Raw genomic sequence first — 72,089 nt, forward strand, 5'->3', positions numbered from 1 at the left:
GTAAATTTTACCACATTTAGTATTATATTAAAATTTAATGTTTGGACTAAAATAATTAAAATTTCTCCTCTATATTTCTATTCCCTGTAAGGAAATAAGAAGATAAATCATAGATTTAGAGAAAATATTTATAAATCATACATATCTTAAAAGTCTTTTATCCAGCATGTAAAAAAGTCTGAAATCTCAAAAAATAAGAAAATCCACTTAAAATGGTAAAAATATTTGTTCCAATAATTCATCAAAGAAAACATATGGATGGCAAGTGATAACATAAAAAGATATTCAAACTCACCAGTTTTAACCTTTTGCACTCGGATGTCGAGTGTGACGGTTATTGAATGTATCAATAATTTGAAATATAAAAAAAATCCAAATAAATAAGTGTATGAAAAGAAACTCCAGTTTTTTATTCTACTGCCGTGCTTTGTAAAATCTGGGGTATTTAAAAAATTAAATCCCGAGTAGAATAAAGGAATCGAGAAAAAAGCAAGCGAGTGCAAAGGGTTAAGGAAATGCAAATTAAATCTACAACATTATACCACTACTTGCCAATTATATATTTGAAATGTAGGGGAAGAAAATGGTGGCCAAATAGGCAGACCTCTCATGGACCTCATCCTAGGGCCATATTGGAAATACAACTAAATTAGAGAACATTTACCTGGAATTACCAACTGAGGTCCAGCTGAGGAGGAGACATATCAAGGAAGGACAGACAATACCTGGAGACTGGTAGTAAGGGTGAGGTCAGAAGAGGAGCTGACTCAGCTTCCACGGGCAGCAAGCCAGTGGGCTGAGAGGGAGGAGGGAACTCCCAGTAGTGAGAGACTGTTCCCTCAGAAGATAAAGGCCAGGAGCCCAGACTGGGCTCCATAGTCCAGAGCACCAGAGCTGAGGCCCGCAGCATTGGTATCATATAGCCTTGAAAGGCAGCAGGGCTGCTGACTGCAGTGGAGCCTGGAGCTCATAGATCAGAGCTGGTTGGAGAGAAAGCAGCAGTTTCTTTGTGTGTGTTTTTTTCTCTAAACCGAGAGCCCATGAGTTTTCATCTGTAACTACTCAACCAAGACTTTGGTTCAGGGAGGAAGATGTAGACTTGAAGTGCCTTGGGAGAGGCTGGGGTGGGAAGCATTGCGGGAGACTTGGTGGAACAGAAGCTAGGAGAATTTGGTCAGAGCCCGCCCCCCCCCCCCAACCAAAATGGCCATTTTTCCTGAGAGGAGCTGGCTATCCCAGCAGCCAGAGGGCAGGTAAAGAAAAAAAAAAACTGTCCCAGGTGATAAAGCCTGCTCTACCCACATGCCTCCTTCATGCCACACCCTGCATTTTGAGCTTTTCAGAGGAAACAAAAGCAGAGGCCAAGCTTATGGGTTTGAACAGTCTCAAGGAGCCTTCAGTGACTGGATTGAGGGAGGGGCCACACACCCCAATATCCTGGGAACCAGACTGATAGACTGATACTTACCCTGCACAGGAGAACTGATAGAAACTCCAGGTTTCCAGCTGACCTCATTGGTCTCTATACAAGGATCTCTGTCCAGCCAGGGGCAGAGTAATGTTTTGGGCCACTCACTGAGAAATAGCTCTGGGACAGAGAAACATACCCACCATATACCCTGAAAGCTAAACAGCAGCTCCCCTGCCTAAAGCCCTTTCAGAAACAGACTTTTGAGTGATCAAGATTGACAGCTGGCTAGTTGGCAAAGGCAGGTAGAGGCGAAATCCAGGGCACCAGGGGAAGTGTGCTGACCAAGCTTTAGGCCCCATGCTAACAAAACTACTTTAGAGGGACCCTCCTGCTTGCAACCAAGGCCTGTGGAGACAGGCACAAATGGTGGCTCATTGGATGGCTTGGAGCTTGAAGCAGGTAGCTGAAAGCCAAAAGACAGTGCCTGACAGTGGTTAGCACCTAAGTACCTAACAGGAAGCCCAGATTTGCAGACCGAAGAGTGGGATCCAAAACAAGCTCCCATGGGGCATTAAACTCAGCTGAAATTAATGCCACTTCACTTTTTTTTCTTTCTTTTATTTTTTACTTTTTTTTTCATTTCTTTTTTCCATCCTGTTATCTCCTCTTTTCTTTTTTGACCTTTTTTTATTTCCTTTCTTTTTTCACTTTTTAAATTTATCTTCTATATCTGCTTTATTGATTTGTTATTGTTCTAGTCTCTATTGTTTTGTTCATATATCTAATTTTCCTCTCCCCTTTTCCTACTCAGTTTTTTTCTCTTTTATATTTTTTACTACTCATTTATTTTTTAATTCTTTTCTTTTTCTCCTGCTTTCTCATCTTTTTTCATTTTTCTTATTTTAGATCTATCTGCTTCCTCCTTTATTTTCCTTTTCAAAATTTTTTCTTGTCTTTTCATTTCTTTTCACCCTCCTTTATTTTAAACAATTTTCCATTCCCTATTCTTTATTATTATTTTCTTCATTTTAGCTGTGCATCTACATATTCTGCCCCACCTTTTCTTATTGCTTTTTGTTTGTCCTTTGTGTTTTGTTTTTCTCTCGTATTTTTTATTTCTTTTTTTTTTTCTATCATTCTTGCTCTCTTTTCTCTTTCCTAATTATTGCTTCTCTGGTGGTTACTTTTGTTGGTGTTATAAGGGTTTTGTATACAGTTCTGTATTGATTCTTCTGTTTTGTGTTTTGTTTCTTTGTATTTTGTACTGTTTTTGTCAGCATCTCTATATCAATTCACATGACATGGTCAGGGGTGAGCCAGCCTGAGAGATTTCATCCACAAATGGTACAATAACATTCAAGACTCAATTACAACAGGAGAACCCAAGTAACTTAAGGAAGGGGCTCTCCTAGAGCACCCAGCTCAGGACATCTAAGAGACTGCACCACTGGGTTCCACAAAACACTGACTACATAAGACCACTCCCAATGAAACGTGGAAGGCATAGCAGTTTGATCTAATACACAAAAACAAAAACAAAGGGACAAAAAAAAATGGCAATACAAAGAAACAACCCCCAAATGAAAATAAAGAAGGAAACACAAGAAAATGAACTCGATGAAAAGAGTTAAACATTGGGTCAGATAAAGAATTCAGAGTAATGGTAATATGGGTGTTCAAACAATTCAGTGAGAACTACAAGCAACCATAATCCTATCTAATAAAGAAGTAATATACAAATTGACCCTCAGGTGGTCACAAAGATGGCGGCGCCCATAGACACAAGATGGTGGTGCCCAGTCCCCTCAGCCCCACTGCAGTCCCCAAGTCCTTTCAGTCCCACCACTGAGAGTGGACAGCGGGGCATGGCAGTTTTGTTTGCACAGCAGCGGTAGTGAAGCCCCCAGGTCCAACAGACAGAGAGTGGACAGCGGAGCATGGCAGCTTCATTTGTGTGGCAGCAGTGGTGAAGCCCCCAGGTCCTGCAGACAGAGAGCGGACAGCGGGGCATGGGGGTTTCATCCGTGCAGTGGCGGCAAAACCCCCAGTCCCGGCAGACAGAGAGCGGACAGCAGGGCATGGAGGCTTCATTGCTACAGTGGCGAAGCAGCCAGGCCCCACAGAGAGCAGAGAACCACGGGGAGTGGGCCTAAGACATCAGTAGGACATCCCCTGATGGCTCCTGAATTGAAGACGGTCCAGGTCAGACTGAGGGACCCCCCCACCCCATGCACGAATTCCATGCACCGGGCCTCTAGTGAGAATTATAAGGGTATTAAGAGAACTACACCAACTTGAAAAGAGACATTGAAATAATAAATATGAATTGGAAATGAGGAATGACATAGTTGAAATAAATAGCACTTGGAGGGATTCAACAGTAAATTAGAAGAAGCTTAGGACTGAATCAGTGATTTAGAAGACAAGGTAGAAAAAACACCCATTCAGACCAGCAAATGGAAAAAAAATTAAAAGCAGGAGGAGAATCTAAGAGCGGTTTGGGACAACATGAAACATAACAACATTCACATGAGGATACCAGAAGGAGAAGAATCCAGGCAAGTAATAGAGAATCTGTTTGGAGAAATAATGGCAGGAAACTTCCCTAACCTGGTGAAGGAAAAAGTTACTCAAGTCCAGGAAGCACAGAGAGTCTCAGCCAAGATGAACCCCAAAAGACTCACACTTAGGCAAATATTCATTAAAATGGCAAACATTAAAGACAAAGAAGGGATATTAAAGTCTGCAAAAAAGAAACAGAAAGTTAACTACAATGGAACTCCCATTATATTGTCAAAAGTGCTCAATAGAAATACTTCTGGCCAGAAGGGAATGGGATGAAATATACAAGGTAATGAACACCAAGGAACTGAACCAAAGACTGCTCCATCCAGCAAGGCTATCATTTAAAATTGAAAGAGAAATAAAGAGCTTCACAGACAAAAAAGAGACTAAAATAGTTTAGAACCACCAAACTAGAACTGCAGGAAATGTGAAATGCACTGTTATAAAAATAAGAAAGAGAAAGAGAAGAAAAATGGCATAAAGAATAAGAATGGTGATAAATTAGTGCCTATCAATAATAACATTAATTGTAAATGGCTAAAACACTCCAATCAAATGACATAGGGTAGCTGAATTGTTAAGAAAACATGACCCATATATATATGCTGCATACAAGAGACGCACCTCAGAAGAAAGGACTCACACAGGCTAAAAGGGATGAAAAAATGTTTACAGGTAAATGAAAATGAAGAAAAAAAAAGATGGTGTAGCTATCTAACAAAAGAGACTTTAAAGTGAAGGTCATAACAAGAGATAATAGGCCACTTCATAATACTAAAGGAATTGATACAACAAGAGGCTATAACTCTGGTAAACATATATGCACCCAATATAGGATCATCAAAATACATTAAAAATACATTATCTTCTGGAAGATATCAAGGGAGAAAACAGCAATACAATCATAATAGGGGACATTAATACCCCAATGATATCAATGGATAAATCTTCTAGACAAAAAAAACAAGGTAACAGCAATCCTAAATGACACTATAGAACAGATGGAACTAATTGACATCTCCAGAACATTCCACTCCAAAGCTACAGAATATACATTCTTCTCAAGTGCACATGGAACATTTCAAAGATAGACCACATCTTAGGAGACAAGCTTAGTCTCTTCAAATTATAAGAAGATTGAAAGCATATCAAGCATCTTCTCAGATCACAATGGCATGAAATTAGAAATCAGCTACAATAAAACAATCACAAACATTCAAACACATGAAATCTAAATAGCATGCTATTAAACGATGAATGGGTTACCAAAGAGATCAAGGGAAAAATAAAAAACATCCTGGAAACAAATGAAAATGAACACAGAATAACCCAAAACCTATGGGACACAGTGAAAGCAGTCCTGAGAGGGAAGTTCATAGCACTACAGGCCTACCTCAAAAAAACAAGTAAAAGTTTTCATAAGTTGTCTAACCATACAACTTATGGAATTAGAAAGAAAACAACAAAAAAGGCCCAGATTAAGTAGAAGTAAGAAAATATAAAGATCAGAGAAGAAATAAATGACAGAGACTAAAAATAAATAAATAAATAAATAAATAAATAAATAAATAAATAAATAAAACTGAGAGCTGGTTCTATGAAAAGATAAACAAGATTGATGAACCTCTGGCCAGACTCATCAAGAAACAAAGAGAGAGGACCCAAATAAAAAAATAATCAGAAATGAAAGAGGTGAAATAACAACTGATCATATAGAAATAACAATGCTCATAAAAAATACTATGAATGACTATATTTCAACAAACTGGACAATTGACACAGAAAAATCATTATCATATCAATTGACACAGAAAAAGCATTCAACAAAATCAAACACTTTTTTTTTGATAAAAACTCTCAGCAAAGTGGGAATAGAGGGATCATACCTAAACATAATAAATGCTGTATATGAAAAACCTACAGCCAACATCATACTCAATAGGCAAAAACTAAAACCAAAAATACAATCTTCCAAAACTCAGAAACAACCAGAAAACCTGAATAAGATTATAACTACTTATGAATTTGAAGCATAAATAAAAGAAAACTTCCAGCCCTGGCTGGTTTGGCTCAGTGGATGGAGCATTGGCCTGTGGAGTGAAGGGTCCCGGGTTCAATTCCAGTCAGTGGCACATTCCTGAGTTGTGGGCTCAATCCCCAGTGGGGGGCATGCAGGAGGCAGCCAATCAATGATTCTCTCTCATCATTGATGTTTCTACTTCTGTTTCCCACTCTCTTCCTCTCTGAATTCAATAAAAATGTATTTTTTTAAAAAGAAAGAAAACTTCCAGGAAACAAAAACCCTGGTCCAGATGGATTCACAGAGGATTTTTACTAAACGTTCAAAGAAGCACTAACACCTATCCACCTCAAACTATTCCAAAAAAAATTCAAGAGGAAGGAACACTTCCAAGTTCTTTCTATTAGTCCAACATTACTCTAATTCCCAAACCAGATAAAGACAATATAAAGAAATATTCAGGCCAATATCATGATGACTATAGATGCTAAAATCCTCAGCAAAATATTAGCAAATCAGATACAGCAATACATTGAAAAGATCATACACCATGACCAATTGGGATTTATTCTAGGGATTCAACACTGATATGATTTTCACAAATCAATAAATGTGATACATCACATAAACACATTGCAAGACAAAAATCACATGATCATATCAATTGACACAGAAAAAGCAATCAACAAAATCAAACACCTTTTTTTGATAAAAACTCTCAGCAAAGTGGGAATAGAGGGATCATACCTAAACATAATAAATGCCGCATATGAAAAACCTACAGCCAACATCATACTCAATGGGCAAAAACTAAAACCATTTTCCCAAAGTACAGGAACAAGGCAGGGATGCCTATTTTCACCACTTTGTTCAACATCCTACTGGAAGTCCTTGCATTAGCAATCAGACAAGAAGAAATAAAAGGCATCCAAATTTGAAATAAGGAAGTAAAATTGTTATTAGTTGCATATGACATGATATTGTACATAGAAAATCCTAAAGACTCCATCAAAATACTTCTAGATTTAATAAATTAATTTGGCAATGTAGCAGGATACAAAGTTAACACCCAGAAATCTATGGGATTTTTATGCACCAATAATGAACTCTTAGAGAAACTAAAAAAAAAAAAAAAAAAAAAAGAGGCAATCTCATTTACATTACAACAACAACAACAACAACAACAACAAATTAAGATAATTAGAAATAAACTTAATCAACTAGGTAAAATACATGTACTCAGAAAACTACAGGACATTGAAAAAAGAGATAGAAGAAAATATAAAAAAGAGTAAGAATAAACTGTGTTCATGAATTGGTACAATCAAAATCATTAAAATGTCCATATTACATATAAACCCAAAGCAATCTATAGATTCAATGCAATCCCTATTAAAATACCAATGCCATATTTCACATATATATTACAAACACTCCAAAAATTTATATAGAATCAAAAAGACCCCAAATAGCTGCTGCAATCTTGAGAAAGAAGAACAAAGTTGGAGGAATCACAATACTACATATCAAGTTATACTACAAAGCCACTGTACTAAAAACAGCCTGGTACTGGCACAAAAACAGGCATATAGATCAGTGGAACAGAACAGAGAATCGAGAAATTGACCCAAGCCATTATACTCAATACTTGACAAAGGAGGCAAGAGCAATAAATGGAGTAAAGACAGTCTCTTCAATAAATGCTGCTTGGAAAATTGGACAGGTACATGCAAAAAAAGGAAACTAGATAAAAAACTTACACTATACACAAGAATAAACTCAAAATGGCTAAAAGACTTAAATGGAAGATGTGAAACCACAAATATCTTCAAAAAACCCATTGGCAGCAAAATCTCAGACAACTCTCAGGAATATGTTTACTGATACATTTCATAGGATAATGGAAACTAATGAGAAAATAAACAAATTGGACTACATCAAAATGAAAAGCTTCTTCACAGCAAAATAAACCATCAACAAAATAACAAGAGAGCCCACTGCATGGGAGAAGATATTTGCCCATGATACATCTGATATGAGATTAATTTCTAAAATATACAGGGAAATCATACAACTTAACAAAAGGAAGACAAACAGTCCTATTAAAAAATGATCAAAGGATCTAAATAGACACTTCTCCAAAGTGGACCTACAGAAAGCCAAGAATCATATGAAAAAATGCTCAAAGTCACTAATCATCTGAGAGACGTATATTAACATGACAATCAGGTATCACCTCACACCTGTCAGGATGGCTATCATCAACAAATCAACAACTGACAAGTGTTGGGGAGGATGTGGAGAAAAGGGACCCTAGTACACTGCTGGTGGGAATGCAGACTGGTGTAGTCACTGTGGAAAATAGTATGGAGTTTCCTCACAAAAGTAAAAATGGAATTCTCATTTGATCCAATGATCCCACTTCTAGGAATATATCCTAATGAATTGGAAACACCAATGAGAAAGAATATATGTACATCTATTTTCTTAGTAGTGCAAGTTACAATAGATACAATTTGGAGACAGTCCAAGTGCCCATCATCAAATGAGTGGATAAAAATGCTGTGGTACATTTACACAATGGAATACTATGCAGCTGTTAAAAAGAAAGAACTTTTACCATTTGCAATAGCATGGATGGATGTGGGAAGTATTATGTTATTGGAAATACACCAGTCAGAGAAAGATAAGTATGACATGATCTCACTCATATGTGGAATGTCATGAACAAAATAAACTGATGAACAAAATAGATCCAGAGATAGAGAAAGATGAAACAGACTGTTGAACCTCAGAGGGAAGCCTAGGGAGGGTCAGTGGTTGGGAAGAGATCAACCAAAGAACTTGTATGCATATATGCATAACCCATGGTAACTGACAATAGGGTGGTGAAGGCCTGGAGTGGGGGTGTGCGGTGGGTTAGAAGAGGTTAATGGGGGAGAAAATGGGATATGTGTAATACTTTCAACAATAAAGATTTTTTTTTAAAAAAAATCCTATATAATAAAGAGGTAATATACAAATTGACCATCACCCCAACACACAAGATGGCTACGCCCATGTGGTCAAAGATGGCCATCCCCATCTGGACACAAGATGGCCACCACAAGATGGCCAGCAGGGGAGGGCAGTTGGGAGGGACCAGGCCTGCAAGGCAGGGCAGTTAGGGGCAACCAGTCCAGCAGGGGAGGGCAGTTGGGGGTGACCAGGGCTGTAGGGGAGGACATTTAGGGGCAATCGGGCCGGCAGGGGAGCAGTTAAGCATCGATCAGGCTGGCAAGGGAGTGGTTAGGTGGTGATCAGGCTGGCAGGCAGAAGCAGTTAGGGGCAATCAGGCAGGCAGGCAGGCGAGCAATTGGGAGCCAGCAGTCCTGGATTGTGAGAGGGATGTCCGACTGCCCATTTAGGCCTGATCCCGGGATTGGGCCTAAACAGGCAATCAGACATCCCTCGAGGGGTTCCAGATTGGAAAGGGTGCAGGCTGGGCTAAGGGACACACACACACACACACACACACACACACACACACACACACACCCGTGCACACATTTCATGCACTGGTTCTCTAGTATATATTTAAAATGTAAAAGTTGTAACTACTTTGATGTACAGCTGAAATTAATACAAAATAGTATAGAATGCAAAAAATGATAATAATATTCAATGCAAAGTATAATTGAGAATAAAAAATGAGCCCTGACTGGTTTGGCTCAGTGGATAGAGTGTTAGCCCCGCGAACTGAAGGGTCCTGGGTTCAATTTTGGTCAAGGGCATATAACTTGGTTGCAGGATTGATGCCCAGTAGGGGGCGTGCAGGAGGCAGCTGATCAATGTTTCTCTCTCATTGATGTTTCTAACTTACTTACCTCTCCCTTCCTCTCTGTAAAAATCAATAAAATATATTTAAAAAATGAACATAGTGAAGTGTAAATAATTTTTTCATAAAATTGAATATTTAATAGAAATAAAGAGGAATGATTAAAATAAAGGTCATGTAAAAGTATGGATAAATTTCAAAATAATTATGCCGAGTTAAATAAACTGTACTAAACAAAGTATGTATTATGTGTTTCCATTGGTAAGTGTACTCAAAATTCAAACTCATCTATAATAACTTAAAACATACTAGTGTTTGCCATAGGGAGGACAGCCAGTGGGAGTGGATGTGTGTGTAATGGTGAAAGGGAGTGATTACAAAGGATCCCAAGGAAACTGAGTGGTGATAACTTATTTAATTACATATTTTAAATATGTGTCATTTATTCTGTGCAACCTTACTGCAATAAATCTTTATGGCATTTAGAACAAAATGGAAATATTTTTGAGCATGGATGTGTATAAATGGAACTAGGTGTTTTCAGATATATTTTCTCACATAAAATATAGTTTTGCTTGAGTTTCAATCAATTTCTTCCCAAAAGCTAAACTGAGCTTTCAAATGCATCTTGTTTTATATTGCAATTCAATTTCCAAAGTAGTGGCATTATGCAATGCTACAAATTTTTTTGGTAAATAATATTTAAGAAAACCTACCTATTTTTCTCTTTTTTTCATAATTGCATTTTATTACCTAAAACACTTTTCTCCCTTTTGTATTCAGAATTCCACAATTAAGAGTCCATTTAAGATTATTTCAAATGTGTCTGTCTTAATAAATAAAAAAAAACACTCTTTTTGCACTTGATTTCTAACTTCAAGGCATCATACTCAGAGAATATGCTTGGTATTATTTCAATATTCTTGAATTTGTTCAGGCTAGTTTTGTGTCCCAGCATATGGTTTATCCTTGAGAATGTTCCATGTGCACTGGAGAAGAATGTATAACCTGATGTTCTTGGATGAAAGGCTCTGTAAATGTCAATTATGTCCACTTGGTCTAATATGTTATTTAAGGCTGACATTTCTTTATTGCTGATCTGTTTGGATGCTCTGCCTATACCTGTCACTGGGGTATTTATGGTCCCTACTATGATTGTGTTTTTGTCAGTTTTGTGTACAAATTTGAAGTTCATTCAAAAATATTATTTTATTCCCAAAGAGATGTTGGGATATAAGGCATTATTATCTCTAACAAAAAGTGACATACACACATTCAGATAAAGTGAATACAGTGTTCATATATAATAGTACATAATAAGAGTATAACTCATAATACGTTTTAATGCACTGATACTTGGAGTTCTTGATTAATAAACATCATGGATCATTTAAATTCTCAATTATTTCATGTTGTTCTCACTCTTCATGGGCCATTTTTTATGACTGCCATGAAAGTACTTCAACAAGAACTAAAGAAATTAAATTAACAAATCAGATTCATTGTTAGCCCACTTGGGTGATTCAAGTGTTTTGTTTTTTTTTTCAAAGTCTTTTTAAAATATTTTATTGTATTGATTGGGGTGACATTGCTCAACAAAATTATATAGGTTTCAAATGTACAATCCATATATATAGTAAAAGCCTAAGTGACCGAACGACAGAATGACTGGTTGACTGGTCGCTATGATGTGCACTGATCACCAGGGGACAGACGCGCAACGCACAAGTTCAGGCTAGCTCTTGTCTGGATCAGGCCTGCGGGGATTGGGCAGAAACCTGCTATCAAACATCCTCCGAAGGATCCCGGATTGCAAGAGGGCACAGGCCAGGCCGAGGGACCCCACCTCTAGTTGTATAATAAAGTTTTAAAAATAGGTTTTGCATGTCCAGATTAACTCTATATCCTATTTTAGCAAACATTTTAGTCAAATAAAAACTTACTCTAAGAACATTTATGAAACTAAAACTAAAGTCAGAGTATTTTGATCTCTTAGCAATTTAACCTCATTTTCAGTCAGGTTTCTTTTTTTTCTGCTCCAAATACACTTTATCTCATGAATTGGGAATTTACTCTTTATTCTTAAAGTGTTGCTATTTTTAATATTGATTTCTATAGAAATGAACCTTAATTTGTTTTGTAAAATATGCAAAATTTATTTGACTATCTCCACTGAAATTTGAAAATTTATATTTCATTCTAATTTCATTTACTGAAACTATATTCAGTATTTACAGAAAATAATATTTCCTCGTATTAACAGTATTAAATTATTTTGCTATATAGATATATATACCTATTATCTATCATCTATCTATGTATATCAAAAGAATATAAAAGTTTTAGTGCAAAGGTGTAGAAGATTATTTTCCAAATAAAGAAGGGATATGTTCCACTAAAGTTGCCAAGTAAGCCTAATGTAGAGAAATCATCCTTGAGATTTATCACACAGAGATAAGGACAGTAATCACAGGAGACTGGTTTACTTCACCCAGGTAAAATTTAAAAAGGTAGAATACAATGTATTTATTTATGTAAAGACTAGTGGCCCAGTGCACAAAATTCATGCACATTGAAAGGGAATTAATTAGAGGATATATTTTAATAATGCTATTTGCCCTTTCTCTATAATAGAAGTGTGAGAGATGAAAGGAAATGAGTAAAATGTATATGAAAATAATATGTAATTTTATTAATAAATAAACAATAACAAAATGATATAACAACAACAAACATGATATAAAAACAACAAAAACATGATATGAAAGCAGCAAAAACATGATATAAAAACAACATTGATGCAAACAATGACTGAGAAAGTGATTAAACTTATTCTACTATCTCCCTGTATACCACATTAAGAGTGAAAACACTTTCAGAGTGCTTGACTAATTTCCCTTGGGATGAAGTTTTGACAACTTTAACTTTAATGTCACATGCTCTTCGAACTCGAGAGAAAGCAACATATAACTGACCATGTGCGAAAATGGGTTCAGGTAGGAATATTCCTACTCTGTCTAGAGTTTTTCCTTGTGATTTATTAATAGTCATTGCAAATGCTGGCATCACAGGAAACTGTCATTGAATTAATTTAAATGAGAGGCCAGTGTCAGATGGGGACAAATCAATTCTTGGAATTAGAACAACCTCTCCCTCTGTAGATCCTGTTAATACTTCAGCTTCGATTATGTTAGGTCGTAATCTTTTGATAATAAATCTGGTACCATTACAAAGACCCCATTTTCTATTAAGATTTCTCAATAGCATGATAATTGCACCCATTTTAAATTTTAATTTATGACACGGCATTCCCAAAGGAGTAATATTATTAATAAATTCAATGGGAAATTTTTCCTTTTCAGCATCATCTGTTGAGTCAATGGAATCATCATTCAAATAGGTGTGAAAATCTCCATCGAGTATATCCAAAATTTCTTCATTTAATTTTTGAACGTGCTCATTTTTTGGACAAAGAATTTCACGTTTAGATATATTTTTAATATTATCTGTAGATATACTATTTCCAAAGGTAGCTTCAATAATAGATCTGTTACAAATCATTTCATGGGGGATTTCAATAATATCCATTCCTAAATGAAAACTTCTATCCAGTTTGCCATTTCCAAGTTTTACTAACCATTCACTATAAGCAGAATCCTCTGATCTCATATTTTTTTAAAGAGACAACTTTCTGACACATCCCCAAACAACACAGTTCTTTAAACTCTCGTTTGTACTATGGCCAATTGCATAGCATGCTGTACAATACTGAGACATTGTTGAAAATCCTCTCTGAGAAGGAGAACTTTCCTACCAAATGCAATATTCAAATTCATAATAATCTGTCTATGGTGTTTATAGCATGACTGGATGCCATGGTGCATTCATCAATAATAAGAAGTTAGGCCTTTTTAATGGTTTTAGCAACTTCACTCTTTATACCGAGTCTAGAAATTGAAGTTTCATTTAATGGAATTGCTAATTTGTATTGGGAATGAAAGGTTCTTCCACCAAGAAGTAAATTTGCAGCAATTCCTGTAGATGCTGTGGGTAAAACAGTACCACCACGACCTCTAATATAATGATTGAAACTTTATACAGATATGTTATTCCACTACTACCTGGACCATCCAAGAAAAATCATTTGGGGTGTACAGTTTGATCTTTGATGGCTGAAATTATAGTCTAAAAGGTTGCAAACTGTTCATCATTCAGAGAATTTATCAAAACCTCTGCCTGTTGTCGCTCGTACGATTCATCACATGTATTTGCATTCATTAATAAAGGATAGTCCAGAAGTTTGAAATGTGAACATTTCATTCCATGCAATGTGAACACCTCCTGAATTTCATTAAGGGCATGCATTTCACAGTTTACACAGGCACGTCTCTTTAGTGTAATTTTCAACAGAAATATTCAATAAAATGAGATTTATTCTCATCCCATAATTTGTCTGCAGCAGAAGGACATCCAAACACACATATGCATGCAAAAAATTGCCGAAGTTGTTTGGGCATATTAAGGATGATTGCATCGTCAATCGTGTCTTTCCAGATAGTGTCATCAAGTAATAATCCTTGGTGTTTAGAAGCTTTACGAAATGTATCATAAGTTACACCTCCTACAGCTCACAGATCATCAACATTTATCACACCTTTTACATGCAGAAGCAAAAGTCTAAGGTAATATCGTTCTGGTTCTCTAAAGCTCACAGTGAACAGTCTACCTAATACTTTATTCCCACCCCTTCGGTGTTTTGTCCACAAAGAATTATTAAACACATAATGTTGTGGAATCTCCCAATAATAATAATTACGTGCATCAGAATCTTCTCTATTCAATAAGAACCAAGCCATCAAAGTTGAGTTATGCCTTTTAGCCCTATCTAAAACTTCAGCAAAATCATCAGTATGCAAATAAAAAATTTGTTTATTTGGCAAATGAATAGCTAATCTTGTGATTGCATGAGATTGGTCATGCATTCGCATTGCAAAAAGTCTCCAAACAGCCTCAGGAGCACTCACGTACCTGGAGTCAATGAAGTCCTGTACATCATGATTGATAATATATTTTTCAGAAATGTGAATATTTGCACAATCGTGCCCTTTATAGATGCATTTAAATAAATATTTGTCACTTTTAATTGATGCACAGACTTCAATGTTTATATGATAGTTATATTTAAGGCACAAATATGGGTTATAAGGGACAATCCAAGTGTTATCGACAACTTTATTTCCAATAGACATGGTGCTACCAGATCTTCGTTTGTATTTGGGATATCCATCAATCTTTCCAATGGTCACATTTTGAAATTCTTTTGGATATACCTTTGCACATTTTCCATTTTCCATACATGGACTATTTGGATTTTGTATTCCACATGGTCCATGTACCATATTTGATTTTACAATTTGAAAAAGTCGAGGATACTGGTCTTCATCTGGAATTTCTGCCTTAACTATATGATCAATGTCATCTTTTGTTCATAATTTGGATTCACTTTCTAATATCAATAATATGTGAGCATGAGGCAGTCCACGTTTCTGAAATTCAATGACATGAATCTTAGCTATTACTTTGCCAAATAAATGGAATTTACATATATAATTTAAAAGAGCATTCAGCTTAATATTAAAAACTCTGGCTACCAAGTCAGATCTGTTTTCAACTTTTTGGCAGCGTTGTAAATGGTTTGCAATATCTGCCCATTTAGGGTTGCATGCCATGGTTATGAATAAATAAGGCTTGCCATACTTCTTTACAATTGCCATAGCATCATGATATCGCTGCTGCATATTTATCAGACTATCCTCAAAAGATGATGAAAGTATTATCATTTTACCAATCGGCACATTGTTATTTTCAGATCTAGATTTGATATAATCCCTCAAACCACTATATTATTCAACTCTCAACTTAGATTGGTTTGCTTTAATGAAATTTATCTGATTGGCCTCCATTTTTGAATATGAATCCACAATAAACTGTTGAGTTAATTTTCCTGCATTTAAAATAGGATTGAACATGTCCCATGCAGAGAGATGAAATCCATAATACTGCATTTGTGTGACTTGTGTCCTTACATTTCATCTAGTATTATTGTAGATTACACTGTTGTCTCTGAGTCTTAATGCAATATCTGTTCCCCAGCCTTTTTCACCATGTGGAAAAAGAATAGGTTATGTCTTTGCATCTAATGTAGGAAACAGGATACTGATTTGTTTCATTTAAGTGGCATTCGGATTATTGGGATCTGGTTTACAATGAATGAGCAAGTCCCTTTCTAAAGAAGGTTCTCCATCTTCTTTTCTGAATATGACAGCAACCTCGGTTACATGAGGAGAATTATATCTACCTGGGTCACTGTTATGATCATATTTAATCACCATTGTTACTTCCGTGGGAGTAATACCTTTTGCTGCTGCTTCAGATTGGGCTTCCTTTTCTACCTCATGTAGCATCTTGTACGATTTTGTTAATTCATTTATTTTATGCATGAGGTTATTGATGTTGATCATGAGTCTTTCTGAGCAGCCCAGGTTTGCTGGCATTGCTAATCTTTTACTTGTCACTTCGGCTGTATCCAAAATATAGAGTTGAGCAAACTTCTAAGAAACACCATCCATCCGAAGGATGTAAAGTTCCAGTACGGTGATAAACTTGTCCGTGTATTCTAAAACAGTATGGCCCATATTCTGATGGTGATGCAATATTTGCATCCATGGAAGCAAAAGCAAAAGAACTATTTTCCATGACATTTTTAATGTCAGAATATTCATTTGTCATTAATCTTTTTAAATATGCCGGGTATTCTGGAAAATGTATATCATTTGGACAGACTTTACCTTTGCTACAACATCGAGTAAATCTCCCATCAGATGGTTTTTCATCAGATAAATTTAGTGATAGGCAAAATTCACATCTAACAGTCATTCTACCACAACTATGTTTGAGAATTACATCCTCCTGTACTCCATTTTTGCTGAGCAGGCAGTTCCTACCAGCAGCGGTAATACTTGTTGATGACTGTTCTCTAGACATATTCCATCATCGCCATCACCTTCTTTCAACTTCAAAGGCACGTTGGTCTTTAGACATTTTCTGTCGATGACGCCGCCTTCTTTCGGCTTCAGAGAGACGTGTTTCCAATAGCTGCTCTTCAGATACATTCTGTCGCAGGTGCCGCCTCCTTTCAAGATCAGACGCACGTTGCTCTTCAGACATTTTCTATCAATAACGTCGGCATCTTTCGGCTGCAGAGCTACGTTGTATCAACAGCTGTTCTTTAGACATAGTCCCACCTCCCTGCAGTCACATCTGAGATGCAGGTGAATGAGAGTTCTGGCTGTCAGGCCGCTGAGAGCTGTCTGACCAATGGCTGATTCTGGCTGATTCTGTGGGGGTGGGACTTCCTCTTCCCTGCTGTCAGTCTCCATGGTGGCAATGAGGAAGCCACTCACCAGCTCTGCTCTCCGATCAGGCTTGGTGTCCTGGGTTGCAACCCAGCATGCCAAGTCTTCCCACCCATCTCCTGCTCTGCTCTCCCATCAGTGACCCAGGACGCCAAGCTTTCCCGCTGTTCTCCCACTCAGCTCTCCCATAAGACTTGGTCTTCCTGCCTGCTCTCTGCCAGCTCCTTGGCTCCAGCCGGAGCCATCATCTTTGTCCTGTCAATTTGCATATTCCCTCCTTATTGGCTGTGGGCGTGGCCATCTTTATCGCAAAGTGATAGCTAATTTGCATGTTATTCTTTGTGGAATAGTATTGGATTATCTGTTAAACAGTTAAATGACCCAAAATGATTAATTCCAAAAATCTGGATACACTGATTATCTTCCAAATTCATTACTGTTCTTCCCACTTGAAGCCATAAATACCTTCATTTTTTGTGATTTGACAGGAGGAATAGGTGGAAAGGGAGACAAAGAATGTAAAGTACCTTCGAATCAGGCTGTTTTATTATTAATGGAAAAAAATGGGTGAAATATATTGGAATACCCAATGGATTCAAGGACTCAGACCAAAGTATGTAAAACAGAAGTTCATTATTAATGTACAACTCTAAGTGCAGAGATTTTCTAAAAAATCAATTGATTCATGAAAGTACAAGTAGACTTGAATTAACAAAGCTTTGGGATAATTTTAGCATTGCATGGTGTCTAATCAAATTATTAGCTTTGCAGGTCAACTTAATGAAAAAAATTGCTGGTTGTCGTATTTCTATGCATATGAAATGTGGGCTGGTAATGGAAGAGAGAGGTTTTTGCTATGTGTGGGGTTAAATATCTAATTTTTAAACCCTATTATTTCATTAACATTTTGTTATAATATTAATCATTTTACAGAGATGTTAGAATATCTTTGTGGGGGGATTATATGTTGCATGAATGGGACTGGAGGAATGGCTTGCAGATTCTGTCAAGTGGCTGAAATTATTATTTTTCATGTACCCACCCCCTTTCAATGTTTCTCTGTAAATTTTGCTTAGCCTTAAGCAGAGTTACTTCAAGGATGGAGCTCACAATTAGCAAAGGATGTTCCAAGGACATAGTGCCCTCATTTCCAGTAAACACATGGTGTCCTCAGAGAAATATTCCTAAAACAGCATTTATTATGTAATTTCTGTTCACTGGAACATATTGAACCTGTGAAACTCTCTTTTCTAGCTATTGAGGATAGTCTTAATTCTCACTATTCCATATCATCATAATCTACCTTACTTCATCAACATCGTTCTCTGAATAACAACCTAAAACTAAGTATATGGTTAATATAATAGAAATGTAAATAGTTTCTTATTGGGTCAAATCTCAAATCTAAATCATCTAGTGTCATTAACATACACTGGCAGGAAATCTCATACTTTCAGAGCTATACTCTAGTATTTAAATACATTAGTTAAACTTACTGCATTTTCTTGACAACAAAATATAGTTCTGGCCCTAACCGGTTTGGCTCAGTGGATAGAGCGTCAGCCTGTGGACTAAAAGGTCCCAGGTTCGATTCCGGTCAAGGGCATGTACCTTAGTTGTGGGCATATCCCCAGTAGGAGGTGTGCAGGAGGCAGCTGATTGATGTTTCTCTCTCATTGATGTTTCTAACTCTCTCTCCCTCTCCCTTCCTCTCTGTAAAAAATCAATAAAATATATTTTTTAAAAAGAGTATCACAGTCTTTGTTCTATAACTAGGTTTTCTGTCATTAAAGTTTACTGAGATAGTACTCATTTATGTCATTACATCTTCAATGTGTCCTACTGGATCATATAATATGAAAAAAAATTTAATGTTGAAAAGGATAGTATATATTGTGACCACTGCAAAACTGATGTGAACCTTAAAGACAATGAATATGTTAGGACTATAAAGCAATACAATCCTTAACAGCCATTTGTAAGCTTTCCATCACAGGAGAACAAAAGACCAGGAAAAACTTGCTGGACACCAGGAGTCAGATCATATAAGGAGTTGAAACTGTCCTAAAGACACCTGATTGCACACTTGCATTCCATACACATTCCAAGCCCAAGAGCTCAGCACCAAATCCACTAACAAGTGGTGTGTATAATGATGAAACTCCAGCTCCTGGATGCTGCTATCATGGATCCAATGTCCCCTTGGCTCAGCTCTGTGCAAACCTTCACTTTGGATATCCCACTCCCCATCCTCTTTCCTTAAATACATTCAATTTCCTTTCTTTTTTCTTTTACTTTTTAAATTAAATCTTTACTGTTGAAAGTATTACATATGTCCCCCTTTTCCCCATTGACCTCTTCTAACCCAATGCATACCCCCAACCCAGGCCTTCACTACCCTATTATCTGTGTCCATGAGTTCTGTATATATACATACAAGTTCTTTGATTGGTCCATTCCAACCCACCCACTCCTCCCCCTCCCTTCACTCTGAGGTTTGACAGTCAGTTCCATGCTTCTATGTCTGTGGACCTATTTTGTTCATCAGTTTACTTTGTTCATTAGATTCCACATATGACTGAAATCATGTGGTAATTATATTTCTCTGACTGGCTTATTTCACAAAACATAATACTCCCCAGGTCCATGCATGCTGTTGCAAATGGAAAGAGTTCCCTTTTTACTGCCAGGTAGTATTCCATTGTGTAAATGTGCCACAGCTTTTTTATCCATTCATCTGCTGATGGGCATTTGGGCTGTCTCCAAATCTTAGCTATTGTTAATTGCACTGATATCAACATACGGGTGCACATATTCTTTCTGATTGGTGTTTTGGATTTCTTATGATATATTCCTGCTCTCTCCCACTCTCCCTAAAAATCAATGGGAAAATATCCTCAGGTAAGGATTAACAACAACAACAACAAAACAAACAAAAACCATAACTGGAAACTATTTGCCATGAATCACTTATTAAGAAGTGCCAAATTCTGGAGAGATGAGGTATGGAGAAAAATACATAATTTGTCAAATTGCTTTAAGAAAATAAACAAATTTCCTTATATCTGAAAAACAAAAAGATTAAAAATCAGCAATACTTTCAACAAAAGTTACAAAAACTATGTATTTTCAGTTGAGTCCCATAATCAATTTTTTTTGTTTCTCCTGATTTTTCCTACCTGTACTTCTATAAATCCAGATACTCTATAGAGTTCTAATAATAACATAGAGTTCAGAAATAGCCAATTTGAAGGGGATAATCTGAAAATGTCAGAGCACTTTCCATGGATCTTTCAGAAGATGTAACATTTTTCCAAGTGCACTGTAACAAAACAGTGACTATCTTTAAATGAAAATAATAAATTTAAAATGACATGGTTATTAATTTGATTATAATGCAAAATGCATGGAATTTTGTCCTTTCTGCAAATCAGAATATTCCAGAATAACAAGTAGAGTCATACATGAAAGCATATTAGAATCTATTTTAATAATATGCATATATAAATAGAATATAGTTATTATTTTTTTATTTGATAAAGCTTCCCATGTACCTTATGCAGAAAATTTTCCTTCATAAGGAGAGAAAATAAATCCTTGAGGCATTCCAGGGTCTATTGGAATGATCTCAAGCCAATTCTAAGTCAAGAAAAGTTTCTTAAAATTTAAATCCTGAGAAGGTTGTCAAACTTATTTTACCAAAAGATTATATATCATCATCATTCTTATTATTATGCATTCAAAGTAACAAAACGGTATTAAACACAAACATAGGCTAGCAAAACTTCAGTTCCTGTGATTAAGAAGGTGGCTTTTTTAAGTAATCAAGTACCTAATTAATATAACATAATATATAAACATTTCAATCATTTGTAGAACTTTTGCTTCCTGGGGGGGGGGGGGGGGAGTAGGAGAAACGTTTTCCCTTTTAACAGACTAGAAAAGGACTAAACAAATTCTGCATTAGTTTACTTCAGATTCATTTACCTAATTAAATTTATTATTCAGATTACCTATAATTTCCTTTTAAGATTTCTCTTCACAACCCTTCTATAACTTGCACAAACCTTCTTATCCATTTAGAAATAACCAGCTTTAAAACTCAATTTCTTTTTCCTTCAAAATGCATCTCCATGCCTCATGTCTTCTATTACTAAAACTATAATTTTTTTTTCAATTGGTTAGAATTCTTAACTCTTAGAAACCTTAATTTTTAGGTGATCACTAAAAAGTAAGCAGTCAGCATTCTTTAGATTGGCAAATACATTCATACTTTTTAGAGACAGATTTCTAATAAAGTTCATTAATAGATTCAAGTGTATTTTCTAGCTTTTCTGTAATAAAGGTCAAAAGCAGGCAAAATCAGATTAATAAATATTTCAGTATTCTGTTATTTCAAAATATCTAGATATTTAACATTGATCAGGGATGGTTAACAGGGAACTGGAGTGAGTGGCGCAGTGGATGGTGAGCAGCTGGAAGGCAGGCCTCTTGGTCCCTCCTCCTGGCCCTCAGACTCCAATAAATCGGTGGTGGATGTGGGGTGGAACTGGGGACTGGCTTCCTTAGTAGTCCTGTAGGTTCATTCTCCAGAGGACAGGACAGGCATCAATGGACCAGAACCTCTGGTACGATCCCTACAGTGCTGCCGGCCTCCTGGAACTTGACCTCAGGCACTGTGGCTGCTTCCCCTCCCTAGATACTCCACAAGGAAGAAAGGATACCACCAGCAGTTTCAGGGGCAACCAGCAGTGACTGACTGCTCTCCCTGTGCTTCTTCCAGATTACTCGAGCCGGCCCCAGCCCACCCTGCTCCAGATGAAGTGTGATCACTGTATACGGAAGGAATGTAGTAAAAAAAACAAAAACTGATGACCAAGAGAATGCTGCAGTCAACGTCCGGAGTCCGGATCAGGAGAATGGAGAAAAGGGAGAATTCCATAAGTTGGCCAATGCCAAGATATTTCTGAGTGACTGCCTGGCGTGTGACAGTTGTGTGACCGCAGAGGAAGGAGTCCAGGTTTCTCAACAAGGACTTCTTCCGTGTTCTGAACCTTAATAATAAATGTGATACCTCACAGCACAAGGTGCTGGCAGTGTCCATGTGTCCTTAGCCTCTGCCTTATTTTGCTGCTAAATTAAGCCTCAGTGTCTCTGATGCATCCAGAAGGCTCTGTGGCTTTTTCAAAAGCCTTGGGGTGCACTGTCTTCGACATCAAGTAGCTGCCGACTTCAGCATCCTGGAGAGTCAGAAGGAATTTGTGCATCAGTACTGCCAGCACCTTGAGGAAGAACCCCGGCTACCCATGCTGACCTCTACCTGCCCCGGCTGGGACCAATATGCAGACCATGTGTTGGGTCACCACATTACCCCCACCTCTGCATGGCCAAGTCTCCCCAGGAGATTATGGGCTCTCTGGTGAAGGATTACTTCGCCAGACTGGAAACCTGCCACAGACGAGATTTTCTACATCATTCTGGCCCAGTGTTATGACAAGAAACTGGAGACCCTTTGAGAAGATGTTCCCACAGCTTTACATATTTCCCAGGGTGCTGACTGCATGTTAACCTCAGGTGAAATTGTCCAGATAATGGATCAAAGTGACCTTGCCTCGAATGACGCCGCGGTGGACACTCTGTTTGGAGACATGAAGGAGGAGGAGGTGAAGCTCCACGAGGGTGCCAGCTCCGACGGGTACCTGGCACATATCTTCAGGCACATAGCCAAGAAGCTGTTCAATGAGGACGTGGGGGTGCTCACCTACTACACCCTGAGGAACAAAAACTTCCAGGAGGTCACCCTTGAAAGGGACAAAGAGTTTCTGCTACGCTTTGAGGCTGCTTATGGCTGTCAGAACATCAGAAGTGGTCCTGAAGATGTAGAGGGGCAAGTTCTCCTGACAATTCGTGGAGGTCCTGGCCTGTTCTGGGTATGCTTAAGCAGCAGGGGCCAGGCCCAGGAGGACAACGGGTGTGCAAACAGGGCACTGCTGCGGCATATGGAAGGCATCTACACTGCCATCCTGGTGTGGCCTCCAGAGACCAGCGCCCATGTGCAGGAGCTGTACCAGGGTGGCTGGGGTGGGGGGGAGACTCCCCCTGGGCCCAGGCAGCCCTGCACACCCCTAGCAGGGCCCAGGGCAGCCTGCCAGGACATCAAGTGGTAAAGGTCCAGCAAACGCACAGCCTGCAGGCAGCCTGAAAAGGGGTGTCAGACACGTGAAGGAAAGGCTTAGCATCTCTGTCATCGCTTTGGTTTTCAGAATTCCCTACTTCCCATCTGTCAGCTCCCTCCCTCTGAGGGACACTGTCATCCTCACATGGGTGCAACTGGAATATTTTATCTTGAGAGAATTGCCCCAATGTACATATCCTTTTATCCGATGATGAAAAAATCCCAAAGAACAAGAATGGAGACAGACTACTGTCCTTTAGGCTTAAAAAAAACCCTGGAAGTGTCCTGCGAAGAGCTGAGACTTGGTTCTGTCTACACGCCTCAGAGAGATTGGATGAGGAAATGGCCCAGTTTGGCCCTGACTTTACCCACTTATGTTACTCTTGAAGGTGTCTTTGCCACAATGTGAATAAACTGCCACCTTTTGGAATAGGGGCTCATACGAAAGTCTGCATTCCCAACTTTTCTTGAAACAGATCTATGTTTTGCAGCTGTGACCACCGTCCTGAGATCAGGTCCTGTTGACCAGGTCCTATCGCTGGGAATCAGGGGGCACTGGAGTGGAGCCCCACCCCCTCCCCGTGCCCTTTTACATTCAGGGATTGAGCTGAACTCATTTTGGGGGAGGCCTGGCAAGGGTGACAGGTGTCACCGATGGAAGGATGGAGAATGGAGAGGCAGGCACCCTGCTCAGTCCCTCCCTGGGTGGGGTCAGGCAGAGATGAAAGCCAGTCAGCCTGCCCCACAATTGGGTAAGATAGCGTCCTCTGTGTCCACCTCTCACCCCGTGGGCCTGGCCACTCCCCTCAGCTCCAGGCAGCCCTCTGCATTCCACAGCATGCTCTGCCCTCACATGCTGCTCGCCCTAAGTTAGAAGGAAGAGAGCAGTTGGCCCACAGACAACTACACAGAAAGATAGGGCTCATGGCTGGAGAGCACAATGGCAGTGGCAGGAGCCTCTCCTGCCTCCATGGCAGTGCTAAGGAGCAGTGAGCTAAGTGGTAAGGAGCAGTGAGCAGGTGGGCGGTAAGGAGCGAGGTGTCCCAGACTGGGAGAGGGATTTCCAACTGTCTGCTTAGGCCCGTAACCCATACAGAACAGGCCTAAGCCGGCAAGTGGACATCCCCTGAGGGGTTCTGGACTGCGAGAGGGTGCAGGCCTGGCTGAGGGACCCCCCAAGTGCACGAATTTCGTACACCGGGCCTCTAGTTAACATATAACACTGTGTAAGTGTAAGGTGTACAACATAGTGATTACATATACATACGTATTGCAAAATGAGTGAACACATCCATCACTTCACATAATTATATTTATTTTATGGTGAAGAGTTTTAAAATCTATTTTCAGAAACTTTCATTTATACAATACTAGAGGCCCAGTGCATGACAATTCATGCACTGGAGGGGGTTCTCTAAGCCCGGCCTGCCCCCTCTCACAGTCCAGGAGCCTTCAGGGGCATAAAGCAACCCGGCAATCAGGGGAAGGCGATGCCCCATCACACCTCTGCTGCTGCCACTGCCAGTAGCACAAGCCTTGGGCGGCCCTGGGCGGCTGGGCAGTTGCCATCCGAGGCTTGCCTATGCTTCGGGCCGGCCCTGGGTGGCTGGGGGGCTGAGGGGACTGGGAGACTCCAGAGGCAGGCGCGTGGCACGGCCGGGCCCAGTGAGCCCAGCCGCATTGCGCGCCTGCCTCCCAGGTGGGGCTGAGGGACTGGGCATCACCATCTTGTGGCTGTGGGTGCTGACATCTTTGAGGGCGTGGCAGTCAATTAGCATATTCCCTCCTTATTGGCTGTGGGCACTGCCATCTTTGAGGGCAGGGCAGTCAATAAGCATATTTCCTCCTTATTGGCTGTGGGTGCCACCATCTTTGAGGGTGGGGCAGTCAATTAGCATATTCCCTCCTTATTGGCTGTGGGTGCCGCCATCTTTGCGATGGCATGAGGGTCAATCAGCATATTCCTTCTTTATTAGATAGGATAAGATTTTTATTATAGTCATCATACTGTATAACTTCAGAACTTAGTTCTTTGTTTACATGTATTTTTAAATTATATAATACATGAAATATTATATTAATTTCAAGTATACAACATAGTTATTACACATTTATATACCTTGTAAAGTGATCAGCATGTTAGGTCTGGCACCATACATACTTATTATAATGCTATTGACTATATTCCCTATACTGCACTTTATATCAGGCCTGTTTTGTAACTACCAACTTGTACTTAATCCTTTCACCCTTTTCCCCAGCTTCCCAACCCTCTCCCATCTGGTAACCATCAATGTGGTCTTTGTATCTATGAGTCTGTTTCTATTCTGTTTGTTCATGTATTTTGTTCTTCAGATTCTACATATAAGTGGAAATAATATGGCATTTGTCTTTCTCTGACTGGCTTATTAGAGTTGACATGCAATATTATATTATTTTCTGGTGTACAACATAGTGAATAGACATTTCTATAATTTACAAAGTTTGTACTTCTTTTTTTAAAATGTATTTTTATTGATTTCAGAGAGGAAGGGAGAGGAAGAGATAGATAGAAACATCAATGATGAGAGGGAATCATTGATTGGCTGCCTCCTGCATGCTCCCCACTAGGGACTGAGCCCACAACCTCAGCATAAGGCCTTGACTGGAATGGAACCCAGAACCCTTCAGTCCTCAAGCTGATGCCCTATCCACTGAGCAATACTGGCTAGGGAAAGTTTGTACTTCTTAATCCCTTTCACTTTTGTCACTTATCATGCTCATCTGACAACTATTAGTTTGTTCTCTGTATGTGGAAGCCCAAATCAAAGTATACCAGATGTTCAAGGCCAATTGGAGTATGGGGGCCCTGTCCAGAGTATGCCGGATGCTCAAAGCCAATTTGCCAAACATGGGTGCAAAAGCAAGGACACAGCGATTGTTCTGTACACAATGTGAAAGGTGCCTTTCTGTAGCCCAAGTATTAATGTAACTATTTATTAAGAAGCCTATTTTATCTAAGTTGGTATAAACATATGTTATTGACCAGCCAGAGCATAGCTGCTTAATATGGCTCCTGTGTTTGCTACTGTATTAGCAAGGCCTGCTTTGTGCAGCTACTTTATAGTACTAATTTGAAAAACTGTTTTGTCTGATGGCTCCTAGTTAGCAATGGCTACTTGGTCTGTAATAAAGACTCTCCTATATATGCCATGACTGTTCATGTCTTCTCCGTCTAATACCTGGCATCCATGAAGGTCCAGTTCCTGACAGGGGAATTGAGGCCACACGAGAACCTATGGTCCCACACTTGTACCTACGAATTTGTTCCTGTGTTTTCATTTTTATTTATTCTATGCTTTTGATTCCACATATAAGTGAAATCATATGAATTTCGTTCTTCTCTGTATGACTTATTTCACTTCTAATACCCTCTAAGTCCATCCATGTTATCACAAATGGCAGGAATTCATTCTTTTTATAACTAGCCCTATCTAATAAAGAGGGAATATGCAAATTGACCATTATGATGTAACAAGATGACTGCGCCCACAGTGGAGGCAGGGATTCCGTAACACAAGATGGTTGTGCCCACAGCGGAGGCCGAGTTCCCATAACAAGCCTTAATGAGCAATCAACAGGGACCTGAGGCTACATGGCACTGGGCCGGGGCAGGAGACCTGAGGCTGCGACCCCCGCCTGGTGGGGTTTGACAGGGGACCTCAGGCCACGCCCCCCACCCAACAGGCTTGACTGGGTACCTCAGGCTGCATCCCCTGCCCCAGCGTTGGGCCGGGGGACCTCAGACTGTGCCCCCCACCCAGCGGGGCTTGACAAGAGACCTCAGGCCATGCCCTCCACCCTGGAACTGGGCTGGGGGACCTGAGGCTGTGCTCCTGCCATGCAAGGCTTGATGGGGGACCTCAGGCTGTGCCTCCCAACCGCAGGGCTTGGCAGGGGACCTCAAGGCATGCCCCCCACCCCTGCCTGGGCCGGGGGACCTCAGGCCACACCCCTGCCCCAGCGCTGGGCCAGGGGACCTGAGGCTGCGCCCCCCACCTGGTGTGGCTTGACAGGGGACCTCAGGCCACATCCCCCTACCCCAGCACCGAGCCAGGGGACTTGAGGCCATGCCGCCTGTCCGACAGGGCTTGGCGGGGACCTCAAGGTGTGCCCCCTGACCCAGTCCTGGCTGGGGTACCTCAGGCCATTTTTCCCACCCCGATGCCGGGCCAGGTGACCTGAGGCCATGCCCCCCACCTGGCGGGGCTTGATGGGGGTGGGGCCAGCTGGGTCTGGATCTAGCCCAATGGGAGTAGGTCTCATGTGATTTCAAGGCGCATGTTGGTGGGCAGGGACTTGACTCTGTTTCCCGTGGCATGCCCCAGACTCTTACAGGAGGAAGATTTTCATATACATTTTACTAATTTTCTTTCTTATCTGACACTTCTATTATAAAGAAAGGGCAAATAGCAATATTAAAATATTTCCTCTAATTAATTCCCTTTTAATATGCACGAATTTCGTGCACCGGATCACTAGTATTCAATAATATATATGTACCATTCTTCTTCATCCAGTTTTTTATGAATTGAAACTTAGGTTGCTTTTATATATTGGTTATTGAAAATAGTGCTGCAATAAACATGGAGGTGAATATATCTTTTTGAATTAGTGTTTTAGATTTATTTAAATTAATATCCTGAAGTGGAAATGCTGTGTCATATGGTAGTTCTTATTTTTTTTAAAAAGAAATCTCTGGACTGTTTTCCACAGTGGCTACCCAATTTATAATTCCACCTACAGTGCACAAGGGTTTCTTTTTTTTCCACATCTTTGACAACACTTTCTATTAATTGACTTTTTGATATTAGTAATTCAAACAGCTGCAAAGTGATATTTCATTATGGTTTTTATTTGCATTTATTTGATGATTATTGATGTTGAACATATTTTCATATGTCTATTGACAATCTGTATGTTCTCTTTAGATAAATGTTTTTTGAGGTATTTTTTAATCCTTATTGTTGAAAGTATTACATATGTCCCCTTCTCCCTCCCTCATTGACCCCATCTAGCCCACTCCCACCCTCCGCTCCAGGTGTTCACCCCTCACTATTGTCTGTGTCCATGGATTATGTTTTAATAATTTTTATCTTGCATTGTATGAGTTCTTTATTTTGAATATTACCTTTTATCAGATATATTATTGCAGATATCTTCTTGCATTCTGCAGGTTGCCATTTTGTTGTTGTTGATTGTTTCCTTCATTGTAAAAATCTTTTACGTTTTATGTTGTTCAACTATTTTTTTTTATTTTCGTTGCCCTTGCCCTGGAAGACATATCAAAAGAAATATTGCTAAGATCAATGTCAAATAAATTATTGCATATTTTCTTCTAGGAATATTATAGTTTTAGGTTTTATATTTAAGACTTTAATCTATTTTGAGTTAATTTTTTTATAGTATAAGACAGTAGTCTAGTTTTATTTTTTTGCATGTGCCTGTCCAGTTTCCCAATACCATTTGTTTAAGAGACGGTCTTTTCCCCATTGTATGTCATTGGTTTCTTTCTCATAACTTATTTGTCCATATATGTGTGGGTTTATTTTTTTTAATCTCTATTCTGTTCCATTAGTCTGTGTGTTTGTTTTCATGCCAATATCGTACTGCTTTGATGACTATACCTTTGTAATATAATTTGAAATCAAGGAGAATGATATAGCAACTTTGTTCTGTCTATTATTACTTTGGCTAGTTGTGATATTTTGTGAATGCATACAAATTTTACAATTATTTTTATTAACTCTTGGGGGAAATTTCATTGGAATGTTTTCATTGTGGGAAGAGTGGACGTCCTTGTCTTGTTCCTGATCTTACAGGAAAAGTTTTCAGCTTTTCACCATTGAGTATAATGTTAGCTTCAGACTTCTCATATATGGCCTTTATTATGTTGAGGTGTGTTATCGCTATACTAACTTTGTTGAGAGATTTTATCATAAATGTATATTGAATTTTATCAAATGCTTTTTATGCATTTATTAAGATGATTATGTGATTTTCAATATTTTATTCTGTTAATGTGGTGTATCCCACTTATTAATTTACAGATGTTGAACCATCCTTTAATCTCTGGAATAAATCCCACCTCATCAAGGTACATGATCCTTTCAATGTATTGTTCAATTTTTAAGCTAATGTTTAGTTGAGAATTTTTGCATTTGTTTATCAAGGATATTTGCCTTTAATTTTTTTTTTTTTGCATGTGATATCTTTGTCTTGTTTTAGTAAAAGGGTGATGCTGGACTTGTAGAATGGGTTTGGAAGTATTCCATCTTATTTGAATTTTAAGACATTTTATGACTGTTCATTTTGTATATACCTTTACAAATTGTTACAGTTATATATTTTATGACTTTTGATTTTAACATTTTTATTAGTTTATAATTGATTAGTTTGCTAACTTCACTATGCATTTACCTTTGCCAGTGAGAATTTTACTTTCTTATGTTTCCTTGTTATTAATTAGTATACTTTCTTTTCAACTTAAAGAATTCACGTTAACATTTCTTGTAGGGCTGGTTCAGTGGTGATGAACTCTTTTAGTTGTTGCTTGTCTGGAAAAAAAATCTCTTTCAACTCTAAATAACATTGCCAGGGAGAGTATTCTTGCCTGGAAGGTATTTTATTCCCCCTCAGCACTTTGAATATATTATGTCACTTCCATTAGGCCTAAAATTTTTGCTGAAAATCTGCTTATAGTCTTTTGGCATTTCCCTTGTATAAAACAATTTGTTTTACTCTTGCTGCTTTTAATATTCTTCTTTTTTTTTTTTTTACTTAGGATATTTTAATTCATAATGTGTCTTGGGGTGGATCACTTTGATTTCATCTTATACAGACCTTTTGGGCCTTCATGGCTCTGAATGTCTGTTTTCTTTCTAATGTTAGGAAAGTTTTTAGTCATTATTTCTTCAGATAATTTTTTGTCCCTTTATCTAATTCTTCTCCTTCTGGAACCATTATAACGGGAATGATTTTCTGCTTGATGTTATCTCATAGGTTCCTTTTATATTTTTTTATTGTTGACACTATTACAGATGTCTCCCATTTCCCCTCCTTTGCCTCCCTCCACCCTGTCTTTACTCCACCCTGCACACACAGCCTTCCTCACACTATTATCTGTATCCATGGGCTATAAATATATTAATATATGCTCTTTGGCTAAACTCTTTCAGTCCCCCACCCTACTCCCCTCTGAGATCTGTCAGCTTGTTCCATGTATCCATGCCTGCTTACTTTTAAAAATTGTTTTGTCTTTTTACTATTCTGCTTGTGTGAGTTCTACTACCCATTTTTAAAAATACATTTCTTTAATATATTTTATTGATTTTTTACAGAGAGGAAGAGAGAGGGATAGAGAGTTAGAAACATCGATTAGAGAGAAACATCGATCAGCTGCCTCTTGCACACCCCCTACTGGGGATGTGCCCACAACCAAGGTACATGCCCTTGACCGGAATAGAACCTGGGACCCTTGAGTCCGCAGGCCGAAGCTCTATCCACTGAGCCAAACCGGTTTCGGCTAAAAATACATTTTTATTGATTTCAGAGAGGAAGGGGGAGAGAGAGAGATAGAAACATTAATGATGAGAGAGAATAATTGATCAGCTGCTCTCTGTACGCCCCACACTGGGGTTGGAGCCCACAACCAGGGCATGTGCCTTGACTGAGAATCGAACTGTGACCTTCTGGTTCATAGGTCAATGCTCAACCACTGAGCCATCGCAGCTGGGCTGTAGTGTACTTTTTTATTCACTTATTGTATTCCTCAGGTCTGTGACATTTCTTTAGCATTTATGTATATTTTTCTACCCCTTTTTTCTCTGTGTGTTCATCTAAATGTTTTTCTGAGATTAGTGAACATTGTTATAAATAATGACTTTGTACTCTTTATTAGGCAAATTACTTATATCCATGTTATTTTTCCTGGGGTTTTATATTTTTTATTTATTTATTGTATTAAAAACATATTTCTTGCCTGCCTGGTGTGGCTTAGTGGTTTAGTGCCAACCTATGAACCAGGAGAGCACAGTTCAATTCCGGGTCAAGGGATATGCCCAGGCTGTGGGCACGATTCCCAGTGTGGGACATGCATGAGGCAGCTGATCAATGATTCTCTCTCATCATTGATGTTTCTCTCTCTTTCTCCCTCTCCCTTCTTCTCTGAAATCAATAAAAATGTATTTAAAAAAGAACAAATTTCTTTATTTTCTTATTTTATCAACTTTCTGGATTAATTTCTATGTATTAGTTGAAACAGTTATCACTTTCAGTCTTGAAGAAGTAGTCACTGGAAGACAAGGTGTGTTTCAATCTGTTGTCTTTGTAGTATTTTTGGAGTGGTTGCCTGCCAAGCATTGTCTCTCTGATTGTTTCAGTCTTGTGGGTCCCCAAAACACAATAGCCCTGGACACCAGCCTCAGGCATTCAAGAGATATTCCCTCTGTGGACAGCAAACATTCTCCATGTCTGTATATACCTATGGGGCCACAGTAAATGAGCTTTAGACTTTAGTTAGCCTGACAGTTGTGTCTGGTTTGGTTGGGACAAAGTTAAAGGAGCACCTGTCTGTGGTATGACCATCACAAGGTTTAGGCAGGGCAAGTTCCAAGATGGAGGGATGCCAGTTTGGGCAGGGTGTGGGCTGCATTGGAGGAGCATTTAGTTGAATGGGGATTTGTTGCAGAGGAGTACTTGGCCTGGGAAAGCAGCACAAAGCAAGTAGATTGTGGGCATAAAAACTTGGATTCACCAGTGTCAGGCTAGCAAGGAAGGAGAGTGTAAAATGCTCACTAGTGATTCTGTCCTAGAGAAAGTTCCAACAGACACCTATCCCTGTGCCAAATCCTGTAAGTTTAGTTAATGAATCTTTTTTGCATAGTGTCTAGGCAATTTTCAAACTGCTGCCTCAGTGTGAGGACCTGAAGCAAATGAGTTGTATGCAAGTGTAAGAGTAGAGAATCAGTGTTATACAGCCCTTTTAGTCTCCTAAAGGGAAAGCCACATTTTTTCCACCTGAGAGACAGATGTCATGTTCTGTCTTTTTTATTATAAACTAGAGGACCGGAGGAGAAACCAAGATGGCGACATAGGTAAACACCTGAACTGCAGCCTCACACAACAATTTCAAAAATACAACTAAAAGACAAAACAGACATCATCCAGAACCACAGGAAAACTGACTGACTGGAATTGCTACAACTAGAAGGAAAGAGAAAACCACAAGGAAAATCAGAGGAGCTATAAAAGGCTGAGGTACGGAGACACGGGCGCGGGCGTGCGAAGAGGACAGAGCCGGAGAGGATGGGGCGGCTGAGTGCCTGGCTGGCGTTCTCTAGCAGGAAGGAGATAAAAGCTCTGGACTACACTGAACCCCAGTTCCGACTGTACTGAACCCCAGTTCCGGGCGAGACCTTGGGGACCCAGGCTCATACTGGGTGAATCTGGGCTGTAAGGCGGAAACTCAGGGGAGCGGTGAAAGGCAGAGTTCCAGAGGCGCACATGTGAATGCGCGCAGAGGACAGACTGTTGACTGTGCCGCTGGATTGCCCTAGCGGGAAGGAGACAAAAGCTCTGGACTGCACTGAACCCCAGTTCCGGGCAAGAATCTGGGAATCCAGATTCATTGGAGGAGAGACTAGACTGTTTGGCAGTGGGCGAAACTCCAGGTCGCCTTTCTCTCAAAGGTGCTTGCAGCTAGTACCAAGGGACACTGAGACCCAGGAACCTCATAGGGCGGGGCTGACAGGAAGCCAAGGCTGTAGGCTCCACCCTGAAACTCCGCCCCATCCAAGCTGAGCACAGAGGATTTTAAAATTTTGCAAGTGTAGTTGAATAAGGCTGTCTCCCGGCATAGACACAGCTGATCCTCACAGCCAATTGGCCTGGAGGTCAACTCCTCCCACTGATTCCAACAACAATCAAGACTTAACTACAACAAGGCTATACACACAGTCCATAAAGGGGTGCACCAAGATTGTCCACCTCAGGTAACCGGGGAAGCCGAACCACTGGCCCATATAGAACAACTAGCACACAAAGCTACCCTACCAACTCAGGGAAGCAGCGAAAATGGGGAGACAAAGAAACAGATAAAAAAACCAAAGAAATGGAGGAAAACGAATGACTGGAGATAGAGTTCAAAACCACAGTTATAAGGTTTTTCAAGAATTTCCTAGAAAAGGCCGATAAATTTAGCGAGACCCTTGAGGATACAAGAGAGACCCTCGAGGCTATGGAAAAGGACCAACTAGAAAATAAACATACACTGACTGAAATAAAAAATATTATACAGACACCCAACAGCAAACTAGAGGAATGCAAGAATCAAGTCAAAGATTTGAAATACAAAGAAGCAAAAATCACTCAACTGGAAAAGCTAAAATAAAAAAGAATCCAAAAATTTGAAGATAGTGTAAGAAGCCTCTGGGACAACTTCAAGGGTACCAACATCAGAATTATAGGGGTGCCAGAAGAAGAGAGTGAGAGAGATACTGAAAACCTATTTGAAGAAATAATGACTGAAAACTTCCCCCACCTGGTGAAAGAAATAGACTTACAAGTCCAGGAAGTGCACAGAACCCCAAACAAAAGGAATCCAAAGAAGACCACACCAAGACACATAATTAAAATGCCAAGAGCAAAAGACAAAGATAGAATATTAAAAGCAGCAAGAGAAAAACAGTTAATTACCTACAAGGGAACACCCATACGATTGTCAGCTGATTTCTCAACAGAAACTATGCAGGCCAGACGGGAGTGGCAAGAAATAGTCAAAGTGATGAATAGCAAGAACCTACAACCAAGGGTACTCTACCCAGCCAAGCTGACATTCAGAATTGAAGGTCAGATAAAGAGCTTCACAGATAAGAAAAAGCTAAAGGAGTTCATCAACACCAAACCAGTATTATATGAAATTCTGAAAGGTATTCTCTAAGAAGAGGAAGAAGAAAAAAAAGGTAAAAATAAAAATTATGAACAACAAATACATATCTATCAACAAGTGAATCTGAAAATCAAGTGAATTAAAAATTTGAGGTATAGAATAAACTGGTGAATATAATAGAATCAGGGGCATAGAAAGGGAGTGGACTGACAACTCTCAGGGGTAAAGGGGTGTGGGGTGTGTGGGAAGAGACTGGAAAAAAATCGTTCACATATGGATGAGGACAGTGTGGGGGGAGGTAAGGGAAGAGGGTGGGGTGGGAACCAGGTAGAGGGGAGCTATGGGGGAAAAAAAAAGGAACAACTGTAATAATCTGAACAATAAAGATTTATTGAATTAAAAAAAAAACACCTAGAGGACCGGTGCACAAAATTCGTGCGGGGGGGGGGGGGCGGTGTCCCTCAGCCCAGCCTGCACCCTCTCCAATCTAGGACCCCTCGAGGGATGTCCGACTGCCCATTTAGGCCCGATCCCGGTAGGTTTGCCCTTTAACTTTGTCCCAACCAAACCAGACACAACTGTCAGGCTAACTAAAGTCTAAAGCTCATTTACAGTGGCCCCATAGGTATACGCAGACATGGAGAATGTTTGCTGTCCACAGAGGGGAGGTCTCTTGAATGCTTGAGACTGGTGTCCAGGGCTATTGTGTTTGCCCTGAAGGGTATACCAGTCTTTCAAATCCCGGTAGGGTCAGGCCTAAATGGGCAGTCGGACATGCCTCTCACAATTCAAGATGGCTGGCTCCCAACTGCTCGCCTGCCTACCTTCCTGATTGCCTCTAACCGCTTCTGCCTGCCAGCCTGATCACCCACTAACCACTCCACTGCCAGCCTGTTTGCCCCTAACTGCCCTCCCCTGCAGGCCTGGTCCCCCCACAACTGCTCTCCCCTGCAGGCCTGAGTCCACCCCAACTGCCTTTCCCTGCAGGCCCAGTCGCTCCCAACTTCCCTCCTCTGCTGGCCTGGTCACCCCTAACTGCCCTCCCCTGCAGGCTTTATCGCCCCCAACTGCCCTCCCTTCCAGGCCTGGTCCCTCCCAACTACCCTCCCCTGCTGGCCATCTTGTGGTGGCCATCTTGTGTCCACATGGGTGCAGCCATCTTGTATGTTGGAGTGATGGTCGATTTGCATATTACTCTTTTATTAGATAGGATTATTAGATAGGATAGAGGCCTGGTGTACGGGTGGAGGCCAGCTGGTTTGCCCTGAAGGGTGTCCCGGATCAGGGTGGGGGTTCCCTTGGGGTGTGGGGTGGCCTGGGCAAGGTGCCTGTGGTGGTTTGCAGGCCGGCCATGCCCCCTGGCAACCCAAGCGGAGGCCCTGGTATCTGAGATTTATTTATCTTCTATAATTGAAACTTTGTAGCCTTGAGCAGAGCCAAGCCTCCTGCTCACTCCATGGCCACAGCCATTTTTGTTGCGATTTATTTATCTTCTATAATTGAAACTATGTAGCCTTCAGTGGAGGCCTGGGCCCGCCAGGGTGTACACAAAGCTTGGCTTCCTCCATTGCCGGGGAAACCCAAGCCTCATGCTCGCTCTGTGGCCGCAGCCATCTTGGTTGGGTTAATTTGCATACTTGCTCCTGATTGGCTGGTGTGCGTTGCTTGTGGGTGTAGTGGAGTTATGGTTAATTTGCATATTATTCCTTTATTAGATAGGATTTAAAAATGTTTTTTAAATATATTTTATTGATTTTTTACAGAGAGGAAGAGAGAGGGATAGAGAGTTAGAAACATCAATGAGAGAGAAACATCAATCAGCTGCCTCCTGCACAACCCCCACTGGGGATGTGCCCACAACCCAGGTACATGCCCTTGACTGGAATCGAACCTGGGGCCTTTCAGTCCGCAGTCTGACGCTCTATCCACTGAGCCAAACCGGTTTCGGCGATTTAAAAATTTTTTAAATATTTTAGTATATCCTGTTTATTTTATTATAAATATATATTTTTTTCAGTATACCAGTCTTTCAAAGCCTTGTTTAAATTTATTCCTAGGTATCTTATTTTTGATGCAAATGTAAATGGTATTATTTTCTCAATTTTACTATTAGTTCATTATGAGCATATAAAATACAACAAATTTGTGTATGTTAATTTTATCTTTCAACTTTACTGAATTATTTTATTAGATCTAACAGGTTTTTGGTGGAGTATTTGGGATTTTTTACATATTTTATTTCCAAACATTGACAGTTTTACCTATTTCTTTTCAATTTGGGTGCCTTTTCTTCCTTCCTTCCTTCCTTCCTTCCTTCCTTCCTTCCTTCCTTCCTTCCTTCCTTATTCTCTCTCTCTCTCTTTCTCTCTCTCTCTCTCTCTCTCTCTCTCTCTCTCTCTCTCTCTCTCTTGCTTTCATTAATAGCCACTGGGACCCTTTTTATTTTTTAATCTTTATTGTTGAAAGTATTAATAGGTCATTCTCACCCCCCCCCCGCCCCCCGCTTAAAGCTCTTTCAGTCAGTTTCCATCCTCCCACCTCCCCCAGGCCCTCACCACCCCATGGGTTAAGCATATACACATACAAATACATTGGTTGATCTCTTCCCACACACCCTCCCTGCCTTCCCTCTGAGGTTCAAAAGTCCGTTCATGCTTCTATGTCTCTGGGTCTATTTTTGATCAGCAATTTATTTGGTTCATTAGATTCCACATATGAGTGAGATCATGTGATACTTAGGTATCTTTCTCTGACTGGCTTATTTCGTTCAGCATAATACTCTCCAGGTCCATCCATGCTGTTTCAAATAGTAAGCATTATTTCTTTTTTATTGCTGAGTAATATTCCATTGTGTAAAAGTACCATGGTTTTTCTATACACTCATCTGCTGATGGGCACTTAGGCTGTTTCTAAGAACCAGCTATTGTAAATTGTGCTGCTATGAACATAGGGGTACATATATTCTGTCTGATGAGTGTTTCAGTTTTCTTAGAATACTAGAGGCCCGATGCATGAAATTCTTGCAAGGGCCTTGGCTCTGGCCCCCGCCAACCACCGCCGAGGCCAGGGGCCTCTGCCACCTCTGCTGGGGCCCCTGCCTGCTGTAGCTTTGTCCAGAAGGAAGGACGTCCAGTCTAATTAGCATATTATGCTTTTATTATTATAGATATTCCTATAAGTGGGATGACTGGGTCAAATGGGAGTTCCATTTTTAATTTCTTGAGGAAACTCCATACTGATTTCCACAGAGGTTGCACCAGTCTGCATTCCCACCAGCAGTGTACCAGGGTTCCTTTTTCTCCACGACTTCACCAACACTTGTCCTTGGTTGATTTGTTTATGATACCCATTCTGACAGGTGTGAAGTGATATCTCATTGTCATTTTGATTTGCATCTCTCTGATGATTAGTGACTTTGAGCATGTTTTCTATGTCTCTTGGCTTTCTTTGGAAAAGTATCTATTTAGGTCATTTGCCCATTTTTAATTGGATTGTTTGTCTTCCATCTATTAAATTGTATGAGTTCCATATATAGTGGAGATTAACCCCTAATCAGATGTATCATTGGCAAATATGTTCTCCCATGTAGTGGGAAATCTTGTTATTTTGATGATTTTTTTTTTTCAGTGCAGAAGCTTTTCATTTTCATTTGATTTCCTCATTAGTTTCCTTTGCCCTAGGAGATGTATCAGTAACCATATTGCTATAAGAGATGCCCGAGATTTTGGTTCCTATGTTTTTTTTCTAGGGCTTTAATGGTTTCACGTCTTACATTTAAGTGTTTTCTCCATTCTGAGTTTATTCTTGTGTATGGTGTAAGTTTGTGATGTAGTTTCATTTTTTTGCATGTACCTGTCCAATTTTCTCAGCATCATTTATTGAAGAGACTGTCTCTACTCCAATGTACCAGTATGATCTTGCCTCCTTTGTCAAATATTAATTGAGCATAGTGGCTTGGGTCAATTTCTGGGTTCTCTGTTCTGTTCCATTGATCTATATGCCTGTTTTTGTGCCAGTACCAGGTTATTTTGAGTGAAGTAGCTTTGTAATATAACTTGATTTCTGGTATTGTGATTCATCTAACTTTATTCTTCTTTCTCAAGATTGCTGCAACTATTTGGGGTCTTATTTAGTTCCATATAAATTTTTGGAGTGTTTGTTCCAGGTCTGTGAAATATGCCATTGGTATTTTGATAGGGATTGCATTGAATCTATAGATTGCTTTGGGCAGTATGGATATTTTATTGGTGTTGATTCTACCAATCCATAAATGTAGTATATGCTTCCACTTTTTTTATACCTTCCTCTATCTCTTTTTTCAACATCCTGTTGCTTTTAGAGTATAGGTCTTTTACCTCCTTGGTTAAGTTTATTCTTAAGTATCTTAACTTTTTTTGGCAATGGTAAATTGGATTGTTTTGTGTGTGTTTTTTAAGTTTCTCTTTCTGAGAGTTCACTATTGGTGTATATAACCAAAATGCTATGGATTTTGTGGTGTTAAATGTGTATCCTGCTACATTTATGAATTCATTTATTAAATCTAGTAGTTTTTTGATGGAGTCTTTAAGGTTTTCTATGTACAGTATCATGTCATCTGCAAATAATGAGAGTTTTACTTTCTCCTTTCCAATTTGGATGCCTTTTATTTCTTCTTCTTGTTTGATCACTATGACCAGGACTTCCAGAAGTATGTTTACCAAGAGTGGTGAAAGAGGGCATTCATGTCTTGTTCCAGTTCTTAGGGGAAATGGTTTTAGATTTTGCCCATTGAGTATGATGTTGGCTGTAGGTTTGTCATTTATGGCCTTTATTATGTTAAGGAATGATCCCTCTATTCCCACTTTGCTGAGAGTTTTTATAAAAAAAAGGTGTTGGATTTTGCTGAATGCTTTGTCAGCATCAATTGATATGATCATGTGATTTTTGTCTTGCAATCTGTTTCTGTGCTGTATCACAGTTATTGATTTGTATATATTGTACCGGCCTTGCATCCCTGGAATAAATCCCACTTGGTCATAATGTATGAACTTTATAATCTATTGCTGGATCTAGTTTGCTAAAATTTTATTGATGATTTTAGCGTCTATGGTCACCAGGGATATTGGCCTGTAGTTCTCTTTCTTTGTCATGTCGTTATCTGGTTTTGGAATTAGGGTGATGCTGGCCTCATAAAAGAAGTTTGGAAGTGTTCCTTACTCTTGACTTTTTTTGGAATAGTTTGAAGAATAGAGGTATTAATTCTTTGAATATTTGGTAAAACTCACCTGTGAATCTGTCTGGACCAGGGCTTTTGTTTGCTAGGAAGTTTTTTTTTTGTTTTGTTTTGTTTTTGTTGTTTTGTTTTGTTTTTGTTTTGTTTTGTTTTGTTTTATCATTGCTTCAATTTCATCAATAGTTATCAGCCTTTTCAGGTTTTCTGATTCTTCCTGATTGAGTTTTGGAAGGTTGTATTTTTCTAGGCGTATGTCCATTTCATCCAGGTTGTCCCATTTGTTGGAATAAAATTGTGCATAGTATTTTATTACAATCCTTTGTATTTTTGTGGAGTTCGTTGTTACTTCACCTCTTTATTTTAATTTTGTTTATTTGGGTCCTCTCTTTTTGTTTCCTTGTGAGCTTGGCTAGAGGTCCATCAATCTTGTTTATCCTTCCAAAGAACCAGGTCTTGGTTTTATTGATCTTGTGTATTATCTTTTTTTTTTTTTAATCTCTTTAAGTTGTAGTGTTAGATAACTTATTACCAGTTTCCCTTGCTTTTTGAGGTAGGCCTATAGTGCTATGAACTTTCCTCTCAGGACTGTTTTCACTGTGTTCTATAAGTTTTGAATTGTTGTGTGTTCATTTTCATTTGTGTCCAGGATGATTTTTATTTCTTCTTTGATCTCTTTGGTAACCCATTCACTGTTTCACAGCAGTCTATTTAGTCTTCATGTATTTGAATGTTTTTTAGCTTTTTTAATTGTACCTGATTTCTGATTGCATGGCATTTTGGTCTGAGAAGACACTTTTTTAAATGTTTTAAATATATTTTTATTGATTTCAGAGAGAAGGGAGAGGGAGAGAGAGATAAAAACATCAATGATGACAGGGAATCATTGATTGGCTACCTCTTGCACGTCCCCCACTGGTGATTGCACCTGCAACCCAAGCATGTGCCCTTGACTGGAATTGAACCTGGGACCCTTCAGTCCGCAGGCCAACGCTCTATCCACTGAGCCAAACCAGCTAGGGCAAGTCTGTGAAGATACTTGATATGCTTTCAATCTTCCTTAATTTGTATAGACTTAGCTTGTCTCTTAACATGTGGTCTATCTTTGAAAATGTCCCATGTGCACTTGAGAAGAATGTATATTATGTAGCTTTGAGGGGAATGTTCTGGAGATGTCAATTAGTTCCATCTGTTCTAGAGTGTCATTTAGGATTGCTGTTTCCTTGCTGATTTTTTTTTTTTGTCTAGAAGATTTATCCAGTGATTTCATTCAGGTATTAAAGTCCCCTACGATGATTGTATTGTTGTGGATCTCTCCTTTTATATCTTCCAGAAGTCTTTTGTAATGTATTTTGATGCTCTTGTATTGGGTGCATATATATTTGCCAGAGTTATATCTTCTTGTTGTATCAATCCCTTTAGTATTATAAAGTGGCCTTCCTTATTTCTTGGTATGGCCTTCACTTTCTTTGAGTTCTATTTTTTCAGATATAGTTATTGCTACCCCAGCTTTTTTTTTTTTTTTTTTCATTTCCACTTGCCTGAAAAAAATTTTTCCCATTCCTTCACTTTCAGTCTGTATGAGTCCTTTGTTCTGAGGTGGGTATCTTATAGATTGGAACATTTATTCCATTTACGTTTAAATAGGTACTTGTTTATTGCCATTTTTATTTTTTATGCCTGTTCCTTCCTCCCTTTTTATTTCTTCTTTTTACGACAGTCCCTTTAGCATTTCTTTCATTGCTGGATTGGTGGTAATAAACTCCTTTAGCCTTTTTTTTTTTTTTCTGTGAAGCTCCTGATTTCACCTTCAATTTTGAATGATAGCCTTGCTGGGTAGCATATTTTTAGATTCAATCCCTTCCTTTGCATCACCTTGTATACTTCATTCCATTCCCTTCTGGCCTGATGTGTTTCTGTTTAGAAATCAGTTGATAGTTTAATGGGAGATCCCTTGTAGGTAACTTTCTGTCTCTCTCTGGCAGCCTTTAAGATTCTTACTTTGTTGTTGACATTTGCCAATTTAATTATGATGTGTCTTGGTGTTGGTATTTTTGGGTTCCTTTTCTTTTTTACACAAAATTTACCTTTTAGTTATGATGAAATAAACCATGCACAATTTATTTCCTTTACTGAAATACCAGCAATATTTTCTGCATTATTCCTAGATAAACTGCAAATCACACTTTTGTCGGTTCTCCACCTTTTGCTTATAAATCAAGTTGATGTAGTAGATATAGTCATGGGGGAAAAAAGAATGGAATAAAACATAAATCAGTTGTCCATATTCATGACCTTTGATCCTGTATTGACCATGAAACTGAAGTGTTCAACATATACCTGCAAGATATAGGCTGCAAAAAAAAAGGAATGTAAACAGCAGCAAGCAGATTTGGAAAAATAATGACAGGTTCTTCCACTCACAGTTTTACTGTGACTTGCTGCTTTTATGTCACTGAACAAAAATGAAATCTACAGTGAAATCCTTATTTGACAAGCTCACATGTTTCTTTTCCTGTCTGGTAATTCCCTTAACTGTTTTTAACAGATTTTTAACAGCATAATTAAAACTCCTGCTATTCAGAGTTTAGTGGTGAACTTCACTATAATATTTTATAAAATACATTCCTGCCTTCCACACCTCCACAAATGTATTTCAAATAACTGATAACATAATACCCAACACCAAGATCTACAGTGTTAATAGATGTTATGTCTAAAATGATTTAACTAAAACAAATCCAAACTGTCATTGTCAAAAACTATGCAGTAGTGTAACATGGCACTTTCAGTGATATCTTCTGGAAGGACAGTTAGATCTCCAAAGAAGAGTTCAAATAGTGTAAATTAAACAGGCAGATTATCAATGGATAATGTACTCAATGGGTGGACTAAGTGTCAAGATATTCAGCGATTAAGTGGCCTGAATACACATTACAGCTTTTCTCTAAGATGTTTTCAAATTTCTTACAATTTTTTTCAAATCTATACATATAAAGAGGTAATATGCTAATTGTTGTTACAGTGTCCCAGTAATGACCAATTTGCATATTCACAGACCAGCAGGAGGATGTGTGCGCTGTAGGGGGCAGGCTGCTGTAGCCAAGTTCCCTGGGGTCTGAGGAGAGTGCCTGACAGGAGCCCAGACTGCAAAGAAGGAAGAGGAAGCGGCCACGGGGAGCTCTTCCAATCCCCCTGCATGGACACCCTACCCTAGCCCACGCACCCCTAGAGGGATGGGGAGGCTGACCAGATGGGGAGAAGACCCAGCCTCAGGGGTAGTAGCTGCAGCCCGCACCTCCGACTCCCATCTCTTCTCCCGCCACCCCTGCCAGGGGTGCCCACAACAATAACACACCAGTGACCACCAGTCAGTGCCTGTTAGGCACCCGAGCCCTCGGCCTGCCACTGCTGGGCCCCCTCCACTGGGGCCGGGCATGCCTCTCCTCCCTACAACTCCAGACTCGGGTGGAGGCAGGCCTGAGTGGCCCCCCAGGGTCAGACTCTCCTCCCCCCCACCCCATAGCAACAGCGCCATCTCTGCAGCTGAAGCTCACTGAACCTCGCTGGGGGTGCGGCTAAACCCGCCCTCCTAGCCCGCCTGGCTCTGCCCTAGCCCAGCCCCCACCTGGCTCCAGGATATTGGAGACCCACCCTGAGCAGGTACAGTTATGAAACAGCCACGTGCAATTTAAAGAATGGTGCCAAGCAGGAAGGTTTGACAGTTACTCCCCCTTCGATGTCACCGCCCCCCTAACATCCCCCTGATGCCCCCCTAATGCCCCGCCCCCTGCCAGCGCCTCCAGGGATGACCACCGCTACAGGGCTGCTGGCCAGAGCCCGCCCCTCTGAGGACTGGGGAACCCTCTGCAAAGCTTCCATAGCTACAGTCCCAGGAAACAATCTTGCCCTCCTCCCCTAATCAGTACCTGCTACCATGGGCTTAAAAATAACAATCCCTTCCCATTTAGACATCACTCACCTGATGAAACATTTCTAGGTTTATTAGCTCAGAACCTCCTCATGACAACCCAGTGTGGTAGGTGGAGAAGAGATACAATTCCCATGGCATATGCATATGTATTCAGAAATGAAGCTCAGAGAGGAAAAGTGTCAAGCCCAGCGGCTCCCAAGGTGCAGCACATGCCCCACAGCAGCGGGGGGGGGGGGGGGGGGGGGGAGGGGGGATTTGATTTTAAGTAGGGACAATTTAAGAATGGGTCAACAGTGAATTTTTTGCATTTCTTATGCTCCTAGGGGGCCTCATCTACAGCGTATCCTACATAATAACAAGCTAATATGCAAATGACCGAATGGTGGAATGACAGGTCACTATGATGCACGCTGACCACCAGGGGGCAGACACTCAACGCAGGAGCTGCCCCCTGGTAGTCAGTGTGCTCCCACAGGGGGAATGCTGCTCAGCCAGAAGCCAGGGTTATGGCTAGCGAGCACAGCGGCAGTGGTGGGAGCCTCTCCTGCCTCTGTGGCAATGCTAAGGATGTCCGACTGACGGCTTAGGCCCACTAAGCCGTCAGTCGGACATCCCCGCAGGGCTCCTGGACTGCGAGAGGGCGCAGGTCAGGCTTAGGGACTGCCCCCGCCAAGTGCACAAATTTCGTGCACTGTGCCTCTAGTATCAAATAAAAATAATTATCTTTAGGAAGCTCTTACTTAGTTGTATAGAGTTTAATATATGTGTGCACCAATAAATTCAAATCATATTTTATATCAAAATTTATGTTAAGCAAAGCTAAGTTGAAATTTGGTATGTCAAAGTGTTCCTCAGATGATTTTGCTCATTTTCAAAGCATTCATTCTCAACCTTTATCCAAGAAGAATACATAGAACCTTCAGTAATGCATAAACATTAGGAAAAAACTTGATATCTGACAGGTGGAGGGCTTTATAAATGGTGGGTGGAAGCATTATGTCTTTCCCTTGGCATTTCCACTTGATTCTCCAATAATGAAGCTCAACTGAGCGCATGTCAGGATAAAGTCATATCTTTTTTTAAAATATATTTTATTGATTTTTTACAGAGAGGAAGAGAGAGGGATAGAGAGTTAGAAACATCGATGAGAGAGAAACATCGATCAGCTGCCTCTTGCACACCCCCTACTGGGGATGTGCCCGCAACCAAGGTACATGACCTTGACCGGAATCGAACCTGGGACCTTCCAGTCTGCAGGCCGACGCTCTATCCACTGAGCCAAACCGGTTTCGGCTAAAGTCATATCTTTACATGTTAGCATGATGTTCCTGTGGTGTATTAAATTTGAGCTGTCACATTACAGAGGGTACCAGAGATAAGCATTTAAGAGCTTATCTGAGAATATATTCTGAGAACATATCTTTCAGTTCCTGAATATCGTGTTCCACTATTGGAACACTTAGAGCTTCTTTATAGTATCTCTCAGAGGTCAGCTGAGATGCCAGGTTCCCTTGCTGAGCTCTGTGGAAATTCCCAGGGAGCTTCAAGTTTGGTCGTCACTGGTGGCTTCTTCAAATAAAAATTCATGATAAATTCAGTATTTTCCATCACTTCCCTTAGTGAATGAATCACTGCAGTCAAGCTATTGGCTGCAAAGAAGACATCAGAAATTTGCCTCTGGGGATTTTTCCCAAAGAGTTTTCTAAAAGATAGAACATTTTCAAGAACTTCAATGGTAATGATAAAATCAAAATCTGTTACTGCACTACAAAGTACACAAGCTCAGCCAGCTATATAGTTATTCTACCTAATATTTGTGTCATTATCATCATATAAATATAAAACAATTGCTTAAAGTAGTTCCACTAAAATTTCAAAAGCATCATGCCTGTCTGTCCGCTGAGATTGGCAAATTCCCTTTAGTTCTTTGCCCCTTTCTTCATTGTTCTGAAAGAATACAGAAATTACTTTGTCAAGCTCTAAAAGCAGTTGTGATTAATGAAAAAAAAGAACCAACTTCCACAATTGTTCCTAATACAACAGACACTCCAATAACATGCATTAATTTTGCCAACCCCATATTTAAGGCACAGGAAAAGTAGAGTGTGTATATAGCTTGGCGATATTTCTCTAAAAGTCTAGAAGCAGCAACTTTCATTTTGGAAGAAAATTCTCTGGACAAAATGTAAGCCTGGCTATGACATGTTTAATCCTCACATCTCAGTTGTTGTAGTGTGACATTTCATAGCCAAAATTTCAGCATCAACTTCGTGAGACAGGAAGTCCACAATTTTCTCTCTCAGGTTATGATATTCTTCAACAAACTTCACCAACATGGGTAGGTGCTCTTTCCATGCTATGTTCTGTACATCGTCACTGATAATGGAAAAGAAGTGGTAGTCTCTCACTTCCCTGAGGCTTTCTTTCTGAATGCAGTTTTCACAGATCTCTAGCATCTGTTTCTGCTACATTTTTTAACAGAACAATGTGTTGCCTTCTGTTGTCTCAAAGTGCTTTCTCGGAACCTCTTCACCAGAATTTATCTGGCACTCCAGCAGTGCTTGAAAGTTTTCAGGAGTAAAGAGGTTTTCTGAGATTTCATCAGCTTCATGTCCATCCAGAGGTAAGCTTTGTTTTCCCATAAGAATCAAAATATCAAATACAGACTTTAAGTATTCTTTTGTTTCCTTCTCTTCAAGTGTTAAAGGTAAATGTCTTCATTCTGTTTTTCACCCCCTTCTGCACTGGGTTTAAGAGCATTGCTATTTTTTCTTTATGTTTTTATTCCTGTTCAGAAGATTCATCAAAATTCTTTTCCATTTCAGTTTTCTGGTTTCATCTTCACTCAATTATTTTATTCATTATTCTGTGTCTATTATGTGGATTATTCCAATGACTAGTAAGATAAAATATTGTTGGCATTGCATTATCTTGAAGAACTGTCCTATACCACTAGTTCTACAGATCATAGAGGTCTCAAAGTGTTTGGAACAGAATCTATAATGTTTATTTAGTTGGTAAGGTGTTTTATCTTCTAAGTCTGCTTTCCTACAATTTTCCACTCACTTCAGCCGTCTGGCAGATCCCATTGGAACCTAAAGAAGGCAGGTGCAACAGCATACTCTTCTGTGTGCAGTTGGAGGCAGCACAGAAGTTTGGCATCTTTGCCCCCCTGCCACAGGCCAAGTGTTCCCCTCCCTCCCTGCCTTCTCAGGACAGTCCACCCTCCCAGGAGGGGAGAGATGATGGGGCTCACTCACAGGCTCCACAGGGGCAGCTCTCCGGCTGTTTTTTTTTTTTTTTTAAATTTATTTTACTTTTCTTATTTCTCTGGTTAGGACTTTAAGTATGCACTATGTTGAATAACAGTAGGAAGAGTGGGCATCCTTGTCTTGTTTCTGATATTTGAAGAAAAAGTGTTTTATTTTCACTGTTGAGTATTACCTTAGCTGTGTGCTTGTGATATAGTACCTTTATAATGTTAAGGTATGTTTCCTCTATACCTACCTTGTTGAGAATTTTTATAATAAATGGATACTAAATTTTCTCAAATGATTTTCTGCATCAATTGATATGATTTTTAGCCTTCATTCTGATAGTGTAATATAGATTTTTTTCATTGATTCAGTATCCATACTTATACTAGTAAGTCTGTTTATATTTTCTATTTCTTTATTATTTCATCTGGGTGGGTTTTATATTTCTAATAATCTACCCACTTTTTTTAGTTTGTACAATTTGGGGGAGTATAGGTATTCATACTGTTCTCTTGTGATCCTTTGTATTTCTGTGGCACGTGTTATATGCTGCTTCAGTTACGATTTTGTTTATTTGGGTCTTCCCTATTTGTGCTTAGTTAGTGGAGGCAAATTCTTGTCAATTTTGTGTATCTTTTCAAAGACTCAATTATTAATGTTGTTAATATTTTATATTGTTTTCCTATTCTCCATTTTCTTTACTTTTGATGCAATCTTTATTATTACCTTGTTTCTGCTCATCTTGGGTTTTGTTTGATTTTTTCTATTTCTTTTATGCTGAGTTCCTTTTTTTTTCTTAATGTAGACATTTATCACTATATGTATTTTCTCTTAGCATTGATTTTACTACCTTCTATAATTTTAGAAGTTTGTTTTCTATTTTTTTTAGTGTCACTGTATTTTGTATTTCTCCTTTGATTTCTTCTTTGATTCATTTGTTTCTCACATATTTATTATTTAATTTCTATGTGTTTATAATTTTGAAAAATATTACCCCTTTATTTATTTCTAGATTTATATCATTGTGGTCAGAAAAGATGCTTGCTATAATTTCTACCTTTCTGAATTTGTTGAGACTTTTTTGTGGCCTAATATATAGTCTATCCTATTAATATCCCATGTGTCCTTCAGAAGAATGTGTACTGTGCTATTCTTAGATGGAATATTTATATATTTATTTTAGTTACATTTATTATAGTGTTGTTCAAATTTTCTCTCTTCTTATTGATTATCTTTCAGGATGCTCTTTCCATTATTGAGAAAAAAGCATTAAAATACCCAATTGCTATTTATTTTATTATTATTTTTGTTAATACATGTTTTGCATATACAGGTTCTCTGATATTTGGTGCAAATTATTTATAAAATTTATATCCTCTTGATATGTTGACCTTTTAATAATCATATAATGACCTTTTATTTTTTTGGCCACTTTTATCTTGTCTTTTTTTTTGCCTAAAAGTAATATAATTACCTCTGCTTTTTATGGTTACTATTGGTTGCTTGATATATATTTTCCATACTTTTACTATTGTTCTATATTTATACTTAAAGCTAAAGTCAATCTTGTTTATGCTGCATGCATTGAATCTTGATTTTTATCCATTCATTATATGCCTTCATTTGAATTTAATAAATTTTTATAGTAATTATTGTTAGCTAAGGATGTACTTTGCTATATTTTAAATATTATTATTATTAATTTATTATTTTTTCTGGTTATTTTGCAGATCATTTGTTTATTGCTTCATTTCCTGTTGTCTTACTTTGTGATTTGATGACTTGATTTTTTTGAAGGTATGCTTTGACTTTGTTATGATCTTTTATGCATCAACTACAAGTTACTATGAGGCTTATATAAAATATCTTATACCTATAACAACTTAACTTTGATAAAATAGAGAAAAGCTGGGTTTTTACTTCTCCTCATCTCACATTTTAGATTATTGATAATAAAATTATATACTTTCATATTGTATATCCAATATCAAACTATTATAGTTTTTAATAATTTTTAAAACTTTCAAATTATAGATATAAGTGAATTATGCACTACCATTTTAATATTAGTGATTCTGACTTTGGCTATATATTTAGCATTGCTAGGGATTTTTTTCAAATTCATATGTTTATACAATATTAATTAGCTTTCTTTTATTTCAGCTTGAAGAATGTTCCTTAGTGTTTCTTATAATGCAGGTCTAGGCATGATAAAGTCCCCTAGGTTTTATTTGTTAAGAAAATAGTTATCTCTTACTTATTTCAGAAGAAATGGTTTGTTAGGTCAATTCTTAATTGACAATATTTTTCTTTCAATATTTTGAATATATTATCCCACCTTCAACTAGCCCTCAAAGCTTCTGTTCATAAATCTGCTTACATTTTTATGAAGATTTCTTTGTATGTAACTCGTTTCTTTTCTCTTGTTTTCTAAAACCTCTCTTTGACTTCAATTTTGACACTTTCATTTTTTTTATCAGTATGTGGACAATTTTAATAATTAGCAGACACCCAAGTCACTTTTAACACTAGACTTTGTTTTGTAAACATGCAGGCCTAAGAGACAGCACATGGTCTCAAATGACATTATTTAAACTTAGTTCTAGATAGAATGGAATCCAATAAAAGAAATTAAAGGCAAGGCCATCCACTTAAAATGTATAGATAGTTTTCTGGGTTTACAAGAAACAACCAAAATACAAGTTCTGAAACTCTTGACACTTTAATTTTAATGTGTTTCAGTGTAGCCTTTTCTGGCTTCAATATATTTGGTGTCTTTAGGGTATCATACATTTGGATGTCCATTTCTTTCTCCACAATTGGAAAGTTTTCAGGATTTATGGATTTAAATATCATTTTTATTCTGTTCTAATTATGTATATATGTTTCTGATAATGATTATATATATACTAGAGGCCCAGTGCACAAAATTCCTGCACGGGGGGGGGGGGCGCGGGGTATCCCTCAGCCCAGCCTGCACCCTCTCCAATCTGGGACCCCTCTCACAATCCAGGACTGCTGGCTCCCAACCGCTCACCTGCCTGCCTGCCTGATTGCCCCTAACCGCTTCTGCCTGCCAGCCTGATCACCCCCTAACCACGCACCTGCCAGCCTGATCGACACCTAACTGCTCCCCTGCCAGCCCGATTGCCCCTAACTACCCTCCCCTGCCAGCCTGGTCACCCTTAACTGCCCTCCCCTGCAGGCCTGGTCACCCCTAACTGCCCTCCCTTGCAGGCCTGGTTGCCCACAACTGCCTTCCCCTTCAGGCCTGGTTGCCCACAACTGCCCTCCCCTGCAGGCCATCTTGTGGTGACCATCTTGTGTCCACATGGGGGTGGCCATCTTGTGTGTTGGAGCGATGGTCAATTTGTATATTACCTCTTTATTATATAGGATATATGTGTATATATATATATATATAATATATTAGTTACCCTGGTGCACAAAATTGGTGCACAGGGGCGGTAGGGGGGGCTGTCCCTCAGCCTGCTCTGCACCCTCTCCAATCTGGGACCCCTGGGGGGATGTCCAACTGCCGTTTTAGGCCCGATCTCTGTGGGGTCGGGCCTAAACTGGCAGTTGGACATCCCTCTCACAATCCGGGCCTGCTGACTCCTAACCGCTCACCTGCCTGCCTGCTTGATTATCCCTAAACACTTCTGCCTGCCAGCCTGATCACCCCCTAACCACTCCCCTGCCAGCCTTATTGCCCCCAACTGCCCTCCCCTGCCAGCCTAATCACCCCCAAGGCTTTTATTAGTATAGATATGACCTTTCACAGAAAATTTCACTAACCCTGCTTTACAATAAGAGCTTGAAGATTAAATCATTGGGCCAGACACCAAGATTTCCTTTCTCTGAATAGTGGAGGGAATAATTATCTTGTTTTTAAGTTGCCCTGAACCTCAAATGAGATAATGACTTAGAAAAGTATAAAAGCACCATATAAAGACAACTGTCTTTTTCATGTACTGAAAAGATAATAAAATGATAAAAATGAAAAACACTATTTTTATTCTCCCCCTTCCTTCCTTTACAGCCTTTATTTAAACTGTGAAATTTATAAAAATTTCACTCCTATTTTATTTTCTTTACATTTGATATTATTTTGTATTAGTTTTAGGTTTTATATTAGTTACAGAATAGTGGTTAGACAATCATATACTTTACAAAGTGTTCCCGGATATTTCCATTACCCACCAGGCATCATACCGTCATTACAACACTATTGACTATATTCCCTATTTAAGTGACAATAGGTTTACAGGTTCCTTCCAATCTTTCTTTGTGTTGCTTGTCCTTCCTTTTCTTTCTCATTTCTTCCCTCATTTCCTTTATATAGTATCTCAATTGGCCCTCAAAGCTCAGTGAAGGCACTGGGCCATCCTTAATCCATTTTACAGACCAGGAAACTGCGGCCAATTCCAGTTGGCTGTGGAACTGGACTCAGCGTGCAGGGAGCCCTCACAGCTGTGCTCTCTGCCCTTCCTAAGGGGCAGCCACAGGCCAAACAGAACAAACCTTCCCATCAGGCTTCCGAGCCTCTTTCTCAAGCACCTCTTCATGGTGGATGCTCCATATTCTTTCCTCTTCTCTGCCCCCTACTCCCATTCTTTACTGCCCGCCCCTTCTCAGAGCAGGTGGTAGGCTTCACACTCACTGCTCAGGCTTGCACAGCCATGGGGCAGGGCAAGTGCAGGCTTGCTTTTGGGCCAAGGCTGGAGCAGGAGTCGCCACCTCTGAAGTGCGAAGGCCACCTGGGTGAGGCCCGGTTGGTTAGCACCAGGAGCTTCTCTGAATTGCATCAGTCAGTCGTGTACCCTGCAGTGCGGCACCCCTCCACTGAGGTCGCGCTGCCCCTCAACCCCCGCCTCAGGGCTGCGGGTCCTCACCCCTCTGCCTGGTGTCCTTTCATGCCCCTTGTTCCCCACCGGGCCGACCTGAGTCTTGGGGCCACTGCAGAACCTCGCTTTCTGCAGGCAAGGCAGATCCCTGCCCACCGGCCCCCTGCCTTGGCCTGAGCCCTCCAATGCACCCCACCTCGCCAGGTGTTTGCCTTTGATCTGTGGCATTGGTGACAGCACACTCCTAGCAAGCCTGGTACCCAGAGGGGCACAGGGTCAGTTTTGCCCAGAAAGTTATAGGTTGCAGTCATATTTGCAGATGTCGCCCAGAGCCTGCTGGTGAAGGCAGCGCCTGTGTGGAGTGTCCTCATAGAGGGACTGAGGGACTGTGTGGCGCCGCTCTGCGCCGCTTGGGCGGCTCGCCTCCTGGCTGGCCGCTTCGCCAAAACTCTGGCGCTCGCCCTGGAGCCTCCCCTCAGGCGGCCCTGCAGTGGGGCCTTGCCTCGTGCCACTGCTAGGTCTCCACCCTCACCTGGGTCACCTCCTTTCTTCCACATTTGGCCTTTATCCATCCCTTTCTCCTGCAGTGCTTGCACTCCAGGCCCGAAAGTAAAGGACCAAGACCAAGGACAAAGCCCAAAGGAAGTGAGTATTGAACCCCCACATCCCATTCTCTGGATTTCCTCCCGCACCTCCCCTTTATGTCACATCTTGAACGGGCACCCTGCGGCCCAGCCACATGGCCTCTGGGTGACCTGGTAGAGTCGGTCTCCGCGAAGCTGTGGATCTGTGGCCAGAGGCCTGGCCTGGGTCTCAGCAACCCCATGCCTGCTGGAAAGGGCTGTTGGAGGAAGACCGGAGCCTGGCGGTCATTAGCTCCCCAACTCCAGAGAAGGTACCACAAGCTCACATCCTGGCTGCAGGCCCTGCTCCCCCCTCCCCCCCACCGCCTGCCCAGTGGTCATGACATTACAGAGTCCAGGCCTAATTTGCATATTCTTCTCTTATTATATAGGATATATATTTCTTTTGATTGTGTCCAATAGATTCCATAGGTTTTCACTGTTTTTTATTCTTTTTATTTCTTGCTCCTCTGACTGCATAATTTCAAGTGACCTTTATCATAGTGTACTTATTCTATATTCTGCTTGATTGAGTCCAATATTGAAGCTTTCTATTTAATTTCTCAGTTAATTCATTGTATTTAACTATATATTTTTTAATAATTTCTATTTCTTTGTTGAATTATTCATTCTATTCATGGATTATTTTTCTAATTTCATTTAGTTTTCTGTTTGTGTGTTCTTGTACCCTTACTTCCTAAACTTTATTTAGGTTATTTTTAATTCTTTGTCAGATAGTTCATAGGTCTCTATTTATTTAAGGTCAGTTATTGGAATTATTGGTTTCTTTTGGTGGTATCATGTTTACTTGATTCTTCTTGATCCTTTATTCCTTGCATTGATATCTGTGGATTTGAGTAAGCAGTCTCTTGTACCAGAGTTAAAGCATTACTTTGTCAAGGAAAAGCCCTTGCCAGTTACCTTAGCTTAATGTTCTCAATGGGGAGGTTTGTAGCATTCATGGAAGGAGGGACTTGTTTTAGGAATCTGCAGTTGGGCAAAAACCCTTCCAATGTTCTTAAGTCAAAGGAATGCTGTTCTCTGAATAGTATATTTGGTTGGGACTGCTGGCTGGGCTCTCTGTTTAAGCTTGGTAATTTGGTGTACTTCCCTATTGGGTGGGGTTAATTGCTATGCTCCATAATAAAGTGGGGCCACTAACTGGGCTTGGCATATACCTCTGCTCTGTTGAGGTCACAGGCTGTGTTCTCTGGCAGGGTTGTAGGTTTATAGGCCTTGGCTTTGCATTTTTTCTGACTGGGTGGGGTCTCAAACTATGCTATCCTATTATTTTGGGCCACAAGTTGAGTTGTGTCCCAGAGTTGGACAGGTTCAAAGACTGTGTTCTGCTGTGGAGCAATGTTGCTGGCTGAGCTCTGTTGCAAGAGATGCCTCCAGGTGTACCCTAACTTTGGATTGGACTACAGATTGATCTTTGCATTTGCTGGGCAACTACCCAGTCTCCCTCATTGGATGGAACAACAGGCTATACTCCATAACTGGGTGGGATTGCTGGTTGGGGTCCCTACCTGCATATACTGGGTTATAGGGTAGGTTATGCAGCTGCCTAGGTTCTCTGGCCAGGCTTCCTGTTTAGGTGAGACTGGAGGTTAAACTAAGCATTTGGGTCAAGCTGATAATTTGCTTCTGTGCATAGGCAAGGCGATAGAGCCAGCTCCAAGTGTGATACAACTCACTGGCTGGGGACAGAAATAAAGCATAATTGCCAACCTGGCCAGAAAAATCCACTAGCTCAGCATGCAAAAGGACAGAACTGCTGGCTTGGATCTCTGTTCCTATACCACTGAAAGCAAAAATGAGGTGCAGCAAGATTTGGAACTGGTTGCTACCCGGTATATGTCCTACCTGCTTTTTCTGTCTCTATCATATACCCAGTAATCAAGCCCCACAAACTTCCCCAATTGTCTTTTTGATGTGATTTATGTGTGGGCTTCCTGAGAAGCATTCAGAAACATTAGAGGAGCTGGATGTTGACCTTGGGCTTTTTATTCCCATTGGAGAAACTGTAGTACCAGGGAGCGTGGGGCTGTCTTTGTGTGGTGCTCTTCTGGAGCAGAGTGTGGCCACTCTTCTTACACTTCCATTTATGTTTTCTTTGTCTCTGCATTCCAGGGTAGTGCTTCAACATAATCCCTGGTTTCAGGAATTTTTGCCAATGTGTCTGGCCTATGGATAGTTGTTAGTTGGTTTTCTTGGGAGGTAGAGAAGAGTTTGGAATGACCAATGTTAAAATTTTGTTGATGTTACTGCCTAGAAGAAAACAAAAAAGAAAAATCTCCTTTTTCAAATCTTCACAATGCTTTTTTGGATATAACACCAAAAACATAGGCAACAAATGCTAAGAGAAACAAGTGAAGCTACAAAAATTTAAAAATCTTCTGCACAACAAAAGAAACTATCAATAAAATGATAAAAAACAGCCTTAAGAATGTGAAAAATATATTTGCAAATCATATATGTGATAGGTGCTGAACATCCAAAATATATAAGAAACTTATCTAAGTGAATTGTAAAAAAACAAACAAAAAACCCACATACAATTAAAAAATAGTCAAAGGATCTGAATAAACATTATTTCCAAAACAGTGAGTATCTTAAAGAGATATCTACTCACCCATGTTCATCATGGCATTACTCACAGTAGCCAAGATATAGAAACAACCTACGTATCCATTGACAGATAAATGGATAAAGAAAATGTGATATATATAGACTGAGTGGCCAGATTATTATGATCTCTGAACAGTCGGACATGCCTCGAGTGGTCCTAGATTGGAGAGGGTGCAGGCTGAGCTGAGGGACACATACCCCCATGCATGAATTTCGTGCACTGGGCCTCAAGTGTGTGTGTGTGTGTGTGTGTGTGTGTGTGTGTGTGTGTATATATATATATATACACACACACACACATACGCAATTAAATATTACTGAGCCATAATAGCAAGAATTTTTGCCATTTGCAACATGTTAACTGAAATAAGCTGAAAAATATACAAATACTGTATAGGATCACTTACATGAAGAAAAAATATGCCAATATCATAGAAATAGATAGTAAATGCTGGTTGCCAGTGTTGGAGGATTGAAAAAAATGAAGTGATGTAGGTCAGGGTACAAACTTTTCTTTTATAAAATGAATGATATTTGAGGATATAATATACACCATGACTATATATCCTATATAATAAAAGGCTAATATGCAAATAGACTGAACGGCAGAACAACTGGAACAACTGAACAACTGAACAGCTGGTTGCTATGACGTGCACTGACCACAAGGGGGCGTGTGTGGAACATGGTGGGCATTGGCCGCGGTGGGGTCATGGAGCAGGTGAGCGAGGGTGCCAGACCTAGTCTGGGCACTGGTCACTGTCATCAGGGCAAGCCTCTGGTGGTTACTGAAAATTCTTTGTTCCCACATGCCGCAGTCCTGCCCAGCACTCGCACCTGCTGCTGTCACCGGCCCCACTCACACCCACTGCTGGCACCTGGTGCTGGCCCTGATCGCTTGGTGCAGTCAGCGGGTGTGAATGGCAGCTGCCAGCCCCGATCACCCCTGAGGGCTTCTCCACCTTCCCCTACTTCTGAGGGGACATCGGGGCCAGCAGCCACCTCTTGCACCTGCTGCCGGCAATGGCCCAACTCGCACCCACTGCCGGTGCTGGAGCTGCCACTTGTACCTGCTGCCAGTGTCCAGCACCAGTCCCGATCAATCACTTGGCACCATCAGTGGGTGTGAGCAGAGGCTGCCAGCTCTGATCGCCCCTGAGGGCTTCTCCACCTCCCCCTGCTCCTGAGGGATGATCAGGGCAGCAGCTGCCACTCACACCCACTGACAGTGCCGGCCCCACTTGCACCTGCTGCTGGTGTCGGCCCCAATCATTCCGCACCTTCAGCGGGTACGAGCGGGGCAAGCACCATCAGCACATGAGAGCAGTGGCAGGAGCAGGGCTGCTGGCAGACAGGAGACTAGGGGCTGTGGTGGGAGGGGCCAGCTGGGGGTGCAGAGGATGGGCTGAGACCTGTCCTTGTGCCTACCACAGCCTCGTAGCCCACAGTTCCTTTCAAGGTGCATGAATTCGTGCACTGGGCCCCTAGTCCTAATATATATAAAAACCCAGTGTCCATAATGTCCAAAACAACTGAAGGCTCAACCAAACGCCAGAATAGGGAGCTGAGGGAGAGGGAGGTGCTCAATCAGTGGCAATGGTGACTGGAGAGCTGTGACTGGCAAGCGGCTGGAAGACAGACCTCTTGGTCCCTCCTCCTGGCCCTCAAACTCTAATCAATCAGTGGTGGAGGTGGGGCAGAACTTGGGACTGGCTCCCTTAGTAGTCCTGCAGGGTCAATCTCAAGAGTACAGGCCAGGCACCAACGGACCAGCGCTGCTGGCATGATCCCGACAGGGCTGCCGGCCTCCTGAAACTTGGCCTTGGGCACTGTGGCTGCTTCCCCTCCCTAGATGCTCCACAAGGTCACTCAAGCCTGCCCTGCTCCAGATGAAGTGTGATCACTGCACACGGAAGGAATGTAGTAAAAAAATAAAAACCAATGACCAAGCGACCAGAGGGATGACCAAACACCAGGCGCACTGTATCCACTTACATAGCGCTAGGCACTTGAATGTGAGCAGACAGAAGGAAACAAGACCTTCAAGGCCTGTCCGTGCCCCAAGGCAGGTTTGTGTTTAAAACAAAGTGGGGATCTTGGTTCCACATTCCCCACACAATAAGTTGTGTCTTCACTGTTACTCTATCTACAACCATCCACCTTCTTGAGGCCTAAGCCAACCCGGAGGACTGAGACCTAAAGAGAGTTAGAGGCTTTATGTGGCCACCCGGTTCCTACTCAACCCTGGGAATTGTGGCTTTGGTGTCTCTGGACAAAATGGGGTCTGCGATTGGTGTCCTGGCAAAAGCAGGGCAGAAGGGCCATAGGCTGGGCTGTTAGTACGGGGCTGGCGTGATGGGAGCCTTGTGGTATTGGGGGCTGAAGCAAAGTGTGTCTGCTATTGGGAACAGCTTCAGGATAACCCATAGGAGGTTAAGAGGTTAAGGGGTCACAGCCTTGAAAATACGCCCCCCCCCCTCCTCACATGCACAAGTCGTTCTTATTGTGACGAGTGTTTGTGGCTTAAAACACCCTCTTTTTCCCTTTTGATTCCCGAAAGTGGGCAAACGGGAGTCCTGGAGGTCCAGCCCAGGTGGCATGAATGGTGGAAGGGAGGTGATTCAAAGTAGTGCCTGTAGTCTCTCCCATGGGGAGCCAGACCGGGCTCGTCTCTTGGGGTGTGAATGCAGTGCCAATTGCTGCCCATGTGGGATTGGAAACATGGAATAAGACGAACCCCTGGGAAATGGGAAGTTTGCTCTTTGCGGAGTGAAGAGGAGCGTGAAAGAAGAAATGTCCGGTCAAGCCACAGAAACCATCCCTGCTACAGAGCAAGAGTTGCCACAGCCCCAGGCTGAGACAGGGTCTGGAACAGAATCTGCGAGTGATGAATCAGTATCAGAGCTTGAAGAACAAGATTCCACACAGGCAACCACACAACAAGCCCAGCTGGCGGCGGCAGCTGAAATGGATGAAGAACCAGTCAGTAAAGCAAAACAGAGCTGGAGTGAAAATAAGGCACAGAAGGCTATGTCCAAACTGGGTCTTCGAGAGGTTACAGGGGTTACTAGGGTCACTATACAGAAATCTAAGAATAGCCTCTTTGTCATCACAAAACCAGATGTCTACAAGAGACCTGCTTCAGATACCTACACAGTTTTTGGGGAAGCCAAGATTGAGCATTTATCTCAGCAAGCACAGTTAGAAGCTGCTGAGAAATTCAAAGTTCAAGGTGAAGCTGTCTCAAACATTCAAGAAAACACACAGACTCCAACTGTACATCATGTGCCGGCTCATGATGGCATTCCCCCCTCTGGTCTCTCCTCCTTGGCAGCGCAGCACCGGCTCTCTGCGGCTTTCCCCACAGCCTGCAGCATGGTTTGGAGTGGCAGCTCCAAGGCAATGGATTGCTCCACAGGGAGGGGTGCTCGCACCGGGAGCTCCCCCACTTGCTCGGCGATGGTCCTTCCAACAGCAGCGTGCCCCCGCCCCGCGCTAGGCGATGGTTTGGTCCAGCAAAGGTGCCCCTGGATGGCAGCTTGGATGGTGGTGGGGGCTGTGGCCTGCACCCCAGGTGGAGGCCATGGTCAGGAGGTGGAGGGTCTGGGTTGGCCTGCCACCAAGCCCAGTGCCGCCCAGTGGCCTGGACACCAGGCCTGACCGCCTCTCTGGTTTGGCCCAAACATCTGAAGTACGCATTAGTTGCCAACTTAAGAAATCGGAACGCTCAAGTAAAATCAGGATTCCCCACTTCTCTTTCCAAGGTGGCCGATTGGGCTACCAACCAAAGGTTGTTGGTGTCACTTCAACCCTAAGAGGAACCCCCAGCTTGGGGGTTTGGTGAGAAGGAAGCTATCTGTACAGACAGCACAGTTGTGTAAACTCCCACTGACTGTGGCACAGCCCAATAGTGTGGACGCTCAACTGCGACACAGCACAGCCATGAAACAGTGCGACTGTTAAACGAGGCCCCTCTCCAGCTTTCGGGGGGGCTCCACCTGCTCCAACACAGTGCACCCACTCTGCCCTGAGCTGCCCAGTGCACCCCACTCTGCCCCAGTGAGACAACTTCATGCACCAGGCCACTAGTATATATATAAAAGCCTAAGCAACCGGTTGCTATGATGCACAATGAATACCAGCTCCAGCAGATAAGAGCACATCCCAGCGAAAAGGGAAAGTGTAGCCCTGGCCAGTGTTGCTCAATGGATAGAGCCTCTGCGTGAGGACTGAAGGGCCTGGAGTTCAATTCCTGGTCAGGGCACATGCCTGGGTTGTGGGCTTGATCCCCAGTGTGGGGTGTTCAGGAGGCAGCCAATCAATGATTCTCTCTCATCATTGATTTTTCTATCTCCCTCCCTCTCTGAAATCAATCTATACTAATAAAAGGGTAATATGCTAATTAGACCAAACAACTTCCAGACGACCTTCCAGACGTCATTTCGGACAAAGCTACTGTGGTGGGGCCAAGGCAGAGGTGGTTAGGAGCGATTAGGCTGCCAGGGGAGAGCAGTTAGGGCAATCAGGCCAGCAGGGGAGAGAAGTTAGGGCAATCAGGCCAGCAGGCAGGTGAGTGGTTAGGAGCCAGTGGTCCCAGATTGCAAGAGGGATGTCCTGTGGGATCGGGCCTAAACCAGCAGTCAGATATCCTCCAAGGGGTCCCCGATTGGAGAGGGTGCCAGCTGGGCTGAGGGACACCCCCCCCCCCCCCCCCAGTGCATGAATTTCATGTACCAGGCCACTAGTATATATATAAAAGCCTAAGCAACCGGTTGCTATGATGCACAATCAAAACCAGGGGCAGTCAACTTGGACAGATGAAAAGAGAAACAGGTAATTGAGTCTATGAAAGATCGCAAGTAGATGGGGCTGAGCTGCAGTTTGCATTAGGAGTCCGGGCCATCGGCCAAAATTCCGCCGCTCCCCAGGCACCGTTCTGGAGGTGCGGTGCCCCCAACCCCTGTCAACCTCTCTGGCTGCATCCTCCCAGGCAGACAGGACCAAGGGATGGAGGGAGGGAAAAAACAGACCACAAACTCCATCCTTAGTGCCCACCTCCTCCTATCAGACTGGAACCACCCCAGGACTTTCAGGGCAGTGCGCAAAGTGGGTGGCCTCGCTGCACAGCTACTGTGACTCCTCAGTCCACCTCAGGTGCCCCTCTGGCACTCACCCCACTTCTCTGAGACTAAATCTGCACCCCTAGTGAGGTTCAGGAGCTCCGACTTAGGGACCTATTTCTCTATAGCTGGGTGTAGCAGACCAGGAGATGCGAGGGGCAGTGGTGGAAGATGAGAACAGACACTCAGCTGACCAGGATGTGCAGGGCCAGGATGAGCAGGAGCGGCTCCTCCCCAGCCACCTGATACTTCATGCACTACTACATCCCTTGGGGGATGTTGGAGGCCGGTTTCAGCTCAATCCCTGCAGGCTATACTGGGGGACCCTCACCAGTGCATGAATCCATGCACCAGGCCTCTAGTAGTTAATAATATGGTATTTTATAATTTAAATTTGTTGAGAGTAGGTCTTAAGAGTTCTCACCACAAAAAAATGATTTACCAGTAACTATGTGAGGCTATGAATGAGACTTGATTGTGTATATAATACACAATATACATGTATATCAAATCATCATGTTATACAGTTCAAATGTATACAATTTTATTTTGTTAACTAGTGGCCTGGTGCAAGAAATTCATGCACAGGGGAGGGGGTGTTCCTCAACCCGGCCTGCACCCTCTCCAATCTGGGACCCATCGAAGGATGTCCTATTGCTGGTTTACAGGGATCAGGCCTAAACTGGCAGTCGGACATCCCTCTCGCAATCTGGGAATGCTGGCTCCTAACCTCTCACCTGCCTGCCTGCCTGCCTGATTGCCCTAACCACTCTGCCTGCCAGCCTGCTCGCCCCCAACTGCCCCCCACCACCGGCCTGCTTGCCCCCAAATGCCCCCCGCCAGCCTGATCACCCTCAACTTCGCCCCGTGTCAGGGTGCTCACCCCAACTGCCTTCCCTGCCAGCCTGCTCACCCCCAACTGCTCCCACTGCTGGCCTACTCGCCCCCACCTTCCCTCCCCACTGGCCTGCTCGCCCCCAACTGCTCCCCTGCTGGCTTGCTCACTCCAAACTGCCCCCTCCCACTGTCCTGATCACCTCCAACTGACCCCCACTGACGGCCTGCTCGCCCCCAACTGGCCCCCCTGCTGGTCTGCTTACCCCCAACAGCCCCCTGATAACCACAACTTCCCTCCCTTCTTGGCCTCTAACCACCTCTACCTCGGCCCCACCACCATGGCTTTGTCCAGAAGAATGTCCGGAAGGTCTGGAAGGTCTCCCAGTCTAATTAGCATATTACCCTTTTATTAGTATAGATAGAGGCCTGGTGCACGGGTGGGGGCTGGCTGGTTTGCCCTGAAGGGTATCCCGGATCAGGGTGGGGGTTCCCTTGGGGCCTGTGGTGGTTTGCAGGCTGGCCACGCCCCCATGGGGTGAGGGTCCCCACTGGGGGGACGTGGCCAGCCTGGGTGAAGGGCTGAGGGCTGTTTTCAAGCTGGCTACACCCCCTTCAGGGTGGGGGTCCCCGCTGGGTGACTGGCCAGCCTGGGCTGATGGCTATTTGCAGGCTGGCCACAGCCCCCAGTGACCCAAGCTCCCAGCCCCTCCTTTTTTTCTTTTTTTTTTTAGCGCCTCCTTGAGTGGAGGCCAGGGCTGGCTGGAAGCAGGTATCTGGGATTTATTTATCTTCTATAATTGAAACTTTGTAGCCTTGAATGGAGGCCAGGTGGCCTCGCTGCACAGCTACCGTGACTCCTCAGTCCACCCCAGGTGCCCCTCTGGCACTCACCCCACTTCTCTGAGACTAAATCTGCACCCCTAGTGAGGCTCTGGAGCTCTGACTTAGGGACCCAGGGTGGGCGGGAAGCTTGGCTTCCTCCATCGCCGGGGGCAATTCAAGCCTCCTGCTCTCTCCAGCTCTGTGGCCACCACCATCTTGGTTGGGTTAATTTGCATAGTTGCTCCTGATTGGCTGGTGGTCATGGCTTGTGGGCATAACAGAGGTACAGTCAATTTGCGTGTTTCTCTTTTATTAGATAGACTTTTTCCTCAATAAAGATTTTAAAAATTATAAAATGCACATACTGAAAGAAAATGTTTACAATACATATATCTAAGAGAAGACATATCCAGAATACAGAGTGGAGAAAAAGTAGGTTTACAATTGTGAGCCATGAAACAGAGTTTAGTCTAGTGTTCTTATTTATTAACTAGAGGCCCGGTGCATGGATTAGTGCACCAGTGGGTTCCCTTGGCATAGCCTGCAGAGATCAGGCCCAAACTGGCAGTCCAATGCCACTTGCCACTCCTGCCTGCCACTCTTGCTCATCCCAGCCCCACTGCACCTGCCGCTGCAGCCTCTCAGTAGGCGCGCTGCTGCTCTGGTGTGGTCTCTGGGCTGCAGCGGCCAGCCGTGAGCCCTGATTCTGGAACCCCTCGCTCAGCTGAATGGTGCTCCAGCTGTGGGAGCGCACTGACCACAGGGGGGCAGCTCCTGCATTGAGCATCTGCCCCCAGGTGGTCAGTGCACATCATAGCGACTGGTCGTTCAGTCATTCATTCACTTAGGCTTTTATATATATAGAGAGAGTAGAGGCCCGCTGCACAGATTCATGCACTGGTGGGGTCCCTCAGACTGGCCTTCAGCCTCTCACAATCTGGGACCCCTCGAGGGATGTTGGACTGCCGGTTTTGGCCCAATCCCCACAGGCCAGGCCGAGGGATCCAACTGGTGTACGAATCCATGCACCCAGTGGGTTTCGGCCCGATCCCCGCAGACCAGGCCGAGGGAACCCACCAGTGCACAAATCTTTGCACTGGGCCTCTAGTATGCATAGAAGATCTTTGGTTAATCTCTTCCTGTCCTTCCCCCTGTCCCCTTCCCTCTGAGATTCATCAGTCTGTTCCATGTTTCCATGCTTGTGGGCTGAGCATCTGCCCCCTGGTGCTCAGTGAGCATCATGGCTACCAGTCAAACAGTCAAATGGTTGGACAGTCACTTAAGGTTTTATATATATAGACTAGAGTCCTGGTTCACAAATTCATACACCAGTAGGGTCTCTCATCCTGGCCTGCAGGATTGGTCCAAAACTGGCTCTCCAACATCCCCTGAGGGGTCCTGGATTGCGAGAGGGTGTAGGCCAGGCCAAGGGACCCCACTGGTGCACGATTGGGGCCGCGGAGGGACACAGGAGGTTGGCCAGCCAGGGAGGGACCGCAGGAGGGCTCCAGGTCATGTCCAGCCCATCTCACTCAGTCCCGATTGTCCGGACCCCAGCAGCAAGCTAACCTACCAGTCAGAACATCTGCCCCATGGTGGTCAGTGAATGTCATAGTGAGTGGTTGAGTGGCCGTAGCATATCATTAGAATATTATACTTTGATTGGTTGAACAGACGACCGGAAACTTAGCATATTAGGCTTTTATTTTATAGGATTTTTATATTATTTGTCTTATTATTATTGTTATTATTTTGTATCCTTACTTATGATTTATATTTTAGGTAATGATGGCTAGTAATTTTACGTACTTTGCTGACCCCTGTATATAAATGTATGTAAATAGCTTATAACAAATCAAGTATACAAAAGTCACATGATCATATCAATCGATGCGGAAAAAGCATTCAACAAAACCCATGACTTCTTTTTTTATAAAATCTCTCAGCAAAGTGGGAATAGAAGGATCATACCCCAACATAATAAAGGCCATAAATGACAAACCTACAGCCAACATCATACTCAATGGGCAAAAACTAAAACCATTTCCCCTAAGAACAGGAACAAAGAAGGCATGCCCTCTTTTACCACTCTTCTTCAACATAGTTCTGGAAGTCCTGGCCAAGTGATCAGACAATAAGAAGAAATAAAAGGCATCCAAATTGGAAAGGAGGAAGTAAAACTCTCATTATTTGCAGATGACATGATACTGTACATAGAAAACCTTAAAGACTCCATAAAAAAACTACTAGATTTAATAAATGAATTCAGATATGTAGCAGGATACACATTTAACACCACAAAATCCATCGCATTTATATACACCAATAGCGAACTCTCAGAAAGAGAAACTAAAAAAAAAAAAAAAACACAAAAAAAACCTAAAAAAAAAAAATCCAATTTATCATTGCCAAAAAAAAAAAAAAATTAAGATACTTAAGAATAAACTTAACCAAGGAGGTAAAAGACCTATACTCTAAAAGCAACAGGATGTTGAAAAAAGAGATAGAGGAAGGTATAAAAAAAGTGGAAGCATATACCATGTTCATGGATTGGTAGAATCAACACCAATAAAATATCCATACTGCCCAAAGCAATCTATAGATTCAATGCAATCCCTATCAAAATACCAATGGCACATTTCACAGACCTGGAACAAACACTCCTAAATTTATATGGAACCAAATAAGACCCCAAATAATTGCAGCAATCTTGAGAAAGAAGAATAAAGTTAGATGAATCACAATACCAGAAATCAAGTTATATTACAAAGCTACTTCACTCAAAATAGCCTGGTACTGGCACAAAAACAGGCATATAGATCAATGGAACAGAACAGAGAACCCAAAAATCGACCCAAGTCCTATGCTCAATTAATATTTGACAAAGGAGGCAAGATCATACATTGGAGTAGGCACAGTCTCCTCAATACATGATGTTGGGAAAATTGGATAGATATATGCAAAAAAACAAATAAAAGTAGACCACCAACTTAAACCATACAAAAGAATAAACTCAAAATAGATAAAAGACTTAAATGTAAGATGTGAAACCTAAAAGTCCTAGAATAAATCATGGGCACCAAAATCTCAGACAGCACTTGTAGCAGTATATTTACTGATACATCTCCCAGGACAATGGAAATTAAGGAGAAAATAAACAAATATGACTACATGAAAATAAAAATCTTCTGCACAACAAAAGAAACCATCATCAGAATAACAAGAGACCCTACTACATGGGAGAACATATTTGCCAATGATACATCTGATAATGGATTAATCTCTACAATACATGTGGAACTAATACAACTTAACAACAAAAAAAGGACAAACGATCCAATTAAAAATGGGAAAAAGATCTAAATACACACTTCTCCAAAGTGGACATACAGAAATCCAAGAGACATATAAAAAATGCTCAAATTCACTAATTATCTGAGATATTCAAATCAAAAGGACAATGAAATATCACCTCACACCTGTCAGAATGGCTATCAATAACAAATCAACCAAGGACAAGTGTTGGCGAAGTTGTGGAGAAAAGGGAATCCTAGTACACTGCTGGTGGGAATGCAGACTGGTGCAGCCACTGTGGAAAACGGTATGGAGTTTCCTCTAAAAATTAAAAATGGAACTTCCATTTGAACCAGTCATGCCACTTCTAGGAATATATCCTAAGAAACCTGAAACACTCATCAGAAAGAATATATGCACCCTTATGTTCATAGCAGAACCATCTACAATAGCTAAGACTTGGAAACAGCCTAAGTACCCATCAGCAGATGAATGGATAAAACCTCTGGTACATTTACACTATGGAATACTACAAGGCAATAAAAAAAAAAGAACTCTTCTATTTGCAACAGCATGGATGGACCTGGAGAGTATTATGCTGAGTGAAATAAGCCAGTTAGAGAAAGATAAGTATCACATGATCTCACTCATATGTGGGATCTAATGGACCAAATAAACTGATGATCAAAAATAGACCCAGAAACATAGAAGCATGATTGGACTCTTGAACCTCAGAGGGAAGGCAGGGGAGGGTGGGTGGGAAGAGAACAACCAATGAATTTGTATGCAATTATGCGTAACCCATGGATACAGACAATGGGATGGTGAGGGTCTGGTTGGGGAGAGGGCAGTGAGAACAGGCTGGAAGAGGTCAATGGAGGAAAAAGGGAACTTATGTAATACTTTCAACAATAAAGATTAAAAGAAAAAATTTAAAAATATATGTAATTTAAGTAAAAATATATTTGGAAACAATCTAGTAAAACTATGTTTAATACTTGAACAAATACTTCACAAAGTAAGACTTATGACTAATCAAGGAGCCCATTAAAAGGTGTTCAATTTCATTAATCATTAGAGCAATGAAAATTAAAATGACAATAGGATAACATGATACATTTTTTAAAATTTATCTTTCTTGTTGAAAGTATTACAGATGTCCCTCTTTTTTCCTCCATTAACCCTCTCTACCCCACATCCATTTCCTACCCACCCCCCCAGGCCTATGGCACTATTATCTGTGTCCATGTTTTAGGCATATATGCATATACATTATTTGGTTCTCTTCCTGCCTTCCCTCTGAGATTCCTCAGTCTGTTCCATGCTTCCATGTCTCTGGATCTATTTTTTTTTTGTCAGTTTATTTTGCTCATTAGATTCTACATATAAGTGAGGTCTTGTGACACTTGTCTTTCTCTGAATGGCTTATTTCACTTATCATAATACCCTCCACGACCCTCTATGGGTAAGGGTTCTTTCTTTTTTACAGCTGCATAGTATTCCATTGTGTAAATGTACTGGGTCTTTTTTATACATTCATCTGGTGATGGGCACTTGGGCTATTTCCTAATCTTAGCTATTGTAAATCACGCTACTATGAACATAGTGGTGGATATATTTTTTTCTGATTGATGTTTCAGGATTCTTAGAATATATTTCTAGAAGTGGGATCACTGGGTCAAATTCCTAGAAATATTAAAAATGGAACTACTGTGATATATTTGCTGGAATTATATAAACTAAGAATTCTGACAAATTAATTTTGGTGAAGATTTGAAACTTAGAGATCTCTCATACTTTGTTGGTGGGAGTTTGAAATTACACAAGCACTTTTTAAAAATAATTATTGAATTTATTAGGGTGACATTGGTTAATAAAGTATATAGGTTTCAAGTGTACAATTCTATAATACATCATTTGTATATTGTATTGTGTGTTTACCGCTCAAAGTGTCCTTCCATGACCATTCATTCTCCCTTTACCCTCTTCTACAGTCCCTCACCCCCTTTCCTTTTGATAGTTACTGTACTGTTGTCTGTGCACTTTTTTTTGTCTGTGCACTTTTGTAAAGAGTTTATAGTGTCTTAAGAAACATACCCTTACTTTATAACTTAGCATTTGTACTTTTAGGTACATGATATAAAATAAAATATATGTCCACTAAAAGACTTGTTTAAAATTTTTCATTAAAACTTTAAAATAACCCAAAACTTTAAAACACCCAACTATCTTTGAATAGAGAATAGAAAAACCCGTTTTATATTAATACAATGAAATTCTACTCAGAAATGTATTCCCACAAACTTACAATGGCAAACAAGCACTGCAAATGATTCTGATGTGCCCTGAGGTTTGATAACAGTTGGTAGGGCTTGGTGACAGTTACCAAAGTGACTTTAACATGAGACAATTCTTAATGAAAAAATTAAGCTCTTTATTTGGATTGCATGGTATTTAAACTTCTCAGAACATGAAGTAGTTATTCTCAAAATGTGGTACAAAGATAAACATCAGAATCACCTGGAGGTGCCTCTTAAAAATAAATACCTAAATCTTACTCAAGATTTAGTAACAGCCAGAATGTCTAGCATTGAAGCCTAGTAATCTAAACTTTTTAGAAATAACAGTGGTAATTTGTGTGTGTGTTTTTTTTGTTGTTGTTGTTGTTGTTTATATTTTATTTATTTTTTACAGAGAGGGATAGAGAGTTAGAAACATCGATGAGAGAGAAACATCGATCAGCTGTCTCCTGCACATCTGCTACTGGGGATGTGCCCGCAACCAAGGTACATGCCCTTGACCGGAATCGAACCTGCGACCTTTCAGTCTGCAGGCCGATGCTCTATCCACTGAGCCAAACTGGTTAGGGTGGTAATTTGTTAAAAATAAATTGTTTGAGAATCACTGTTGTGGACTTTTTGACTACAACACTCTGGTCTAAAATAATTCAAATCACTCAAGGCAAATTTTTGTGCTTCTTGTTCATGGCTGAAATTCTGATCGTTCAAGAACTTCTAGAAAAACCTCTTCTATAACTATAGAGCATAAAACCTTCAATAAAAGTAACAGTTGTATGCTCTTTTTGTAATGCTCTATACTTTAAAATACACTATGCTTTATACATATGAGCTGTGTAATTATGTAAATTATTAAAGAAATATTGACTTTTCAGTATTTTCTTATATTTTGACATATCTATCTATAGATAGATAGAAATAGAGATAGATAGAGATAGAGATAGAGATAGAGATAGAGATAGAGATAGAGATAGAGATAGATAGATATACCTAGACACTGTGCTAGATTACAATAGGGGTAGAGAAATAAGAAGCCAAGTCTAGCAAGCCAAGTTTTGCTTTGGAGACTATTGCGAAAAACATTGCAAGAAAACCATGAGATAGCTCTGATCGCACTGACCACCTGCAAGATGGCACCGAAAGTCAAGAAGCCTAAGAGGACAACCTGGAAGTTTAGTTTGGACCTTACTTATCCAGTAGAAGATGGAATTTTTGATTCTGCAAATTTTGAACAGTTTCTATCAGAGAAGGTTGAAGTCTATGGGAAAACTGGAAATCTTGGGAATGTTGTTCACATTGAACACGCCATGAATAAAATTACATTTGTTTCTTAGAAACAAATATTTAAAAGATATTTGAAATACCTTACTAAGAAATACCTTAAGAAGAATAGTCTTTGTGATTGGTCTCCTGTGGTTGCATCTGACAAGGAGACATACGAACTTCATTACTTCCAGATTAGTCAAGATGAAGATGGATCTGAATATGAGAACTAGGTGAAGGCGCCTTATATAGGGCTTTGCTTACTAATAAAACATACAAGAAACATCTAGAAATGGACTTTTATCAGTGAATAAAAAATGTAACACTCTTTAAACAAAAACATGAGAGAATAGTTGGCTCACCTCTGAATAACTTACAGTATAACTTTGTAATGGTTCTGCCACTGTATACATACAAGTTCAATAAAGGCCTATAATTTGGTTTAATTTATGTATGAAAGGAAGTGTTTTATCAAAAACTCCCATGATATCTGGTAAGATTTTGTTAAAGAAAAGCTGATTTATAACTGGCAGATTAGATGTTAGAAAGGATTTCATGGAATCTGATGTATTTTCTTATTGGCTTCACAGACAAACACAAATTCTATCTGCTAAACTGCATCAACTATCTTCTAGTTGATTTTCACTAAAATGCCAATTATATTTTCATATGAAAAATCTGATTCCAGTGATCATTGTCAATTTATGAGAAACAATTGTGCTGAACATGAACCAAATGTAATTGATTGTCTGGTGATCAGATGTGCTAAAGGACATTATAAAACTGACATAACCCATTTTTTCTACGTAAGGTAATATTGATTTTAAAAAGTAAAGCTGTGGAAGATTTACCTACCTCACCAATACAATTTCTTTCTACTTCAGATAATTAACACCAGTCTGAAACAAAACCAAAAAGTCTTGTCAAAATAAATCTTTGAGGTTAAACTAAAACTCAACAGAAAATATTGGATTAAGATAGACATAGAGGCCTGTACTTGAAAGTTGATTTTCTCAAAATAGTTCACAAAAAATAAATCAACCTAGAGACAAAGTGGCAATTATAAATAACCTTCTTATGGAACTAATTATAAAGACATGCTCAGGCCCTGCCAGTATTGCTCAGTGGTTGAGCACTGACCCATGAAACAAGAGGTCGCTGGTTTGATTCCCAGTCAGGGTACATGCCCATTTGCAGGCTTGATCCCCAGTAGGGGGCATGCAGGGGCAGCCAATTGATGTTCTGCTCTCACATCACCTGGATGTTTCTATCTTTCTCTTCCTTCTTCCTCTTCCTTCCTCTTTCTCTAAAAAACACACACAAAACAATCAATAAAAACATATTTTTAAAAAGAAATACTCAGTCCCTAACTGGTTTTGCTCATTAGTTAGAGCATTGGCCCGTGGATTGAAGGGTTCCGGGTTCAATTCCAGTCAAAGGCATGTACCTCAGCTGTAGGCTCGATCCCTGGCCCCAGTCGGGGTGTGTGTAAGAGGCAACAAATTGATGTGTTGCTCTCACATCAAAATTTCTCTCTGTGTGTCTCTCCCTGTCCCTTCCACTCTGTCAAAAAAATATCCTCCGGTGAGAATTAACAACAACAAAAAAGAAATACTTGAGAATTAAAAGGGATTTGGGTTCTATACTAGAAACATTAGAAGTGGAATGAAAGAAACCCATAAAAGTGCTTGTATCTGTTGATCACAGCTCAGGAAAAAGGGATTGCTTCCATGGATGTTTTGCTTTATTTCCATAATGCTAAAGACTTTTCTGGCAACATTAGTAGTTGAATTCCATTAGTATGATGGGACAATTTTGAGAAGCAAGAAAAACTAGTCTAATAAAAACTAAGGTAGCCCTGGCCTATTTGGCTCAGTGGATAGAGCATCGGCTTGTGGACTGAAGGGCCCTGGAGTTCGATTCCAAGGGCACATGCCTGGGTTGTGGGCTCGATCCCCAGTTGGGGGAATGCAGGAGGCAGCTGACCAATGATTCTCTCTCATCATTGATGTTTCTGCCTCTCTCTTCCTCTCCATTTCTAAAATCAATAAAAATATATTTTTAAAAAACTAAGGTAAGAGCAGAAATTTTTGTTTATTATTCTAGTTTCCTTGAATACTTATAAATTGAGCATAAGAAATTTTCTGTGAAATACATAACAGTGACTGTGCCCTGAACAAATTGCTTCTTTCACAATGTTTTGTTCATATATTAGCAACAGATATTGAAGGTCAATAATAAAGGCAAAGGGGTCCACCTAGGATGATCGATACATTCCCAAGGACAGCAGCCAAGCAGATAAACAAGCAATAGGGAACACACATATGCTTGGTGTGAGAGCAGGTCAGGAGTCAACAACAGATAGCCAGAAGGCATCAGGCCTGTGAAGACTAGAGTAGTTCAGCAGTCAAAGCAGATGGGAGAGTTAGAAGCCAAGGAGTCATAAAATGTCAAAACTGGCAAGGAGGGAACTAAAGAAACCTCAGTTGATGTTACCTGCCACCTTTACCACAAAGTGAAAAGTGTAAAACTGAAGTCCACAGATGAGAAATAATTTGTCTAGAGTCACATCCCAAACTGAAAATATGAAGATGATGACTACCCACATATTTTGTTTCTCAGGCTAGTTATTTCAACATTGGCACTGCCTGTTTATAGTTGATTAAAACATAATATTGATCCATGTTTACTATGTTCAAAGACACTGTGCTAGTTTACAATGGGGGTACAGGAAAATAAAATGTCAAGTCCAGCAAGTAAATATATTTAATAATAAGTGCTCATTGATTGAGCACTTATTTCCTAGGCACTGGGCTAAATGCTTTACCACATAATACCATTTAATTTCACAACAACCTTATTGGATATAACAGCCACATTCTAAAGGTGGGTAAAATTGAAGCTTAGAAAAGAAAATTAATTTTCTCTAGACTACATTACTAATAGTTGCTGAAGATGGAGCTTAAAAGTAAAGATTCTCTGACTTTGTGCCCTAATGCCTAACTTCATTGTTATACTGAAGTTAACAACTACTCCTGCATGTAGGCTGCATGTGGCTCCTTTCCCAGAAGATTAAGTTCAAAACCTACAATTAAGATAAATACAGTTGATCTGAATAACATAGAGGTTAGGACACTGCCCTGACCTGCAGTCGAAATTTTATGTATAACTTTTAACTCCCCAAAAACATATCTACTAATAGCCTACTATTGAGTGAAATCCTTATTGATAACATAAACAGTTGATTAACAACTACTTTGTATGTTGCTTGTATTATATACTATATTCTTACAATAAAATAAACTAGAAAAATATAAATATTAAGAAAATCATAAGACAAATATAGTAACAGTATTGTATGCATTTAATGAAAAAAACCTCATATAAGTGGACTTTCACAGTTCAAACCCATGTTGTTCAAGTGTCAACTGTAATTGGTAGCAGTTGAATACAGAAAGAAATAATAGTAGAAGCTTCTGGTGAGTACAGCTTGGTACTGAATAAAGTGAATTTTATATCTCATATATTTGTTTTGAAGTTATTCCTTTTTGGATTACTAGTATTGTAAAAATATATGTTTAGAATAGAGAATTTCAAATATGGAGAAAGGTACATAGATAAAACA

The 72,089-nt window shown here is 40.7% G+C and overlaps 1 protein-coding gene and 2 pseudogenes across 3 annotated transcripts; all 3 read left to right on the forward strand.

The window, feature by feature from the left end:
• Nucleotides 1-22,046: 22,046 nt before the first annotated feature.
• Nucleotides 22,047-57,561, forward strand: LOC307095270 (nuclear prelamin A recognition factor-like; annotated as a pseudogene). The gene is made up of 2 exons: nucleotides 22,047-23,309; nucleotides 57,392-57,561. The product of its transcript is annotated as a nuclear prelamin A recognition factor-like (transcript).
• Nucleotides 57,562-57,624: 63 nt separating this feature from the next.
• LOC307095271 (nascent polypeptide-associated complex subunit alpha-like) lies at nucleotides 57,625-58,491 on the forward strand (the record flags this gene model as incomplete). Its single annotated transcript, XM_079764529.1, has 1 exon — nucleotides 57,625-58,491. One exon carries the CDS (start codon nucleotides 57,625-57,627, stop codon nucleotides 58,489-58,491), a length of 867 nt encoding a protein of 288 aa, XP_079620655.1.
• A 9,840-nt stretch (nucleotides 58,492-68,331) lies between these two features.
• Nucleotides 68,332-68,697, forward strand: LOC307095272 (ribosomal protein eL22-like 1; annotated as a pseudogene). The gene has a single exon. The product of its transcript is annotated as a ribosomal protein eL22-like 1 (transcript).
• The last annotated feature ends 3,392 nt before the right edge of the window (nucleotides 68,698-72,089 follow it).

This window comes from Cnephaeus nilssonii (assembly GCF_951640355.1).
Source record: "Cnephaeus nilssonii genome assembly, chromosome: X".
NCBI lineage: Eukaryota > Metazoa > Chordata > Mammalia > Chiroptera > Vespertilionidae > Cnephaeus > Cnephaeus nilssonii.